This window comes from Triticum urartu, chromosome 2A (assembly GCF_056163025.1).
Source record: "Triticum urartu cultivar PI428250 chromosome 2A, HENAU_Tu73, whole genome shotgun sequence".
NCBI classification, from domain to species: domain Eukaryota; kingdom Viridiplantae; phylum Streptophyta; class Magnoliopsida; order Poales; family Poaceae; genus Triticum; species Triticum urartu.
Genome location: NC_141874.1, coordinates 720,534,881 through 720,606,969, shown reverse-complemented (window position 1 = coordinate 720,606,969; position 72,089 = coordinate 720,534,881). Strand labels below are relative to the sequence as shown.

General features: G+C 44.0%; 1 protein-coding gene across 2 annotated transcripts; it reads left to right on the top strand.

Annotated features, from left to right (window-relative positions):
* The first annotated feature begins 53,107 nt into the window (after positions 1-53,107).
* LOC125529459 (putative E3 ubiquitin-protein ligase HIP1) lies at positions 53,108-58,981 on the top strand. 2 transcript variants are annotated; one of them, XM_048693869.2, is made up of 7 exons: positions 53,108-53,472; positions 54,676-56,232; positions 56,325-56,468; positions 56,767-56,817; positions 57,438-57,515; positions 57,602-57,742; positions 58,527-58,981. In XM_048693869.2, exons 2-7 carry the CDS (start codon positions 54,772-54,774, stop codon positions 58,656-58,658), a joined length of 2,007 nt encoding a protein of 668 aa, XP_048549826.2. In that variant the 5' UTR covers positions 53,108-53,472; positions 54,676-54,771; the 3' UTR covers positions 58,659-58,981. The 2 variants fall into 2 exon arrangements, with proteins under 2 accessions (XP_048549826.2, XP_048549825.2); XM_048693868.2 differs by having other exon boundaries at positions 57,435-57,515.
* The last annotated feature ends 13,108 nt before the right edge of the window (positions 58,982-72,089 follow it).

The following is a 72,089-nucleotide window of genomic DNA, read 5'->3' as shown; positions in this document are numbered from 1 at the left end:
TTGCACCCAAAAAAATAATTTTCATTTTGAACAAAAGCGTGATAAATTACCGATTGTTTTTTCAAAAGATTAATACACAAATTTCTCATGTTGTCCTCATTTTTCAGAATTTTTGGAGTTACAGAAGTATTTGAAATCTCCATATTTCCACAGACTGTTCTGTTTTTGTCAGATTCTATTTTCTTTGCATTGTGTGCTTGTTTTGATGATTCTATGGTTTTATTTGAAGAGTTTTTGCCATAGAAAAGTTGGAATATAGTATACATAATGCGAAAATAAAATATGAATGATTTTGCAACAGTACTTATAGCAGTGATTTGCTTTCTTATACTAACGGATCTCACGAAGGTTTTGTTGAGTTTTGTGTGATTGAAGTTTTTAAGTTTTGGGTGACTTTACGATGGATGAAGGAATAAGAATTAGCAAAAGGCTAAGATTGGGGATGCCCATGGCACCCCAGATAATATTCAAGAAGTATCAAGCAACTAAGCTTGGGGATGCCCCCGAGTGGCATCCCCTCTTTCTTCTACCAACCATTGGTATTTTACTTGAAACTATATTTTTATTCGTCACATATTATGAGTTTTGCCTTGAGCGTCTTGTATGATATGAGTCTTTGCTTGTTTTGCTATGTGTTCTTAGTCATGAATCTTTGCTGGAGACACCTATTTGAGAGAGCCAAAATTATGGCATGACTTGTTAGAATTGCTCTCTATGCTTCACTTAAATCTTTTTTGAGCTATGGAATTGCTCTAGTGCTTCACTTATATCTTTTTGAGCACGGTGTGCTTTAGTATTTTTGGAGAAATTCTCTCTTGCTTCACTTAAATTATTTTGAGAGAAAAAAATTTATGCTCATGATCTTCACTTATATTTGTTTGAGCTTATCAAAAGCAACACATGAAACTAGTCGCAAAGTGATAGATATCCAAGGAGGATATAATAAAAACTTTCATGAAGATCATTGGACAAAATAAACTTGATTCCTTGTAATAGTTTTGAGATATGTTGATATAATATGTGAGTCATGTTGATGAGTAATTATGCTTTAGTAAGAATATTGGTGTTAATATTTTTGTTTCCCTATGCAAGCACGAAAGTCAATAATTATGCAATGAAATTACATCCTACTTGTGGTGCATTATTCGGTGTTAGTTATGCTCAATGCTCGCTTATGAGATTTTTCGTTTCTTGGTTGGTCGCTTCTAAATCTTTTGCTAACCTTCATTTTGCACTAAGTATGATCACTACTTGTGCATCCAAAATCCTTTAGACCAATTTTGCCATATGAGTTCACTATACCTACCTATATGCGGTATTCTCCGCTCTAAGCAAATTTGTGCCATCTCTAATTTCAAAATAAACTTCTCTTTTGTGTGCTCGTACCGCTCATGAAACGGTAGGGGTGGATGATATATTTCCATGCTAGATGTGTTATTCTCAATATGAGTGTCTATTCACTTGTCATTGCACGAGAGTACGACAAAGGTATTGGGGATGCCCAGTCCCGAAATTAAAAATGGATTTACTTTATGTTATCAAATAATAAATTCCTTAGAAAGTGTTGGTATGGAAGGCACCCATGGATACGGTTAGCCATGGAAAGTGAAAGTATGGTGGAAAAAGGAATAAACTTTATTTTCTGTTTGGGAACCGCCTATGATATATCTAGCAAGGAAAGTATTGGGAACTAATCGATCGTTTTCGTTGACAGGAAAAGCATGCCTCCCAAAATGTTTTTATCTCTTTCTTTTTCGCTTTGAGCTCTGTCACCTCTACAAATCCCTACTTCCCTCTACGAAGGGCCTTTCTATTTACTTTATGCAATTTTTATTTTTACTTGAGTCTTCATCTTCTCTTATAAAGCACCAACTAAGGGGCACTATGATCATACTTGAGCATTGGATGTAGCTAATATGCGAGTGTGTTTCATGAATGGATCAATGACTGAGCATAATGGGCTAGGGATAACTTGCTTTACCGTTGATATTTTGAAATACATGGTTGCTTGTTGATATGCTTGAGTATTAAAGTCCTCATGTCAAAACTAGACTATTGCTTTGAACCATATAAAAGACCAAATGTACATGCTATAAAAGAAAGAATATGTGATGAACATGTTAGGCAGCATTCCACATCAAAAATTATGTTTTTATCATTTACCTACTCGAGGACGAGCAGGAATTAAGCTTGGGGATGCTGATACGTCTCCAACGTATCTATAATTTTTGATTGTTCCATGATGTTATATTATCATTTTTGGATGTTCTACAATCATTTTATATCATTTTTGGTACTAACCTATTGACATAGTGCCAAGTGCCACTTGTTGTTTTTTGCTTGTTTTTTACATCGCAGAATATCAATACCAAACGGAGTCCAAATGCAACGAAATTTTTTGTGGAATTTTTGTGGACCAGAAGACATCCAATGACCGGAGAAGCACCTGGGGGTGCCCCGAGGGGGCCACAACCCACCGGGGCGCGCCTGGGCCCCTAGGCGCCCAGGTGAGTTGTGCTCACCTCGGTGGCCTCCCGCACCACCTCTTTGCTCTATAAATGCCCCAATATTCTAGAAACACTAGGGGAGTCGACAAAAATCAATTCCGGCCGCCGCAAGTTCCACAAACACCAGATCCAATCTAGATACCATCATGGAGGGGTTCATCATCCTCATTGGTGCCTCTCCGATGATGCGTGAGTAGTATTTTGTAGACCTTCGGGTCCGTAGTTAGTAGCTAGATGGCTTCCTCCCTCTCTCAATACAATGGTCTCCTGGAGATCCATATGATGTAACCCTTTTTTCGGTGTGTTTGTTGTGATCCGATGAACGTACGACGCCTCCGAGTTTAGCACACGTTCAGCTCGATGACGTCCCTCGAAATCTTGATCCAGTAGAGGGTCGAGGGAGAGTTTCGTCAGCACGACGGCGTGACGGCGTTGATGATGAAGTTACCGGTGCAAGGCTTCGCCTAAGCACTACGACGATATGACCGAGGTGTGTAACTGTGGAGGGGGGCACCGCACACGGCTAAGACAAATCTTGGAGTGCCTTTGGGGTGCCCCCTTCCCACGTATATAAAGGAGGGAGGGAGGGAGGCCGACCCTCCTAGGGGCGCGCCAAGTGTAGGGAGTTCTACTAGGACTCCCAAGTCCTAATAGGATTCCCTTTCCTTTTCGGAGTAGGAAAGAAGGAAAGGAGAGAGAGGGAGAAGGAAAGGGAGGGCCGCGCCCCCACTCCTTGTCCAATTCGGTTTGGGCAGGGGGGAGGTGAGTGCCACCTCGTGGACCTTCTTCCCTCTCTCCACTAAAGCCCAAGAAGGTCCATTAACTTCCCCCGCCGAATTGCCGTAACTCTTTGGTACTCCGAAAAATACTCGAATCACTCGGAACCATTCCGATGTCCGAATATAGCCTTCCAATATATCGATCTTTACCTTTCGACCATTTTGAGACTCCTCATCATGTATGTGATCTCATCTAGGACTCCGAACAAACTTCGGTCATCAAATCACATAACTCATAATATAAATGTCATCGAACGTTAAGCGTGCGAACCCTACGGGTTTGAGAACTATGTAGAGATGACCGAGACACATCTCTAGTCAATAACCAATAATGGAACCTGGATGCTCATATTGGCTCCTACATATTCTATGGAGAGCTTTATCGGTCAAACCGCATAACAACATACATTATTCCCTTTGTCATCGGTATGTTACTTGCCTGAGATTCGATCATCGGTATCCTCATGCCTAGTTCAATATCGTTACCGGCACGTCTCTTTACTCATTCTGTAATGCATCATCCCACAACTAAATCATTAGTCACATTGCTTGCAAGGCTTTATAGTGATGTGCATTACCAAGAGGGCCCAGAGATACCTCTTCCACAATCGGAGTGACATATCCAAATCTCTATCTATGCCAACTCAACAAACACCATCGGAGGCACCTGTAGAACATCTTTATAATCACCCAGTTACGTTCTGACGTTTGATAGAACACTAAGTGTTCCTCCGGTATTCGGGAGTTGCATAATCTCATAGTCACAGGCCGGCCTCATAGGGCGCGCCCCAAGGGGGGAATCCTACTCCTACTAGGAGTAGGTTCCCCCCTTTCCTAGTCCAACTAGGAGGGGGAGGAAAGGGAAGACAGGAAGAAGGAAAGGGGGGCGCCCCCCTCCTCTTGGCCGTCTCCTCTCTCTTCCACTAAAGCCCATGAAGGCCCATTAACCCCCCGGGGGGTTCCGATAACCCCCCCGGCACTCTGGAAAATGCCCGAATCTATCTGAAAACCTTTCCGGTGTCCAAACATAACCTTCCAATATATCAATCTTCATGTCTCGACCATTTCGAGACTCCTCGTCACGTCTGTGATCACATCCGGGACTCCGAACAACCTTAGGTACATCAAATCACATAACTCACAATTCATATCGTCATCGAATGTTAAGCGTGCGGATCCTACGGGTTTGAGAACTCTTTAGACATGTCCGAGACTCATCTCCGGTCAATAACCAATGGCGTAACAGGGATGCTCATATTGGTTCCTAAATATTCTACGAAGATCTTTATCGGTCAAACCGCATAACAAAATACATTGTTCCCTTTGTCATCGGTATGTTACTTGCCCAAGATTCGATCGTCGGTATCATCATACCTAGTTCAATATCGTTACCGGCAAGTCTCTTTACTCGTTCCGTAATGCAACATCCCACAACTAACTCTTTAGTCACATTGCTTGAAAGGCTTATAGTGATGTGCATTTTCGAGAGGGCCCAGAGATACCTCTTCCACAATCGGAGTGACATATCCAAATCTCGATCTATGCCAACTCAACAAACACCATCGGAGGCACCTGTAGAGCATCTCTATAATCACCCTGTTACGTTCTGACGTTTGATAGCACACAAAGTGTTCCTTCGACATTCGGGAGTTGCACGATCTCATATTCATAGGAACATGTATAAGTTATGGAGAAAGCAATGGCAACAAACTGAACGATCATCGTGCTAAGATAACGGATGAGTCAAGTCAATCACATCATTCTCTAATGATGTGATCCCGTTAATCAAATGAAAATTCATGTCTATGGTCAGGAAACATAACCATCATTGATTAACGGGCCAATCAAGTAGAGGCATACTAGTGACACTCTGTTTGTCTATGTATTCACACATGTACTAAGTTTCCGGTTAATACAATTCTAGCATGAATAATAAACATTTATCATGATATAAGGAAATAAAAATAACAACTTTATTATTGCCTCTAGGGCATATTTCCTTCAGTCTCCCACTTGCACTAGAGTCAATAATCTATATTACATTGTAATGATTCTAACACCCATGGAGTCTTGGTGCTCATCATGTTTTGCTCGTGAGAGAGGCTTAGTCAACGGGTCTGCAACATTCAGATCCGTATGTATCTTGAAATCTCTATGTCTCCCTCCTTGACTTGATCACGGATGGAATTGAAGCATCTCTTGATGTGCTTGGTTCTCTTGTGAATTCTGGATTCCTTTGCCAAGGCAATTGCACCAGTATTGTCACAAAAGAATATCATTGGACCCGATGCACTAGTATGACACCTATATCGGATATGAACTCCTTCATCCAGACTCCTTCATTTGCTGGTTCCGAAGCAGCTATGTATTCTGCTTCACACCTAGATCCCGCCACGGCGCTCTGCTTGGAACTATACCAACTGACAGCTCCACCATTTAATAAAAACACGTATCTCATTTGTGACTTAGGGTCATCCGGATCAGTGTCAAAGCTTGCATCGACGTAACCGTTTACGATGAGCTCTTTGTCATTGATACGTACATTTTGCATCATGCTTTTATATCGATATTTATTGCATTATGGGCTGTTATTACACCTTATGTCACAATACTTATGCCTATTCTCTCTTATTTTACAAGGTTTACATGAAGAGGGAGAATGCCGGCAGTTGGGATTCAGGGCTGAAAAAGGAGCAAATATTAGAGACCTATTCTGCACATCTCCAAAAGTCCTGAAACTTCACGGGAGCACGTTTCAGAATATATAAAAAATATTGAGCGCAAGAGGTACCAGAGGGGGGGCACTCACCATTCACGAGGGTGGGGGGCGCGCCCTACCCCCTTGGTGCTCCCCCTGCCTCATGGGCCCCCTGGTGGCCCTCCGATGCCCATCTTCCGCTATATGGAGTCTTTCGTTGAGGAAAAAAGGATAAGAAAGCTTTCGGGACGAGACTCCGCCGCCATGAGGCGGAACCTTGGCGGAACCAATCTAGGGCTCCGGCGGAGCTGTTCTGTCGGGGAAACTTCCCTCTGGGAGGGGGAAATCATTGCCATCGTCATCTCCAACAATCCTCTCATCGGGAGGGGGTCAATCTCCATCAACATCTTCACCAGCACCATCTCCTCTCAAACCCTAGTTCTTCTCTTGCATCCAATTCTTGTCTCTAAGTCTGGGATTGGTACCCGTGGGTTGCTAGTAGTGTTGATTACTCCATGTAGTTGATGCTAGTTGGTTTACTTGGTGGAAGATCATATGTTCAGATCCTATATGCACATTAATACCCCTCTGATTATGAACATGAATATGCTTTCTGAGTAGTTATGTTTGTTCATGAGGACATGGGAGAAGTCTTGCTATTTGTAGTCATGTGAATTTGATATTCATTCGATATTTTCATGAGATGTATGTTGTCTCTCCTCTAGTGGTGTTATGTGAACGTCGACTACACGAAACTTCACCATTATTTGGGCCTACAGGAAGGCATTGGGAAGTAATAAGTAGATGATGGGTTGCTAGAGTGACAGATGCTTACACCCTAGTTTACGCGTTGCTTCTTAAGGGGCTGATTTGGATCCATATGTTTCATGCTATGGTTAGGTTTACCTTAATACTTTTGTTGTAGTTGCGGATGCTTGCAATAGAGGTTAATCATAAGTGGGATGCTTTTCCAAGTAAGGACAGCACCCAATCACCAGTCCACCCACATATCAAATTATCAAAGTACCGAACGCGAATCATATGAACGTGATGAAAACTAGCTTGACGATAATTCCCATGTGTCCTCGGGACCGCTTTCTTCTATATAAGAGTTTGTCCAGGCTTGTCCTTTGCTACAAAAAGGATTGGGCCACCTTGCTGCACTTTATTTACTTTTTTTACTTGTTGCTCGTTACAAATTATCTTATCACAAAACTATGTATGACCTACAATTTCAGTGCTTGCACAGAATACCTTGCTGAAAACCGCTAATCACTTCCTTATGCTCCTCGTTGGGTTCGACATCTTACTTATCGAAAGGACTACGATAGATCCCCTATACTTGTGGGTCATCAAGACTCTTTTCTGGCACCATTGACGGGGAGTGAAGCGCCTTTGGTAGGTGGAATTTGGTAAGGAAAAATTTATATAGTGTGCTGAAATTTACTGTCACTTGTTACTATGGAAAGTAATCCTCTGAGGGGATTGTTCGGGGTATCTTCACCTCGACCAGTAGAGCAAAGAGTTGCTCCTCAACCTACTCAACCTACTGAACCTACTGAAAGTGAAAATGTCTACTTTGAAATTCCTTCGGGTATGATAGAAAAATTGTTAGTTAATCCTTTTTCAGGAGATGGAACATTACATCCTGATGAGCACCTAATATATGTGGATGAAGTTTGTGGATTCTTTAAGCTTGCAGGTATGCCCGATGATGTTATCAAGAAGAAGGTCTTCCCTTTATCTTTGGAGGGAGATGCATTGACATGGTATAGGCTATGTGATGATATGGGATCATGGAACTACAAACGATTGAAATTGGAATTTCATCAGAAGTTTTATCCTATGCATCTTGTTCATCATGATCGTAATTATATATATAATTTTTGGCCTCACAAAGGAGAAAGCATCGCTCAAGCTTGGGGGAGGCTTAAATCAATGTTATATTCATGCCCCAATCATGAGCTCTCAAGAGAAACGATTATCCAAAAAAATTATGCTCGGCTTTCTGATAACAATCGACCATGCTCGATACTTCTTGTGTTGGCTCTTTTATGGTGAAGACTATTGAATTCAAATGGGATTTATTGGAAAGAATTAAACGCAACTCTGAAGATTGGGATCTCGACGAAGGTAAGGAGTCAGGTATGACACCTAAGTTTGATTGTTTTAAAGCTTTTATGGATACCGATGTTTCCGTAAATTTAGCACTAAATATGGACTTGACTCTGAGATAGTAGCTTCTTTCTGTGAATCTTTTACTACTCATGTTGATCTCCCTAAGGAGAAGTGGTTTAAATATCATCCTCCCATAGAAGTTAAAGTAGATGCACCTATTAAAGTTGAAGAAAAGACTATCACTTATAATGATCCTATTGCTCCTACTGCTTATGCTGAGAAACCACCTTTTCCTGTTAGGATAAAGGATCGTGCTAAAGCTTCAACTGTGGTTCGTAAAAGCAATATTAGAACCTATACACCTCCTGAGCAAGTTAAAGTTGAACCTAATATTGCTATTGTTAAGGATCTCTTGGCTGATAATATTGATGGGCTTGTTATTTATTTCTGTGTTGAAACTGCTAGAATTTCTAAACCTTGTGCTAAAGATAAACATAGACCTGTGGTAGGTATGCCTGTTATTTCTGTTAAAATAGGAGATCATTGTTATCATGGCTTGTGTGATATGGGTGCTAGTGCTAGTGCAATACCCGTTGACTTATACAACGAAATTATGCATGATATTGCACGTGCTGAGTTAGAAGATATTGATGTCACAATTAAACTTGCCAATAGAGATACTATTTTACCAATTGGGATGTTGAAGTCTTGTGTGGGAAAACTAAATATCCTGCTCATTTTCTTGTTCTTGGTTCCCCACAACATAGCTTTTGTCCCATTATATTTGGTAGACCCTTCTTAAACACTGTTAATGCTAGGATAGACTGCAAAAAGGATGTTGTTACTATTGGTTTGGGTGATATGTCTCATGAGTTCAACTTTTCTAAATTTCGTAGATAACACCGTGAAGAGGAATTGCCTAGTAAAGATGAAATTATTGGTCTTGCTTCTATTGCGTACCTCCTAATGATCCTTTAGAACAATATTTGCTAGATCATGAAAATGATATGTTTATGAATGAAAGAAGGGAAATAGGTCAAGTGTTCTTTAAACAGGGACCTATTCTGAAACACAACTTGCATGTTGAAATCTTAGGGGATCCTCCTCCACCCAAGGATGATCCCGTGTTTGAGCTTAAACCATTGCCTGATACTCTTAAATATGCTTATCTTGATGAAAAGAAGATATTTCCTGTTATTAAATATCTTATGGGAAAGAAAGATGCTAAACCTAGACTTATTAGATGGGTTCTCTTGCTACAAGAATTTGATTTGCATATTATTGATAGAAAGGGAGCTGAGAACCCCGCTGCAGACAACTTGTCTAGGTTAGAGAATGTTCTTGATGACCCACTACCTATTGATGATAGCTTTCCTGATGAACAATTAAATGTCATAAATGCTTCTCACACTGCTCCATGGTATGCTGATTATGCTAATTACATTGTTGCTAAGTTTATGCCACCTAGTTTCACATACCAGCAAAAGAAAAAGTTTTTCTATGATTTACGACATTACTTTTGGGATGACCCACATCTTTATAAAGGAGTAGATGGTATCATTAGATGTTGTGTACCTGAGCGTGAACAGGAACAGATCCTACGCAAGTGTCACTCCGAAGCTTATGGAGGACACCACGCTAGAGATAGAACTGCACATAAGGTATTGCAATCCGGTTTTTATTGGCCTACTCCCTTCAAGGATGCCCGTAAGTTTGTCTTGTCTTGTGATGAATGTCAAAGAATTGGTAATATTAGTAGACGTCAACAAATGCCTTTGAATTATTCACTTGTTATTGAACCATTTGATTTTTGGGGCTTTGATTATATGGGACCTTTTCGTGCCTCTAATGGATATACACATATTTTAGTTGCTGTTGATTACGTTACTAAGTGGGTAGAAGCTATTACAACTAGTAGTGTTGATCATAACACCTCTATTAAGATGCTTAAAGAAGTCATTTTTTTTAGCTTTGGAGTCCCTAGATTTTAATGACTGATGGTGGTTCACATTTTATTCATGGTGCTTTCCGTAAAATGCTTGCTAAGTATGATGTTAATCATAGTTTTGCATCTCCTTATCACCCACAGTCTAGTGGTCAAGTAGAATTGAGTAATAGAGAACTCAAATTAATTTTGCAAAAGACTGTTAATAGATCTAGAAAGAAATGGTCCAAGAAACTTGATGATGCATTATGGGCCTATAGAACTGCATATAAAAATCCTATGGGTATGTCTCCGTATAAAATGGTTTATGGAAAAGCATGTCACTTACCTTTCGAACTAGAACATAAGGCTTATTGGGCTATTAAAGAGCTCAATTATGATTTCAAACTTGCCGGTGAGAAGAGGTTATTTGACATTAGCTCACTTGATGAATGGAGAACCCAAGCCTACGAGAATGCCAAATTGTTTAAAGAAAAAGTTAAAAGATGGCATGACAAAAGGATACAAAAGCGTGAGTTTAATGTAGGTGATTATGTATTGCTATACAACTCTCGTTTAAGGATTTTTGCAGGAAAACTTCTCTCTAAATGGGAAGGTCCTTACGTTATCGAGGAGGTCTATCGTTCCGGTGCCATAAAAATCAACAACTTCAAAGGCACAAATCCGAAGGTGGTGAACGGTCAAAGAATCAAACATTATATCTCAGGTAACCCTATAAATGTTGAAACCAATGTTATTGAACCGTAACCCCGGAGGAATACATAAGGGACACTTTCCGGAACGTTTCAGACTCCGAAAAGGTATAGGTACGTGGTACGGTAAGTAAACCAACTCCAAAACAGTTCTAATGGCAATTTTTCTCTGTTTTGGAATATGTAGAAAAATAGAAAAAAAGCAGTCCGGGAAGGACACGAGGGTGGAGGGCGCGCCCTACCCCCCTGGGCGCGCCCCCCTGCCTCGTGGGCACCTCGTGTGCTCTCCGGACTCCGTTTTCTTGCACGTTACGTATTTTGTTTGGTAAAAATTCATTATATAATATCCCAGAGGTTTTGGCTCCCGTATCACGCAATTATCCTCTGTTTGTGTTTCGAGCTGTTGCTGCTGCAGATTAGAGCAAGATGTCTTCCCAAGAGTCAGTCGGGGAGAGCCGGGTGTCTCATTCGGCATTGAGATCAATGACAAACAACAATGCTGACCACTTTGGGCCAGCAACGGAGGAAGAGATGGAGGCTGATTTGAAGAGGATAGATGCCATGGAGGAGGATCAAGAAGTCACTTATTGCTTTCGAGCTGGATTCACAATGGGGGAACTGCAGAGCTCGGCTATCCCAAACTCGGTTATCCCTTCCAATGTTAGATTTCTTTCTTATGAAAATATGAAAAAGAGTGTCACTTGTTCCCCCGTAGCTATGCAACACGCTTGGGTGAAAGGAGCTTTGGCTGTTACAGGAAAGCTTCGAAAGGAAATAATGGACTTCAAGCAGCAAGTCAATAAGCTCGAGGAGGAGAATCGTATCCTAAGGGGCATCATTGCCAAGAATATCACATCACCATCCCCGAAAAGGAGACATAATCATAAGGGTATGGGCACTCCCCTTGGCAACTGCCAAGCTTGGGGGAGGTGCCCTGGTATCGTATCACCATCACTTTTATCTTTACCGTCTTTCTTAGTTCGATCCTTTTAGTAATATCTTGATCTAGTAGAATAAAGTTTTTAGTATGATCTAGTTGTGAGTTTTGCTTTATGATCCTTCTATGTAATCGAGTCCGTGAGCTATATAATAAAGATTAGTGTTGAGTCAAGGGCTTGATTATTTTGCCATGATCTTGAGTGAATAAAAGAGAAGAGAAAAGAATAAAAAAAGAAACAAAGAGATCATATGGATCCTATGGAGGGTAATGAGCTCACATATAAAGAGTATGATGAATAAAAGTTGTTGAGAGTTGACAAACATAGTTTTGGTCATCGTTGCAATTAATAGGAGGTAACAAAGAAAGAGAGGTCTTCACATATAAATACACTATCTTGGACATCTTTTATGATTGTGAGCACTCATTAAATATGACATGCTAAAGAGTTGACGTTGGACAAGGAAGACAACATAATGGGTTATGTTTTCTTACATCTGAGATAAATTATATTGCCATGGATCATCCAACATGGTTGAGCTTGCCTTTCTCCTCATGCTAGCTAGATTCTTTGCACCAAGTAGAGATACTACTTGTGCTTCCAAATATCCCTAAACCCAGTTTTGCCATGAGAGTCCACCATATCTACCTATGGATTGAGTAAGATCCTTCAAGTAAGTTGTCATCGGTGCAAGCAATAAAAATTGCTCTCTAAATATGTATGACTTATTAGTGTGGGAGAAAATAAGCTTTATACGATCTTGTGATATGGAAGAAATAAAAGCAACGGACTGCATAATAAAGGTTCATATCACAAGTGGCAATATAAAGTGACATTCTTTCGCATTAAGATTTTGTGCATCCAACCATAAAAGCGCATGACAACCTCTGTTTCCCTATGCGAAGGGCCAATCTTTTACTTTTATCTCCTACCTTACATAAGAGTCATGGTGATCTCCACCTCCTTTTTTTACATTTTATCTTTTGGCAAGCACAATATTTGGAAAGATCCTGGTATATATGGCTAATTGGATGTGAGTTTTCATGAACTATTATTGTTGACATTACCCTTGAGGTAAAATGTTGGGAGGCAAAACTATAAGCCCCTATCTTTCTCTGTGTCCGATTAAGACTTCATACCCATAAATATTGCGTCACTGTTAGCGGTTGTGAAAGACTAAAAGATGGTTGAGTATGTGGACTTGCTGAAAAGTTCTTATATTGACTCTTTCTTATGTTATGATAAATTGCAATTGCTTCAATGACCGAGATTATAGTTTGTTACTTTTCAATGAAGTTTATGATTCATACTTGAAACTGTGATTGAATTATTACTCTAGCATAAGAGATCATATGACAATATATATATATATATATATTGCTGATCTAAGAATGATCATGATGCCCTCATGTCCGTATTTTATTTTATCAACACCTCTACCTCTAAACATGTGGACATATTTATCGTTATCGGCTTCCGCTTGAGGACAAGCGAGGTCTAAGCTTGGGGGAGTTGATACGTCCATTTTGCATCATGCTTTTATATCGATATTTATTGCATTATGGGATGTTATTACACATTATGTCACAATACTTATGCCTATTCTCTCTTATTTTACAAGGTTTACATGAAGAGGGAGAATGCCGGCAGCTGGGATTTAGGGCTGGAAAAGGAGCTAATATTAGAGACCTATTCTGCAAATCTAGAAAAGTCCTAAAACTTCACGGGAGCACGTTTCAGAATATATAAAAAATACTGAGCGCAAGAGGTACCAGAGGGGGGCCACTCACCAGCCACGAGGATGGGGGGCGCGCCCTACCCCCTAGGTGCGCCCCCATGCCTCGTGGGCCCCATGGTGGCCCTCCAATGCCCATATTGTGCTATATGGAGTCTTTCGTTGAGGAAAAAAGGATAACCAAGCTTTCGGGACGAGACTCCGCCGCCATGAGGCGGAACCTTGGCGGAACCAATCTAGGGCTCCGGCGGAGCTGTTCTGCCGGGGAAACTTCCCTCCGGAAGGGGGAAAACATCGCCATCGTCATCACCAATGATCCTCTCATCGGGAGGGGGCCAATCTCCATCAACATCTTCACCAGCACCATCTCCTCTCAAACCCTAGTTCATCTCTTGTATCCAATTCTTGTCTATAAGTCTGGGATTGGTACCTTTGGGTTGCTAGTTGATAGCCCACAAGTATAGGGGATCGCAACAGTTTTCGAGGGTAGAGTATTCATCCCAAATTTATTGATTCGACACAAGGGGGGCCAAAGAATATTCTCAAGTATTAGCAGCTGAGTTGTCAATTCAACCACACCTGGAAACTTAATATCTGCAGCAAAGTGTTTAGTAGCAAAGTAATATGATAGTAGTGGTAGCGGTAGCAAGAGGTAACGATAGCAAAAGTAATATTTTGGTATTTTGTAGTGATGATAGCAATAGGAACGGAAAAGTAAATAAGCGAAGAACAATATATGGAAAGCTCGTAGGCAATGGATCTGTGATGGAGAATTATGCCGGATGTGGTTCATCATGTAACAATCATAACATAGGGTGACACAGAACTAGCACCAATTCATCAATGTAATGTAGGAATGTATTCCGAATATAGTCATACATGCTTATGGAAAAGAACTTACATGACATCTTTTGTCCTACCCTCCCGTGGCAGCGGGGTCCTAATGGAAACTAAGGGATATTAAGGCCTCCTTTTAATAGAGTACGGGAACAAAGCATTAGCACATAGTGAATACATGAACTCCTCAAACTATGGTCATCACCGGTAAGTATCTCGATTATTGTCACTTCGGGGTTAACGGATCATAACACATAATAGGTGACTATAGACTTGCAAGATAGGATCAAGAACTCTCATATATTGATGAAAACATAATAGGTTCAGATTTGAAATCATGGCTCTCGGGCCCTAGTGACAAGCATTAAGCATAGCAAAGTCATAGCAACATCAATCTCAGAACATAGTGGATACTAGGGATCAAACCCTAACAAAACTAACTCGATTACATGATAAATCTCATCCAACCCATCACTGTCCAGCAAGCCTACGATGGAATTACTCACGCACGGCGGTGAGCATCATGAAATTGATGATGGAGGATGGTTGATGATGACGATGGCGACGGATTCCCCTCTCCGGAGCGCCGAACGGACTCCAGATCAGCCCTCCCGAGAGGTTTTAGGGCTTGGCGGTGGCTCCATATTATAAAACACGATGAATTCTTCTCCCTGATTTTTTCTCCCCGAAACCAAATATATAGAGTTGGAGTTGAGGTCGGAGGAGCTCCAGGGGGCCCACGAGGTAGGGGGCGCGCCCCCCACCCTCATGGATAGGTGGTGGCCCCCTGGTCTTCATCTTTTGCAAGGATTTTTTATTATTTCCGAAAAGATGTTCCGTGAAGTTTCAGGTCATTCCGAGAACTTTTGTTTCTGCACAAAAGTAACACCATGGTAATTCTGCTGAAAACAGCGTCAGTCCGGGTTAGTTCCATTCAAATCACGCAAGTTATAGTCCAAAACAAGGGCAAAAGTGTTTGGAAAAGTAGATACGACGGAGACGTATCAACTCCCCCAAGCTTAAACCTTTGCTTGTCCTCAAGCAATTCAGTTGACAAACTGAAAGTGATAAAGAAAAACTTTTACAAACTCTGTTTGCTCTTGTTGTTGTAAATATGTAAAGCCAGCATTCAAGTTTTCAACAAAGATTATGACTAACCACATTCACAATAACGCTTAGGTCTCAAGTTTACTCATATCAGTGGCATAATCAACTAGCGAGCATTAATAATAAATCTCGGATGACAAAACTTTCTCAAAACAAGATGGTATCTCGCTAGCCCTTTCTGAGGCCGCAAAACATAAATGCAGAGCACCTTTAAAGATCAAGGACTGACTAGGCATTGTAATTCATGGTAAAAGAGATCCAGTCAAGTCATACTCAATGTAAACTAACAGTAATGAATGCAAATGACAGTAGTGCTCTCCAATTGGTGTTTTTTAATAAGATGATGAATCAACATGAAAGTAAATAGATAGGCCCTTCGCAGAGGGAAGCAGGGATTTGTAGAGGTGCCAAAGCTCGGTTTTGAAATACAGATGAATAATATTTTGAGCGGTATACTTTCATTGTCAACATAACAACCAAGAGATGGCAATATCTTCCATGCTACACACATTATAGGTGGTTCCCAAACAGAATGGTAAAGTTTGTACTCCCCCTCCACCAACAAGCATCAATCCATGGCTTGCTCGAAACAACGAGTGCCTCCAACTAACAAGAGTCCCAGGGGAGTTTTGTTTGCAATTATTTTGATTTGATTTGCATAAAGCATGGGACTGGGCATCCCAGTGACCAGCCACTTTCTCATGAGTGAGGAGCGGTGTCCACTCCTCTTGAGAATAACCCGCCTAACATGGAAGATACGGACAAGCCTAGTTGATACATGAGCTATTTGAGCATACAAAACAGGATATTTATTTGAAGGTTTAGAGTTTGGCACAAACAAATTTACTTGGAACGGCAGGTAGATATCGTATATAGGTAGGTATGGTGGACTCATATGGAATAACTTTGGGGTTTATGGAGTTGGATGCACAAGCAGTATTCCTGCTTAGTACAGGTGAAGGCGAGCAAAAGACTGGGAATCGACCAGCTAGAGAGCGAAAACAGTCATGAACATGCATTAAAATTAATCAACACCGAATGCAAGCATGAGTAGGATATAATCCACCATGAACATAAATATTGTGAAGGCTATATTGATTTTGTTTCAACTACATGCGTGAACATGCGCCAAGTCAAGTCACTTAAATCATTCAGAGGAGGATACCACCCTATCATACCACATCACAACCATTTTAATAGCATGTTGGCACGCAAGGTAAACCATTATAAGCTCCTAGGTAATCAAGCATGGCACAAGAAACTATGATCTCTAGTTGTCATTGCAAACATGTTTATTCATAATAGGCTGAATCAGGAACGATGAACTAATCATATTTACAAAAACAAGAGAGGCCGAGTTCATAGCAGCTTTTCTCATCTCAGTCAGTCCATCATATATCGTCATAATTGCCTTTCACTTGCACGACCAAATGATGTGAATAATAATAATAATAGTGCACGTGCATTGGACTAAGATGGTATCTGCAAGCATTCAATAAACATGAGAAGACAAGGCAATATGGGCTCTTTTGTCAGAACAACAATAATGCATATAAGAGCTACTTCAACAGTTTAATTAAGGTCTTCTCCTATCGACCCCCAAAGAAAAGAAAAGAAATAAAACTATTTACACGGGAAAGCTCCTGTCGGTGTCAAAACCGGCGGATCTCAGGTAGGGGGTCCCGAACTGTGCGTCTAAGGCGGATGGTAACAGGAGGCAGGGGACACGATGTTTTACCCATGTTCGGGCCCTCTTGATGGAGGTAAAACTCTACGTCCTGCTTGATTTATTCTTGATAATATGGGTAGTACAAGAGTTGATCTACCACGAGATCGGAGAGGCTAAACCCTAGAAGCTAGCCTACGGTATGATTGTATGTTGTCCTACGGACTAAAACCCTCCGGTTTATATAGACACCGGAGGGGGCTAGGGTTACACAAGGTCGGTTACAAAGGAGGAGATATACATATCCGTATTGCCTAGCTTGCCTTCCACGCCAAGTAGAGTCCCATCCGGACACGGGACGAAGTCTTCAATCTTGTATCTTCATGGTCCAACAGTCCGGCCAAAGGATATAATCCGGATGTCCGGATACCCCCTAATCCAGGACTCCCTCAGTAGCCCCCGAACCAGGCTTCAATGACGATGAGTCCGGCGCGCAGTGTTGTCTTCGGCATTGCAAGGCGGGTTCTTCTCCAAATTTCGAACGTTTGTTAAGCAGTATCTGGTCCCATAAATGTTGAACCTCTTGGCTTCTGCGCCCAATAAGGGATATCTTCCATGCGTCGAATGAATGCGAGGAGCCAGGGCATTTTTACATTCGCCCCCCTATCCAGATAAATAAATTGTCTATTAAAGGGATGGGGATTCTTAGATCCAATCCATACCTTCCTCCCCCAGCGAGAATCCATCGGAGCGCACTTCGGAAAGATCCACTCCAGCATGGCCGACCTCCGCAGCTGCTCCTACCGCCCCCGTAGCCCTAAGCCCGATGATTGGGAGAGGTGTTCAGTCCCACACAGTCGATTAGTCGAACTACAGACTAAGGGATTTCTCCCTCCAGCGTATATGGTGCCCGTATGAGCCGGGCTCGCCACCTACAATGGCGGGGAGCAAGCGGAGAGCTTCCCCAGCCCCTCTACGGGGGAGTGGGTATGCCTTGTTCCTTATTTATTGAGGGGACTCGGATTTCCGATTCATCCATTCCTCCGCGGGCTCCTGGAGTTTTACGGCCTCCAACTGCATAATTTCACCCCTGCTTCCATTTTACACATCGCCGGCTATGTTGCCCTCTGCGAGTTATTCCTGGGCTACGAGGCTCATTTCGAGCTGTGGAAAAGGATATTTTGCCTCGTCCCTCGCACACAGAAGGGGCCACTTTATCAAGTGGGCGGAGCCGAAATATGGCGCATCGCCGAAACCGGATACCTGTCCGCTACTCCGAAGAAGACGTCCGAAGACTGGCCTTCGGAATGGTTTTATATGGAGGACGTCCCCCTTTCGGACCCTATTCGGCGGGGTCTTCCTGAGTTAAGCAATGCTCCTCTGAAATAACGCCGAAGTTGGCGCCCACGGAGCCCCCAGGAGGAAGACAACGGAGAAGTCCTTTACGTGATGAACCGGATTAAAGCGCTGGCTTAATCAGGATTGACAGTAATCGAGGTTATGTCAATATGCATAATGCGGGGAGTGCAACCACTTCAATATCGAGGGCACCCCTTGTGGTGTTTTAACGGGGAAGACGACGCCACCCGTTGCGGGCGTAAGGGTCCGGACAACGCTGCTGCTTTAGCAAAACTTCTGTCCGAATTGTTCAAGGGAGAGCAAGAGAAGTTCATCCGTATCAAGCCACGGGACGGATTCTCCATGTACAACCCTCCAAGCTGGGTGAGTTATATCTCCTTAGTCCCATTCTTCCCGCATTCTTTTACATGGGTACTCACCTTGCCATTTTGGGGCAGGAACTGCGAAAAGCCATAAGGGTCAGCAGCCCATCTCCACAACCAGAGGACCCTGACCGGGCCCTCGATCCCGGACTCGAAGAAGAGCCGGACATATTCATGGAGCTGATAGACCGGCAGTTCTATCAATTAAGCTGTGATGACGCCATGGTGGCCATTACGGCCGACTATCCCGGACTGCTTCCTATGTCGCACGTAAGAAAAAACAAAAATCCCAACTCCAGAAACTAGGATCCCCTTTTAGACACTTCACCTACCATATACATATGGTGTTTTACAGCGAAGGCATTCGGGACGCCATGCCGAACCCGCAGCAACTCGCCAACAGGAGGCACCGAGGCCGGGCAGGCCAAAACGGAAGGCGGTTAGGACGGAGACGCCGGCGCAGAGGTATGACAGAAAGCCCGCTCCGTGGTTGTCATCTTTCTTGAAATGTAATGACGTCCATGTTTCTTTAACAGAAAAAACGCTCGCCGGAATATGTCCGATGAGGCTGCCGATCACGCTTCCACCAGTCGGGCTCCAGGACGGGACATAGAGGCGGAAGCCGACATGGGGCGGACGCCGGATACTCCCCCTACGGAGGATGCGGATAGGATATCCGCTACGAATTCAGAAGTGGAGAGCACCATGAATCATAAGCGTCGTCGGGCCATACTCCGCGACGCTTGCTTCTCACCAGAGGCGTTTGATGCCTTCAATTCTGGAGAGGCGTACCTCCGTGCTGCTCAAAATGGTCTAGCCAGAGCCACGGACCAGTATGTAAAGGATGTACGGGTAAGCAAATCTGATGATTATATGTATCAGTAGCCTCTGAGACTTGAAGCAGTTAGCAGAACTGATTTAAGGATCATCTTATTGTGCAGGTTCTTACAGAGAAGAATACTCGACTGTCACAGGAGCTAGAGGAATGCAAGACCCAACTTCGCGCCGCTGTTACCGCATTGAAGGAACCTAAAAGTACCCAACTAGTAACATTTCTTTCAAAGAATGACAGGTACCATATAGCGTGCGGCGTGGCTGCAGATCTAACAATAGATATTGCAGATGAATCCGAAGAGAATCCGGAGGACCAGCATGCCGTACGACAACTAAAGGCTGGCGAACGCGTGCTGACTGAGGTCAGGCGGGAGAAAAACAATCTTCAATACGCCAATACCAAGCTGAGCGTGGAACTGAAAGATGTTCGAGCCCAGCTTGCGGACTCCGAGAAGGAGAATAAGCGGCTTCGACGCGGCATTTTCAGTAAGTGCTTGAATGAACCTTTAAAAAAAGGGTCGGCGGAGAAGCCGGCTAACAGAGTTATGTCTGCAGGTATGCTGACGGGTCGTCCCGCGGAGGAGATGCCCGGGTCTGCGAGTGATCTTCTATCCGAGCTCTCACAAATGCACGAACAAGTTCGGCAGGTGATGCAAGGTGTTGCCCAGGCCTTGTGGCCAGCCGTCTCCCTGCCAGAAGGCATTGGAGAGCTTGCGAAGATGCTCAAGGGAGCATGGCAGCACTTCCGATTATGGAAGATATCGATCTGTCGTAAAGGTGCCAGGGAAGCCTGGGCCATGGTGAAGACGCGATATACCAAGACTGACCCGAACCACATGGCGGAGGTCGGACCTGTGGGGCCCGATGGGAAAGAAATCCCCGTTAGCTTAGTGTATGGGCAAGTAGAATTAGCCGCAAACTATTCCCAATAGGATTGTAGGCTAGACCGCCTGTTGGATGGTATAGAAGAGGAATTTAGTCAGTCTACATGACTATGTAATTAAAGTGACATTTATAATGCCTTCTAGCCGGATTGTAGATCATTTGTCATGGCGGACCTTTTTGCTTCAACCTCGGGACCCGATAGTCCGGAGTGTGTCCGAATACCCGCCCAGTTATATAAGAACCGAGGTATGCATGGAAACCAGGCGTAGGGGTCATTAGTGCTTGAACAGACAAGTGCCCAACTAGTTATGTTATATTACATGGGTAGTAAGAAACATCTTCCAGGGAGAATAGTTCCGTTAAGGGTTCCTTTCCCTGGGTATGCATGCCCTAAAGTGCATGTCCGTACTGCGAGAGAAAACACAGGCAAAAACATCTGGGGGCACATATGGAAAATAAATAAATAAAAATCATCTTTTGTTCGCTGACCGAATATTCCCTTAAGAACGCTAGCTTTCCGCTTCACCCAGTCTGAGGTACACATCCGGCTAACCCGGCAGTAACAATCGGAGAGGTGCTCCCCTTATGCCCTAGCCGAATTAACAGGAACGTAGGGCATAAATACAAGAGCCAGGCAACCCATCTTGGCCAAAACTTAAGTCATATCGATGCATATAGTGGCGAAGAAAAGGTACATGCGGAAGAATAACACATGTGCGGGGCGTGAAGCCCAGATAGATAATTAAGCTTCTGTGTAAGAAGCCCCCAGGTATAATGAGCGCGGTTAGCGCATCTATAATGTGCAAGCGAGGCACAAGTTGGCCCTTGAAGGCCTAGAGAAAGAACAAAAGAAAGAAAGAGAAAAAAGACAGATAATGTATATGCAAAAAATGGACAGAGGAAGGAGACGAACATAGGGTCCGGCGCTAGGCGTAGAATCTTCGGAGCCTCGCTGTGTTCCATGGGTTCGGCTCAAGTCGATTATTCGATGCATCCCGCAGACGGTACGCACCACCGGTCAGAACTTGGTCAATAATGAAGGGACCTTCCCATTTGGGCTTGAGCTTGGACTTTTTCTTCTCCGGAAGGCGTAGAACTAACTCGCCAACATTATAAGTTTTGGCCCGTACTTCTCTGCTTTGGTATCTGCGAGCCTGTTGCTGGTAAAATGCGGAACGGGCTTTTGCCACGTCGCGCTCCTCCTCTAGAGTGTCCAAACTGTCCTGCTGATCGAGCTCGGCTTCTCTTTCTCCGTACATGCGCACTCGAGGTGAGTCATGAATTATGTCGCAGGGCAGAACTGTCTCTGCGCCGTACACCATAAAGAAGGGTGTATCTCCGGTAGTGCGATTCAGCGTGGTCCGCAGCCCCCAGAGTACAGAGTCGAGCTCCTCTACCCAGTGCGTCTTAGACTCCTTTAAGGACCGCACTAATCTGGGTTTAATGCCGCTCATGATAAGACTATTTGCTCGCTCAACTTGGCCGTTGGGTTTGTGGGTGATAGACGGAGGCATAATCGAGCTTGATGCCCATGTTGCTGCACCAGAGTTTTACCTCGCCGGTCGTGAAGTTCGTGTCGTTGTTAGTGATGATGCTGTGGGGGACGCCATAGGGTGTACCACCCCAGATATGAAGTCTATCACCGGTCCGGATTCAGCTGTTTTAATAGGTTTGGCTTCTATCCATTTGGTGAATTTATCCACCATGACTAGTAAGTATTTTTTCTTATGGGTTCCCCCTTTAAGGGGTCCAACCATGTCAAGCCCCCAGACCGCGAAAGGCCAGGTAATGGGGATTGTTTGGAGGGCGGTGGGTGGCATATGGCTTTGGTTTGCAAAAAGCTGGTAACCGGCGCAGCGTTGGACCAAGTCTTGTGCATCTGCCCGGGCCGTCGGCCAATGAAAACCTGTACGGAAGGCCTTGCTTACAAGGGCCCGGGCTGCGGCGTGGTGGCCGCCGAGTCCAGCGTGAATTTCTGCCAAAAGCTTCCGCCCTTCCTCTTCGGAGATGCACCTTTGAAGGACTCCGGTAGTGCTTTTCTTATACAGCTCTCCCTCGTGGCCCCTGTAGGCTTTAGATCGCCGCACTATGCAGCGTGCCTCATTTTGGTCCTCGGGAAGTTCCTTCCTAGTTAGGTAGGCCAGGAATGGTTCTGTCCACGGGGCGATGACGGCCATTATTACGTGGGTTGAAGGTGTTATGTCGGTGGCAGAGCCTCCGATTATGTCAGAGTGTTCGGTATCGGGATTTTTCGCTGGGTCCGGACTATTGTTACCGGTGTCCCCTTCCCATACCACCGATGGCTTAAACAACCTCTCCAAAAAGATGTTGGGGGGGACCACGTCGCGTTTTGCGCCGATGCGGGCGAGGATATCCGCTGCCTGATTGTTTTCCCGAGCCACATGGTGAAATTCGAGCCCCTCGGACCGAGTTGACATCTTTAGGACGGCGTTTTGATAGGCCGCCATCTTCAGATCCTTGGCATCGAAGTCTCCATTTATTTGGGATATTGTGAGGTTCAAATCCCCACGCACCTCCAGGCGTTGAATGCCCATGGAGACTGCCATCCGAAGACCATGCAACAGGGCTTCGTATTCGGCTGCGTTGTTGGAGTCTGTATACAGTATCTGTAGTACTACTGAACGGTATCTCCAGTTGGGGACGTCAGGACGACGCTAGCCCCCAGACCGGCTAGCATTTTGGAGCCGTCGAAGTGCATGATCCAATTGGAGTATGCGCCGTACTCTTTAGGCAGTTCGGCTTCCGTCCATTCGGCGACAAAGTCGGCCAATACTTGCGATTTAATGGCTCGCCGAGGTTTGTATGTTATGTCGAACAGGAGGAGCTCAATGGCCCATTTGGCAATCCGGCCCGTGGTGTCGCGGTTGTTTATAATATCATTAAGTGGCACTTCCGAGGCTACTGTAATTGAACACTCTTGAAAGTAGTGTCGCAGCTTCCGGGATGCCATGAATACCGCATAGGCTATCTTTTGATAATGTGGGTACCGTGATTTGCATGGAGTGAGGACAGTGGATACATAATATACCGGCTTTTGAAGAGGGAATTTATGTCCGTCCGCTTCTCGTTCGACGACGAGCACTGCGCTTACAACCTGATGAGTTGCCGCAATGTATAACAACATTGGTTCGCCAATGTTTGGCGCGACCAGGATTGGGTTGGTTGCCAGTATGGCTTTTATTTCTTCCAATCCGGCTGTAGCGGCGTACGTCCACTCGAAGTGTTAGGTGCGCCGAAGGAGGCGATAAAGGGGTACCTTTTCTCCTAAGCGGGAGATAAAGCGGCTTAGAGCCACCACACATCCAGTTAATTTCTGGATTTGTTTGAGATCTGTCGGGGTAGCCAACTGTGACAAAGCTTGAATTTTGGCCGGATTATCTTCAGTTCCTCTACTAGAGACAATGAAGCCGAGGAGCTTTCCGGACGGTACGCCGAAAGCGCATTTTTCCGGATTGAGCTTGATGTCGTATGTTCGGAGGTTGTCGAATGTGAGCCTCAAGTCGTCTATTAGAGAGTCGACGTGTTTGGTTTTGACGACCACGTCATCTACGTATGCCCCTACTGTTTTGCCGATCTGTTTCTCCATACATGTATGAATCATGTGCTGATACGTTGCACCGGCGTTTTTGAGCCCAAAAGGCATTGTGTTGAAATAGAATGGGCCGTATGGTGTGATAAATGTCGTTGCGGCTTGGTTGGACTCCGCCATCTTGATTTGGTGGTAGCCGGAGTATGCGTCGAGGAAACACAATGACTCGTGTCCTGCGGTAGCATCGATAATTTGATCAATGCGGGGGACGGGGAGGGGATCCTTTGGGCAAGCCTTTTTGAGGTCCTTGAAATCGACACATAGGCGCCAGGATTTGTCCTTCTTTGGTACCATCACCAGGTTTGCTAGCCAGTACGGGTGTTTTATTTCTCTAATGAATCCGGCCTCCAATAACTTGGCTAGTTCCTCTCCCATAGCATGTCTCTTAGGTTCAGAGAAACGCCGAAGAGCCTGCTTGACCGGCTTGAATCCCTTCAGGATATTGAGGCTGTGCTCGGCCAGCCTGCGTGGGATTCCTGGCATGTCTGAGGGGTGCCATGCGAATATATCCCAATTCTCGCACAGGAACTCTCGTAGTGCGGCGTCCACAGCGGGGTTTAACTGTGCCACGAAGGAGGCTGTTTTTGTAGGGTCCGTTGGGTGGACTTGGAATTTGACTATTCCATCCGTTGGTTTAAAAGAGGTGGACTTGGATCTCTTGTCAAGTATCACGTTGTCCCTGTCCACTGTGGAGCGTAGCGCAGTTAATTCCCCGGCCGAAAGGGCTTCGGATAATGCCTCGAGGGCCAATGCGGCTGTTTTGTTTTCGGCGTGGAGTGCTGTGTCCGGATCACTAACGAGAGTGATGATTCCGTTGGGCCCGGGCATTTTGAGCTTCATGTACCCATAATGGGGTATGGCTTGGAAGATCGTGAATGCCTCCCGTCCCAAAAGGGCGTGGTATCCGCTACTGAACGGGGCCACTTGGAATGTAATTTCTTCGGACCTATAGTTCTCCGGCGTGCAAATACCACATCTAGTGTGATTTTCCCAGCAAAGCGTGCTTCCCGACTGGGGATGATTCCTCTGAAGGTTGTGCTGCTTTGCTCAATGCGGTTCCAGTCTATTTCCATTTTTTGAAGAGTTTCTTTGTAGATATGGTTTAATCCACTGCGGCCGTCCATGAGTACTTTGTTGAGTCGAAAGCCGTCCACAATTGGACTGAGGACCAGTGCAGCTGGTGCTCGGGCTGTTCAGAATGTAGGTTCATCACTGGCATTGAAGGTAATAGTCGTGTTGCTCCATGGATTTATTGCTGCTACGTGGCAGATTTTGGCAATGTTGCGGAGTGTTCGCTTGCGCCTATTATTTGATGCGAAGGTCTCAAAGACTGTTAATACCGTATTGTTATCCCTGGGATGGTGCTCTATGGCATCTGGGATGAGAAGATCCTCGCTGCTTTTGGCCACCTGCCGGAGTATCCAACATGCTCTAAGGCTGTGTGTTGGTATGGTATCCGCTGTACTATGAATTTTGCAGGGTCTGTTGAGACATCCCTCCAATACGGTTCCACGGCCAGTAGAGGGTTTTTGCTTCTTTGTAATTAACTCGGGTGTCTTATGATAGTGCACCCTTTTACTTCGGACTGGGTGTATATTCGGAGCCGGATTATCCCAAAATTTCGTTTCGGTTTTCCAAGCACTTTCCATCGCACAGTACTTTCGTACTATGGACACCAAGTCGGCGAAGCGTGATATGTCACGGCGACTTATGGCGTTAAGGATTCCCTTGTCCATGCAGTTATTGCAGAAAAGTGAGACTGTGTCTTCCTCGCGGCAGTCCTTAACCTTGTTCATCACAAGGAGGAATCTGGCCCAATAATGATGTACTGTTTCATGGGGCTCTTGCCTGATGTGGGAAAGATCGTTTATGTCTAGGTGGGTGGGTTTGAGTCCGAACCCCTACCCGATCTGAGACCCAGGGGCCGAGGAGTTTCCGATCTTGGAAGTTCGGATTCCGGGATGTTGCCCGATGAGTCTGGCCCGCTGCCTGACTCTAGGTTTAGGGCTTGGGTGATGTCCTCCCGTAAACAGGTATCCGGCTCGGAGAGCTCAGGCATCCGGACATTGTTAGTCCTCAAGATAGAGGAAGAATCGCTGCATTGTTCCTCCACCACCGCAACATGATGGGTGACCGGTGGAGAGTTAATCTCCCTTTGATCGAGTTTAAGCCCAATCCGATCATACTCCGTAGAGACTCCCAAGGCGGCGATGCGATCCAAGAGCTCGTTTAGGGAAGAGAGCTCCATTGGATCCATCTTCTCGGCGAATTCCGAGCCGACGTGGAGGCTGTTTTCGATGACCCGAGAAGTCATCGTTGGTGCAGCAGCCGAACAGGCGGTCATGATGAAACTGCCTAGCCGGAGAGTTTGGCTGACAGTCAGGGCTCCCCAGTGGTATTGTTGTTTTTAACAACGAGATGAGGCATCCTTTCTTACGGCGACGGCACAGAGGAACTCTCAATGAAAGCACCAATGTCGGTGTCAAATCCGGCGAATCTCGGGTAGGGGGTCCCGAACTGTGCGTCTAAGGCGGATGGTAACAGGAGGCAGGGGACACGATGTTTTACCCAGGTTCGGGCCCTCTTGATGGAGGTAAAACCCTACGTCCTGCTTGATTTATTCTTGATAATATGGGTAGTACAAGAGTTGATCTACCACGAGATCGGAGAGGCTAAACCCTAGAAGCTAGCCTATGGTATGATTGTATGTTGTCCTACGGACTAAAACCCTCCGGTTTATATAGACACCGGAGGGGGCTAGGGTTACACAAGGTCGGTTACAAAGGAGGAGATATACATATCCGTATTGCCTAGCTTGCCTTCCACGCCAAGTAGAGTCCCATCCGGACACGGGACGAAGTCTTCAATCTTGTATCATCATGGTCCAATAGTCTGGCCAAAGGATATAATCCGGATGTCCGGATACCCCCTAATCCAGGACTCCCTCAGCTCCCAACAAGCAAAAGAAGAACATGAAATCTTTTTGGGTTTTCTTTTTAATTACTACTTCAAGCATGGAAAGTAAACTAATTAAAAGCTACAACTATTTTTTTGCTTTTCTTAAGGTTTATTAAACACACAAGAAGAAAGCATAAAAAGGAAATAAACTAGCATGGATGATACAATGAAAAAGTATGAGCACCGACATCTGGCAATGAGTGTGTGAACATGAATAAAATGTCGGTGAGAAATATGTACTCCCCCAAGCTTAGGCTTTTGGCCTAAGTTGGTCTATGGCCATGGCTAGCCTGGCGGATATCCATAATAATAGTTGGGGTCGTACTGAGATGAAGAAGACTCTGACTGCCACTGGTTGGCAATCATCTCCGGATCCCAATGGTAATTAGACTCTCGTGGAGGATCAACTTGTGGTTCCGACTCTAGCTCTGTGGCTGATGTAGGGTTCCGATAGGCGGGAATAGCCACTAACGAAACAAGGTACTGGCCTGAAGATAAATCAAACAAGGAAGGAGCAGGCAAGGTAATAGTCTCAGGATGATGTTTATGAAAGAACAATTTGTATTTAAGCTCCCCTTCCCTATTCTTAACAATAAAATCGTGTGCTACCATACTCTTATAATCTAAGTAAACACGAGGCAACAATTTTTCTTCCTTCTCATAATGCCTAATAGGTATGTTAAAATGTGCAGCTAGGCGTGAAGCATAGATGCCTCCAAAGATGGGGCCCTTTGTACGGTTCAAACTTAACCCTTTAGCAATAATACTGCCCATACTAACAGAGTTATCACTGAATAAACCGTGTAACAAAATAATAATATCAGGAACACTAAGGTTTCCACTGTTTCCACGACCAATTAAGCAACGACTAGCAAATATTGCAAAGTAGCGTAAAACAGGAAAATGTATGCTAGTGATCCGTGCATCGGAAACCTTCCTCGTTTCCCCTACAGTGATGGTATCAATAAACCCATCCACATCCTCGCGACATGGTTCCTCTGTCGTGCCCTCGAAAGGGACCAAATAAACCCGACAAAAATCATAAAGTGACATCTCATTATGCTCATTATATAAATAAAACTCCACCGTAGGTGGTGAGCTCCTAGAATGGAAATGAAAGTTTTGCACAAAGATATTTGTGAGTAAGAGATACTGTTCGCGTTTGTCATGAAGGAAGGCGGTGAGGCCTGCATTCTCAGCCAATTCATAAAAATCTTCATAAATCCCGGCTGCTCTCAAGAAATCATCGGAAGGCCATTCACTCGACCGAACCTCCGCGGTGCGAGGCAGATTATATTTGGGCTTCTGTGCCTTTTCCTTCGAGCTTCGGCTCGATGAGCCCCTCAAAAGTTTCTTCATTATTTTTTGAAAAATTCTGAAATTTTTAGTAACTTCAAAATAAAAGTAAACCAAACTCAACAAAATTGATAGCAACTGCTCCTACAAGTGCCTAGAGCATATATCATGCATCAAAACTACTTTTGACCATATAAATTTTACATGCAAGCTCAAGAATAGGGTCACCTAGGCAGCATGAATTTGCAATGAATAAAGCACTAGAACAAAAACTAATTGGACCAATGGAGGAGTCACATACCAAGGAACAATCTCCCCAAGCAGTTTTGTGAGAGGTGCTTTGAGCAAGGAGATTGAAAATGGCAGCAAAATGAGCTTGAACTCGTGCTTGAGCTAGATATTCGTGTTTGTGGGAGGAAGAAGGAGTGTGTGGGTGCAGGAATAAGTGGAGGAGGTCCACCGTGGGCCCACGAGGCAGGGGGCGCCCAGGGGGGTAGGGCGCGCCCCTGACCCTCGTGGCCAGGTGCCAGCTCCTGCTGTTGTGTTCTCAGTGCCAAATATTCTCAAATATTCCACAAAAAATCATATTTAAATTTCAGGGCATTTGGAGAACTTTTATTTTTGGGGTATTTTTATATTGCACGGATAATCAGATAACAGACAGAAAAATACTTATTTTTATTTTATTTAAAATAAATAACAGAAAGTAAAAGGAGGGTACAGAGAGTTGTGCCTTCTAGTTTCATCCATCTCATGCTCATCAAAAGGAATCCACTAACAAGGTTGATCAAGTCTTGTTAACGAACTCATTCCGAATAACAAGGAACCTGAGAAATTTTGAATAACACTATGTTACCTCAACGGGGATATGCACATCCCCAATAATAAGAATATCATATTTCTTCTTGACAGTAGGAAGAGGAAATTCAAAACCTCCAAATATAATCGATGGAATTTTTCCAATAGAGTTGATACTATGAACTTGAGGTTGTTTCCTCAGAAAGTGTACCGTATGCTCATTACCATTAACATGAAAAGTAACATTGCCTTTAGTGCAATCAATAACAGCCCCTGCAGTATTCAAAAAGGGTCTTCCAAGAATAATAGACATACTATCGTCCTCGGGAATATCAAGAATAACAAAGTCTGTTAAAATAGTAACGTTTGCAACTATAATAGGCACATCCTCACAAATACCGACAGGTATAGCAGTTTATTTATCAGCCATTTGCAAAGATATTTCAGTAGGTGTCAACCTTTTCAAATCAAGTCTACGATATAAAGAGAGAGGCATAACACTAACACCGGCTCCGAGATCACATAAAGCAGTTTTAACATAATTTCTTTTAATGCAGCATGGTATAGTGGGTACTCCTAGATCTCCAAGTTTCTTTGGTATTCCACCCTTAAAAGTATAATTAGCAAGCATGGTGGAAATTTCAGCTTCCACTATCTTCCTTTTATTAGTAACAATTTCTTTCATAAACTTAGCATAAGGATTCATTTTGAGCATATCAGTTAATCGCATACGCAAAAAGATAGGTCTAATCATTTCAGCAAAGCGCTCAAAATCCTCATCATCCTTTTCCTTGGATGGTTTGAGAGGAAAAGGCATGGGTTTCTGAACCCATGGCTCTCTTTCTTTACCATGTTTCCTAGAAACAAAGTCTTTATTATCATAACATTGATTCTTTGATTGTGGGTTATCAGGATCAACAGCAGGTTCAATTTCTATATCATTATCATTACTAGGTTGAGCATCATCATGAACATTATCATTAACATTATCACTAGTTTCAGGTTCATTACCAGATTGTGTTTCAGCATCAGAAAAAGATATATCATTTGGATTCTCAGGTGTTTCAACAATAGGTTCACTAGAAGCATGCAAAGTCCTATCATTTTTCTTTTTCTTCCTTTTAGAAGGACTAGGTGCATCTATATTATTTCTCTGAGAATCTTGCTCAATTCTCTTAGGGTGGCCTTCAGGATACAGAGGTTCCTGAGTCATTATACCAGTTCTAGTAGCCACTCTAACAGCATAATCATTATTCTTACTATTCAATTCATTGAGCAAATGATTTTGAGCTTTAAGTACTTGTTCTACTTGAGTGGTAACCATAGAAGCATGTTTACTGATAAGTTTAAGTTCACCTTTAACATTAGCCATATAATCACCCAAGTGATCAAGCATATTTGAATTGTATTTCAATTGTCTACCAAAATAAGCATTAAAATCTTCTTTCTTAGCCATAAATTTATCAAACTCATCTAAGCATGGGCTAGCAAACTTAGTAAATGGAATTTCAGCTTTATCATATCTATAGAGAGAATTTACCTTTCCTACCTATGTCGGGTTATCAAGACCATGAGTTTCTTCAATAGGTAATGGATTAAGGTCATATGTTTCTTCAACAGGCGGTAAATTAAGACCATGTATTTCTTCAATAGGAGGTAAATTCTTAACATCTTCAGCTTTAATACCTTTTTCTTTCATAGATTTCTTTGCCTCTTGCATATCTTCAGGACTGAGAAATAGAATACCCCTTTTCTTCGGAGTTGGTTTAGGAATAGGCTCAGGAGCTGGCTCAGGAAGTGTCCAATTATTTTCATTTGTAAACATATTATTCAATAGAATTTCAGCTTCATCCGGTGTTCTTTCCCTGAAAACAGAACCAGCACAACTATCCAGGTAATCTCCGGAAGCATCGGTTAGTCCATTATGAAAGATATCAAGTATTTCATTTTTCTTAAGAGGATGATCAGGCAAAGCATTAAGTAATTGGAGAAGCCTCCCCCAAGCTTGTGGGAGACTCTCTTCTTCAATTTGCACAAAATTATATATATCCCTTAAAGCAGCTTGTTTCTTATGAGCAGGGAAATATTTAGCAGAGAAGTAATAAATCATATCCTGGGGACTACGCACACAACCAGGATCAAGAGAATTAAACCATATCTTAGCATCGCCCTTTAATGAGAACGGAAATATTTTAAGGATATAAAAGTAACGAGTTCTCTCATCATTAGTGAACAGGGTGGCTATATCGTTTAATTTAGTAAGATGTGCCACAACAGTTTCAGATTCATAGCCATGAAAAGGATCAGATTCAACCAAAGTAATTATATCAGGATCAACAAGAATTCATAATCCTTATCAGTAACAAAGATAGGTGAAGTAGCAAATGCAGGGCCAGGTTTCATCCTAGCATTAAGAGATTGCTGCTTCCATTTAGCTAATAACCTCTTGAGTTCGAATCTATCTTTGCAAGCTAAAATAGCTAAAGCAACTTCTTTTTCAAAAACATAACCCTCAGGAATAACAGGTGAGTCTTCATCATCACTTTCATCAATATTATCAGATTCAATATTTTCATTCTCTCTAACCCTAGCAAGTTGTTCATCAAGAAATTCACCAAGTGGCACAGTAGTATCAAGCATAGAAGTAGTTTCATCATAAGTATCATGCATAGCAGAAGTGGCATCATCAATAACATGCGACATATCAGAACGAATTGCAGAAGCAGGTTTAGGTGTCGCGAGATTACGCAAAACAGAAGGTGAATCAAGTGCGGAGCTAGAAGGCAGTTCCTTACCTCCCCTCGTAGTTGAGGGATAAATCTTGGTTTTTGGATCTCTCAAGTTCTTCATAATGGTAAGCATATATAAATCCCAAGTGACTCAAAGAATAGAGCTATGCTCCCCGGCAACGGCGCTAGAAAATAGTCTTGATAACCCACAAGTATAGGGAATCGCAACAGTTTTCGAGGGTAGAGTATTCAACCCAAATTTATTGATTCGACACAAGGGGAGCCAAAGAATATTCTCAAGTATTAGCAGCTGAGTTGTCAATTAAACCACACCTGGAAACTTAATAGCTGCAGCAAAGTGTTTAGTAGTAAAGTAATATGATAGTAGTGTTAGCGGTAGCAATAGGTAACGGTAGCAAAAGTAATGTTTTTGGTATTTTGTAGTGATGATAGCAATAGCAACGGAAAAGTAAATAAGCGAAGAACAATATATGGAAAGCTCGTAGGCAATGGATCAGTGATGGAGAATTATGCCGGATGCGGTTCATCATGTAACAATCATAACATAGGGTGACACAAAACTAGCTCCAATTCATCAATGTAATGTAGGCATGTATTCCGAATATAGTCATACGTGCTTATGGAAAAGAACTTGCATGACATCTTTTGTCCTACCCTCCCGTGGCAGCGGGGTCCTAATGGAAACTAAGGGATATTAAGGCCTCCTTTTAATAGAGTATAGGAACAAAGCATTAGCACATAGTGAATACATGAACTCCTCAAACTATGGTCATCACCGGTAAATATCCCGATTATTGTCACTTCAGGGTTAACGGATCATAACACATAATAGGTGACTATAGACTTGCAGGATAGGATCAAGAACTCTCATATATTGATGAAAACATAATAGGTTCAGATTTGAAATCATGGCACTCGGGCCCTAGTGACAAGCATTAAGCATAGCAAAGTCATAGCAACATCAATCTCAGAACATAGTGGATACTAGGGATCAAACCCTAACAAAACTAACTCGATTACATGATAAATCTCATCCCACCCATCACCGTCCAGCAAGCCTACAATGGAATTACTCACGCACGGCGGTGAACATCATGAAATTGGTGATGGAGGATGGTTGATGATGATGATGGCGATGGATTCCCCTCTTCGGAGCCCCGAATGGACTCCAGATCAGCCCTCCCGAGAGGTTTTAGGGCTTGGCGGCGGATCCATATCATAAAACGCGATGAATTCTTCTCCCTATTTTTTTCTCCCTGAAACCAAATATATAGAGTTGGAGTTGAGGTCAGAGGAGCTCCAGGGGGCCCACGAGGTAGGGGGCGCGCCCCCACCCTCGTGGACAGGTGGTGGGCCCCTGGTCTTCATCTTTTGCAAGGATTTTTTTATTATTTCTGAGAAGATGTTCCGTGAAGTTTCAGGTCATTCCGAGAACTTTTGTTTCTGCACATAAATAACACCATCGTAATTCTGCTGAAAACAGCGTCAGTCCGGGTTAGTTCCATTCAAATCATGCAAGTTAGAGTCCAAAACAAGGGCAAAAGTGTTTGGAAAAGTAGATACGATGGAGACGTATCACTAGTAGTGTTGATTACTCCTTGTAGTTGATGCCAGTAGGTTTACTTGGTGGAAGATCATATGTTCAGATCCTATATGCACATTAATACCCCTCCGATTATGAACATGAATATGCTTTGTGAGTAGTTACGTTTGTTCCTGAGGACATGGGAGAAGTCTTTCTATTAGTAGTCATGTGAATTTGGTATTCGTTCGATATTTTGATGAGATGTATGTTATCTCTCCTCTAGTGGTGTTATGTGAACGTCGACTACATGACACTTCACCATTATTTGGGCCTAGAGGAAGGCATTGGGAAGCAATAAGTAGATGATGGATTGCTAGAGTGACAGAATCTTAAACCCTAGTTTATGCGTTGCTTCTTAAGGGGCTGATTTGGATCCATATGTTTCATGCTATGGTTAGGTTTACCTTAATACTTTTTTTGTAGTTGTGGATGCTTGCAATAGAGGTTAATCATAAGTGGGATGCTTGTCCAAGTAAGGACAACACCAAAGCACCGGTCCACCCACATATCAAATTATCAAAGTATTGAACGCGAATCATATGAATGTGATGAAAACTAGCTTGACGATAATTCCCATGTGTCGTCGGGAGCGCTTTCTTCTATATAAGAGTTTGTCCAGGCTTGTCCTTTGCTACAAAAAGGATTGGGCCACCTTTCTGCACTTTATTTACTTTTGTTACTTGTTGCTCGTTACGAATTATCTTATCACAAAACTATCTATTACCTACAATTTCAGTGCTTGCAGAGAATACCTTGCTGAAAACCGCTAATCATTTCCTTCTGCTCCTCGTTGGGTTCGACACTCTTACTTATCGAAAGGACTACGATAGATCCCCTATACTTGTGGGTCATCAGTCACCTCCATGTACGAGAAACATATCCTTAGTCCTCTTCAGGTATTTCAGGATGTTCTTGACCGCTGTCCAGTGATCCACTCCTGGATTACTTTGGTACCTCCCTGCTAAACTGATAGCAAGGCACACATCAGGTCTGGTACACAGCATTTCATACATGATAGAGCCTATGGCTGAAGTATAGGGAACACCTTTCATTTTCTCTCTATCTTCTGCAGTGGTCGGGCATTGAGTCTGACTCAACTTCACACCTTGTAATACAGGCAAGAACCCTTTCTTTGCTTGATCCATTTTGAACTTCTTCAAAACTTTATCAAGGCATGTGCTTTGTGAAAGTCCAATTAAGTGTCTTGATCTATCTCTATAGATCTTGATGCCTAATATATAAGAAGCTTCACCGAGGTCTTTCATTGAAAAATTCTTATTCAAGTATCCTTTTATGCTATTCAGAAATTCAGTATCATTTCCGATCAACAATATGTCATCTACATATAATATCAGAAATGCTACAGAGCTCCCACTCACTTTCTCGTAAATACGGGATTCTCCAAAAGTCTGTATAAAACCATACGCTTTGATCACACTATCAAAGCGCATATTCCAACTCCGAGAGGCTCACACCAGTCCATAAATGGATCGCTGGAGCTTGCACACTTTGTTAGCACCTTTTGGATCGATAGAACCTTCTAGTTGCATCATATACAACTCTTCTTTAAGATATCCATTAAGGAATGCAGTTTTGACATCCATTTGCCAAATTTCATAATTATAAAATGTGGCAATTGCTAACATGATTCGGACAGACTTAAGCATCGTTACGGGTGAGAAGGTCTCATCGTAGTCAACTCCTTGAACTTGTCGAAAACCTTTTGCAACAAGTCGAGCTTTGTAGACACTAACATTACTGTCAGCGTCAGTCTTCTTCTTGAAGATCCATTTATTCTCTATGGCTTGCCGATCATCGGGCAAGTCAACCAAAGTCCACACTTTGTTCTCATACATGGATCCCATCTCAGATTTCATGGCCTCAAGCCATTTTGCGGAATCTAGGCTCATCATCGTTTCCTCATAGTTCGTAGGTTCACCATGGTTAAGTAACATGACCTCCAGAACAGGATTACCATACCACTCTGGTGTGGATCTTACTCTGGTTGACCTACGAGGATCAGTAGTAACTTAATCAGAAGTTTCATAATCATCATCATTAGCTTCCTCACTTACTGGTGTAGGAATCACTGGAACTGATTCTAGTGATGAACTACTTTCCAATAAGGGAGGAGGTACAATTACCTCATCAAGTTCTACTTTCCTCCCACTCACTTCTTTCGAGAGAAACTCCTTCTCTAGAAAGGATCCATTCTAAGCAACGAATATCTTGCCTTTGGATCTGTGATAGAAGGTGTACCCAACAGTCTCCTTTTGGTATCCTCTAAAGACACATTTCTCCGATTTGGGTTTGTGCTTCGGGTTGAAGCTTCTTCACATAAGAATCGCAGCCCCAAACTTTAAGAAACGACAAATTGGGTTTCTTACCAAATCACAGTTCATAAGATGTCGTCTCAACGGATTTAGATGGTGCCCTATTTAACGTGAATGCAGTCATTTCTAAAGCATAACCCCAGAATGATAGCGGTAAATCAGTGAGAGACATCATAGATCGGACCATATCTAATAAAGTGTGGTTACGACGTTCGGACACACCATTACGTTGTGGTGTTCGAGGTGGCATGAGTTACGAAACTATTCCGCATTGTTTCAAATGAAGTCCAAACTCATAACTTAGATATTCACCTCCTCGATCAGATCGCAAAAACTTGATTTTCTTGTTACGATGATTTTCCACTTTACTCTGAAATTCTTTGAACTTTTCAAATGTTTTAGACTTATATTTCATTAAGTAGATATACCCACATCTACTCAAATCATCTGTGAAGGTGAGAAAATAACGATATTCGCCGCGAGCTTCAATGTTCATTGGACCACATATATCAGTGATGTCTACTACACAACCTTCTTCTTGTAGACGTTGTTGGGCCTCCAAGTGCAGAGGTTTGTAGGACAGTAGCAAATTTCCCTCATGTGGATGACCTAAGGTTTATCAATCCGTAGGAGGCGTGGGATGAAGATGGTCTCTCTCAAGCAACCCTACAACCAAATAACAAAGAGTCTCTTGTGTCCCCAACACACCCAATACAATGGCAAATTGTATAGGTGCACTAGTTCAGCGAAGAGATGGTGATACAAGTGGTATATGGATGGTAGATAAAGGTATTTGTAATCTGAAATTATAAAAACAGCAAGGTAACTAATGATAAAAGTGAGCGTAAACGGTATTGCAATGCGTTGAAACAAGGCCTAGGGTTCATACTTTCGCTAGTGTAAGTCCTCTCAACAATACTAACATAATTGGATCATAAAACTATCCCTCAACATGCAACAAAGAGTCACTCCAAAGTCACTAATAGCGGAGAACGAATGAAGAGATTATGGTAGGGTACGAAACCACCTCAAAGTTATTCTTTCCAATCAATCCGTTGGGCTATTCCTATAAGTGTCACAAATAGCCCTATAGTTCGTACTAGAATAACACCTTAAGATACAAATCAACCAAAACCCTAATGTCACCTAGATACTCCAATGTCACCTCAAGTATCCATGGGCATGATTATATGATATGCGTCACACAATCTCAGATTCATCTATTCAACCAACACAAAGGACCTCAAAGAGTGTCCCAAAGTTCTACCAGAGAATCACGATGAAAACGTGTGCGAACCCCTATGCATAGGTTCATGGGCGGAACCCGCAAGTTGGTCACCAAAACATACATCAAGTGAATCACGTGATATCCCATTGTCACCACAGATATCCACGGCAAGACAGACATCAAGTGTTCTAAAATCTTTAAAGACTCAATCCGATAAGATAACTTCAAAGGGGAAACTCAATTCATTACAAGAGAGTAGAGGGGGGAGAAAACATCATAGGATCCAACTATAATAGCAAAGCTCGCGATACATCAAGATCGTATCACCTCAAGAACACGAGAGAGAGAGAGAGATCAAACACATAGCTACTGGTACATACCCTCAGCCCCGAGGGAGAACTACTCCCTCCTCATCATGGAGAGCACCGGGATGATGAAGATGGCCACTGGAGAAGGATTCCCCCTCCGGCAGGGTGCCAGAATGGGTCTAGAATGGTTTTCGGTGGCTACGGAGGCTTCTGGCGGCGGAACTCCCGATCTATTGTGCTCCCTGATGTTTTTAGGGTATATGGAGATATATAGGCGGAAGAAGTACGTCAGGGGGGCCACGAGGGGCCCACAAGGGTGGAGGGCGCGCCCAAGGGGGTGGGCGCACCCCCCTGCCTCATGGCCTCCTCGTAGAGCCCTCGACGTGCACTCCAAGTCTTCTGGGCTTCTTTCCTTCCAAAAATGAGTTCCGTGAAGTTTCAGGTCAATTGGACTCCGTTTGATTTTCCTTTTCTTCGAAACCCTAAAATAGGGTAAAAACAGAAACTGGCACTGGGCTCTGGGTTATTAGGTTAGTCCCAAAAATGATATAAAAGTGTATAATAAAGCCCATAAACATTCAAAACAGTAGATAATATAGCATGGAGCAATAAAAAATTACAGATACCTTGGAGACGTATCAATCAGTATGTATGATTTCCAATAACTCTGTTGCTCGCTCCATTGTTCCGGAGAACGGAGTTTTAGTCATCTTGCCCATGAGGCATGGTTCGCAAGTACCAACTGATTCATAATCAAGTGATTCCAGATTCCATCAGAATGGAGTTTCTTCATGCGCTTTGCACCAATATGACCTAAACGGCAGTGCCACAAATAAGTTTCACTATCATTATTAAAATTATATCTTTTGGCTTCAATACTATGAACATGTGTATCACTAGTATCAAGATTTAGTAAAAATAGACCACTCATCAAGGGTGCATGAGCATAAAAGATATTACTCATATAAATAGAACAACCATTATTCTCTGATTTAAATGAATAACCATCTCGCATCAAACAAGATCCAGATACAATGTTCATGCTCAACGCTGGCACCAAATAACAATTATTTAGGTCTGAAACTAATCCCGAAGGTAGATGTAGAGGTAGCGTGCCGACGGCGACCACATAGACTTTGGAACCATTTCCCACGCACATCATCACCTCCTCCTTGGCTAATCTTCTCTTAATCCGTAGCCCTTGTTTCGAGTTGCAAATGTTAGCAACTGAACCAGTATCAAATACCCAGGCACTACTGCGAGCATTAGTAAGATACACGTCAATAACATGTATAACAAATATACCTTTCACTTTGCCATCCTTCTTCTCCGCCAAATACTTGGGGCAGTTCCGCTTCCAGTGACCAGTCCCTTTGCAGTAGAAGCACTCAGTCTCAGGCTTAGGTCTATACTTGGGTTTCTTCACTTGAGTAGCAACTGGCTTGTTGTTCTTCTTGAAGTTCCCCTTCTTCCCTTTATCCTTTTTCTTTAAACTGGTGGTCTTGTTGACCATCAACACTTGTTGCTCCTTCTTGATTTCTACCTCCGCAGCTTTTAGCATTGCGAAGAGCTCAGGAATCGTCTTATCCATCCCTTGCATATTATAGTTCATCATGAAGCTCTTGTATCTTGGTGGCAGTGATCGAAGAACTCTGTCAATGACACTATCATCAGGAAGATTAACTCCCGGTTGAGTCAAGTGGTTGTGGTACCCTGACATTCTGAGTATATGTTCACTGACAGAACTATTCTCCTCCATCTTGCAGCTGTAGAACTTATTGGAGACTTCATATCTCTCAATCTGGGCATTTGCTTGAAATATTAACTTCAACTCCTGAAACATCTCATATGCTCCATGGCGTTCAAAACGTCGTTGAAGTCCCAATTCTAAGCCGTAAAGCATGGCACACTGAACTATCGAGTAGTCATCAGCTTTGCTCTGACGGGTGTTCGCAACATCTGGCGTTGCTCTTGCAGAGGGTTTGTCACCTAGTGGTGCTTCCACGACGTAATTCTTCTGTGCAGCAATGAGGATAATCCTCAAGTTACGGACCCAGTCCGGGTATTTGCTACCATCACCTTTCAACTTAGCTTTCTCTAGGAATGCATTAAAATTCAATGGAACAACAACACGAGCCATCTATCTACAATAACATAGACATGCAAAATACTATCAGGTACTAAGTTCATGATAAATTAAAGTTTAATTAATCAAATTACTTAAGAACTCCCACTTAGATAGACATCTCTCTAATCATCTAAGTGATCACGTGATCCATATCAACTAAACCATGTCTGATCGTCACGTGACATGGAGTAGTTTTCAATGGTGAACATCACTATGTTGATCATATCTACTATATGATTCACGCTCGACCTTTCGGTCTCAGTGTTCCAAGGCCATATCTGCATATGCTAGGCTCGTCAAGTTTAACCCGAGCATTCTGCGTGTGCAAAACTTGCTTGCACCCATTGTATGTGAATTTATAGCTTATCACACCCGATCATCACGTGGTGTCTCGGCACGACGAACTGTAGCAACGATGCATACTCAGGGATAACACTTATACCTTGAAATTTAGTGAGAGATCATCTTATAATGCTACCACCGAACTAAGCAAAATAAGATGCATAAAGGTTAGACATCACATGCAATAATATAAGTGATATGATATGGCCATCATCAACTTGTGCCTTTGATCTTGATACGTCTCCAACGTATCTATAATTTTTTTATTGTTCCATGCTATATTATATCCTGTGTTGGACATTATTGGGCTTTATTATACACTTTTATATTATTTTTGGGACTAACCTATTAACCGGAGGCCCAGCCCAGAATTGCTATTTTTTGCCTATTTCAGAGTTTCCCAGAAAAAGAATATCAAATGGAGTCCAAACGAAATGAAACCTTCGGGGATGTGATTTTCGGAACGAACATGATCCAGAGGACTTGGACCCTACGTCAAGACATCAACCAGGAAGGCACGAGGTAGGGGGGCGCGCCTACCCCCCCCCCCCCAAGCACGCCCTCCACCCTCGTGGGGCCCACGTTGCTCCACTGACGTACTTCTTTTTCCTATATATACCTACGTACCCCCAAACTACCAGATACGAAGCCAAAACCCTAATTCCACCGCCATAACTTTCTGTATCCACGAGATCCCATCTTGGGGCCTTTTCCGGAGCTCCGCCGGAGGGGGCATCGATCACGGAGGGTTTCTACATCAACATCATAGTCTCTCCGATGAAGTGTGAGTAGTTTACTTCAGACCTTCGGGTCCATAGTTATTAGCTAGATGGCTTATTCTCTCCTTTTGGATCTCAATACAAAGTTCTCCCCCTCTCTTGTGGAGATCTATTTGATGTAATCTTCTTTTGCGGTGTGTTTTTTGAGACTGATGAATTGTGGGTTTATGATCAAGTTTTTCTATGAACAAGATTTGAATCTTCTCTGAATTCTTTTATGTATGATTGGTTATCTTTGCAAGTCTCTTCGAATTATCAGTTTGGTTTGGCCTACTAGATTGATCTTTCTTGCAATGGGAGAAGTGCTTAGCTTTGGGTTCAATCTTGTGGTGTCCTTTCCCAATTATAGTAGGGGCAGCAAGGCACGTATTGTATTGTTGCCATCGAGGATAACAAGATGGGGTTTATTTCATATTGCATGAGTTTATCCCTCTACATCATGTCATCTTGCTTAAAGTGTTACTTTGTTCTTTGAACTTAATACTCTAGATGCATGTTGGATAGCGGTCGATGTGTGGAGTTATAGTAGTAGATGCAGGCAGGAGTCGGTCTACTTGTCTCGGACGTGATGCCTATATACATGATCATACCTAGATATTCTCATAACTATGCTCAATTCTGTCAATTGCTCAACGGTAATTTGTTTACCCACCGTAATACTTATGCTCTCAAGAGAAGCCACTAGTGAAACCTATGGCCCCCTGGTCTATTTTCCATCATATTAATCCTCCATCAACAAGCTATTTCCTTTTCCGTTTATTTTGCTTTCTTTACTTTGCATCTTTATCATAAAAATACCAAAAATATTATCTTATCATATCTATTAGAACTCACTTTCGTAAGTGACCGTGAAGGGATTGACAACCCCTTTATTGTGTTGGTTGCGAGGATTTTATTTGTTTGTGTAGGTGCGAGGGACTCGTGCGTGGCCTCCTACTGGATTGATACCTTAGTTCTCAAAAACTGAGGGAAATAATTACGCTACTTTGTTGCATCACCCTTTCCTCTTCAAGGGAAAACCAACGCAGTGCTCAAGAGGTAGCAGATCTCCATCTCCAAGGCACCGTCATCATCACCATCATCATCGGCTTGACACCTTGATCTCCATCGAAGCATCGTTGTCATCTCGCCAACTATTGCTTCTACGGCTATCGCTACCGCTTAGTGATAAAGTAAAGCAATTACATGGCGATTGCATTTCATACAATAAAGCGACAACCATATGGCTCCTGCCAGTTGCCGATAACTATGTTACAAAACATGATCATGTCATAATAAAATTTAGCATCATGTCTTGACCAGATCACATCACAACATGCCCTGCAAAAACAAGTTAGACGACCTCTATTTTGTTGTTGCAAGTTTTACGTGGCTGCTACGGGCTTGAGCAAGAACCGTTCTTACCTACGCATCAAAAACCACAGCGCGGTATAGTGATTGCTTTTTGATTTTCAGAAAGAACCCTGTTCATTGAATCCGATTCAACTAAAGTTGGAGAAACTGACACCCACCAGCCACGTGTGTACGAAGCACGTCGGTAGAACCAGTCTCGCGTAAGCGTACGCGTAATGTCGGTCTGTGCCGCTTCATCCAACAATACCGCCGAATCAGAAAACAACTAGTGACGACAAGCAATATGTATATACCCACGCCCACAACTCCTTTGTGTTCTACTCGTCCATATAACATCTACGCATAAACCTGGCTTGGAAGCCACTGTTGGGGAACACAGTAATTTCAAAAAAAATCCTACGCACACGCAAGATCATGGTGATGTATAGCAACGAGAGGGGAGACTGTTGTCCACGTACCCTCATAGACAATAAGCGAAAGCGTTATGACAACGTGGTTGATGTAGTCGTACATCTTCACGATCGACCGATCTCAGTACCGAAAGTACGGCACCTTCGCGATCTGCACACGTTCGGCTCGAAGACGTCCCACGAACTCACGATCCAGCAGAGTGTCGAGGGAGAGCTTCGTCAGCACGACGGCATGATGACGGTGATGATGGTGCTACTGGAACAGGGCTTCTCCTAAGCACCGCTACGATATGACCGAGGTGGATTATGGTGGAGGGGGCACCACACATGGCTGGAAACAATCAACTTGTGTGTCCTAGGGTGCCCCCTGCCACCATATATAAAGGAGCAAGGGGGGAGGCCGACCGGCCCTAGTGGCACGCCAAGGGAGGAGGAATCCTCCTCCTAGTAGGAGTAGGATTCCTCCTTTCCTAGTCCTACTAGGAGGAGAAGGGGAAGGAAGGAAGGGAGAGGAAGAGAAGAAGGAAAGGGGGGCCCTCCCTAGTCCAATTCGGACTCCCTATAGGTAGGGGCGCAGCTGCCCCTTGTGGGCTGCCTCCCCACTTCCCTATGGCCCATGAAGGCCCAACTTTCCCCGGGGGGTTCCGGTAACCCTCCGGCACTCCGGTTTTCTCTGAAATCACCTGGAACACTTCCGGTGTCCGAATATAGCCGTCCAATATATCAATCTTTATGTCTCGACCATTTCGAGACTCCTTGTCATGTGCGTGATCATATCCAGGACTATGAACTACCTTTGGTACATCAATACACATAAACTCATAATACCAATCGTCACCGAAGTTAAGCGTGCGGACCCTGCGGGTTCGAGAACTAGACACGTCTCCGGTCAATAACCAATAGCGGAACCTGGATGTTCATATGGGCTCCCACATATTCTACGAAGATCTTTACCGGTCAAACCGCATAACGATATACGTTGTTCCCTTTGTCATCGGTATGTTACTTGCCCGAGATTCGATCGTCGGTATCCCAATACCTAGTTCAATCTCGTTACCGGCAAGTCTCTTTACTCGTTCCGTAATGCATCTTCCCGCAACTAACTCATTAGTCACATTGTTTGCAAGGCTTATAGTGATGTGCATTACCGAGAGGGCCCAGAGATACCTCTCCGATACTCGGAGTGACAAATCCTAATCTCGAGCTGTGCCAACTCAACAAACACCATCGGAGACACCTGTAGAGCATCTTTATAGTCACCTAGTTATGTTGTGACGTTTGATAGCACACAAAGTGTTCCTCCGGTATTCGGGAGTTGCACGATCTCATAGTCATAGGAACATATATAAGTTATGGAGAAAGCAACAGCAACAAATTAAACGATCATCGTGCTAAGCTAACGGATGGGTCAAGTCAATCACATCATTCTCTAATGATGTGATCATGTTAATCAAATGACAACTCATGTCTATGGTCAGGAAACATAACCATCATTGATTCAACGAGCTAGTCAAGTAGAGGCATACTAGTGACACTCTGTTTGTCTATGTATTCACACATGTACTAAGTTTTCGGTTAATACAATTCTAGCATGACTAATAAACATTTATCATGATATAAAGAAATATAAATAACAACTTTATTATTGCCTCTAGGGCATATTTCCTTCATGCGGTGCCCCCTCCACAGATTTCCACCTCGGTCATATTGTCGTAGTGCTTAGGCGAAGCCGTACATCGGTAACTTCATCATCACCGTCACCACGTCGTCGTGCTGACAAAACTCTCCCTCAGCCTCAGCTGGATCTAGAGTTCGAGGGACGTCACCGAGCTGAACGTGTGCAGATCGAGGAGGTGTTGTGCGTTCATTACTTGATCGGTTGGATCGCGAAGACGTTCGACTACATCAACCGCGTTACTTAACGCTTCCGCTTTCGGTCTATGTGGGTACGTGGAACACTCTCCCCGCTCGTTGCTATGCTTCTCCTAGATAGATCTTGCGTGATCGTAGGCAAATTTTTGAAATACTATGTTGCCAATAGCTTTTTCACATAAGCATCGCAACCTCAAACTTTAAGAAACGACAGCTTAGGTTTCTTGCCAAACCATAGTTCATATGGTGTCGTCTCAACGGATTTAGATGGTGCCCTATTTAACGTTAATGCAGCTGTCTCTAATGCATAACCCCAAAAAGACAATGGTAAATCGGTAAGAGACATCATAGATCGCACCATATCTAATAAAGTATGGTTACGACATTCGGACACAACATTACTCCGTGGTGTTCCAGGTGGCATGAGTTGCGAAACCATTCCACATTGTTTCAAATGAAGTACAAACTCATAACTCAAATATTCACCTTCACGATCAGATCGTAGAAACTTTATTTTCTTGTTACGATGATTTTCCACTTCACTCTAAATTCTTTGAACTTTTCAAATGTTTCAGACTTATGTTTCATCAAGTAGATATACCCATATCTGCTCAAATCATCTGTGAAGATCGGAAGATAACGATACCCGCCGTGAGCCTCAACACTCATCGGACCGCATACATCAGTATGTATTATTTCTAATAAGTCAGTGGCTCGCTCCATTGTTCCAGAGATCGGAGTCTCAGTCATCTTGCCCATGAGGCATGGTTCACAAGCATCAAATGATTCATAATCAAGTGATTCCAAAAGTCCATCCGCATGGAGTTTCTTCATGCGCTTTACACCAATATGACCTAAACGGCAGTGCCACTAGTATGTTGCACTATCATTATCAACTTTGTATCTTTTGGCATCAATATTATGAATATGTGTATCACCACGATCAAGATTCAATAAACCATTCACCTTGGGTGTATGACCATAGAAGATTTTATTCATGTAAACAGAATAACAATTATTCTTTGACTTAAATGAATAACCGTATTGCAATAAACATGACCCAATCATATTCATGCTCAACGCAAAACACCATATAACATTTATTTTTGGTTCCACACTAATCCCGAAGGTAAAGGGGGTGTGCGATGGTGATCTTATCAACCTTGGAATCACTTCCAACACACATCGTCTCTTCGCCCTCAACTAGTATATGTTCATTTTGCAACTCCTCTTTCGAGTTACAAATCTTTGCAACTGAACCGGTATCAAATACCCAGGGGCTACTATGAACACTAGTAAAGTACATATAAATAACATGTATATCAAAGATACTTTTGTTCACTTCGCCATCCTTCTTATTCGCCAAGTATTTGGGGTAGTTCCACTTTCAGTGACCATTTACTTTGTAGTAGAAGCACTCAGTTTCAGGCTTAGGTCTAGCTTTGGGCTTCTTCATGGGAGTGACAACTTCTTGTCATTCTTGAAGTTCCCTTTATTTCCCTTGCCATTTTTCTTGAAACTAGTGGTCTTGTTAACCGTCAACACTTGATGCTATTTCTTGATTTCTACCTTCACAGATTTCAGCATCACGAAGAGCTTGGGAATCGTTTTCATCATTCCTTGCATATTATAGTTCATCACGAAGTTCTAGTAACTTGGTGATAATGACAAGAGAATTATGTCAATCACTATCTTGTCTGAAAGATTAACTCCCACTTGATTCAAGCGATTGTAGTATCCAGACATTATGAGCACATGCTCACTAGTTGAGCTATTCTCCTCCATCTTGTAGGCAAAGTACTTGTCAGAGGTCTCATACCTCTCAACATGGGCATGAGTCTGAAATACTAATTTCAACTCTTGGAAAATCTCATATGCTCCATGGAGTTTAAAACGTTTTTGAAGTCCCGATTTTAAGCCATAAAGCATGGTGCACTAAACTATCAAGTAGTCATCATATCGAGATTGCCAAACGTTAATAACGTATGCATCTACTCCTGCAATAGGTCAGTCACCTAGCAGTGCATCAAGGACATAATTCTTCTGTGCAGCAATGAGGAGAATCCTTAGGTCACGGATCCAGTCCGCATCATTGCTACTATCATCTTTCAACTCATTTTTCTCTAGGAACATATCAAAAATAAACGGGGAGCTATAATGTGAGCTATTGATCTACAACATAATTTGCTAATATTACCAGGACTAAGTTCATGATAAATTAAAGTTCAATTAATCACATTACTTAAGAACTCCCACTTAGATAGACATCCCTCTAGTCATCTAAATGATCACGTGATCCATATCAACTAAACCATGTCTGATCATCACGTGAGATGGAGTAGTTTTCAAAGGTGAACATCACTATGTTGATCATGTCTACTATATGATTCACGTTCGACCTTTCGGTCTCAGTGTTCCGGGGCCATATCTGCATATGTTAGGCTCGTCAAGTTTAACCCGACGATTTCCGTGTGTGCAAAACTAGCTTGCACTCGTTATATGTGAACGTAGAGCTTATCACACTCGATCATCACGTGGTGTCTCGGCACGACGAACTGTAGCAATGGTGCATACTCAGGGAGAACACTTATACCTTGAAATTTAGTGAGGGATCATCTTATAATGCTACCGCCGTACTAGGCAAAATAAGATGCATAAAGGATAAACATCACATGCAATCAAAATAAGTGACATGATATGGCCATCATCATCTTGTGCCTTTGATCTCCATCTCCAAAGCACCGTCATGATTACCATCGTCACCGGCTTGACACCTTGATCTCCATCGTAGCATCATTGTCGTCTCGCCAACTGTTGCTTCTACGACTATCGATATCGCTTAGTGATAAATTAAAGCACTTACATGGCGATTGCATTTCATACAATAAAGCGACAATCATAAGGCTCCTGCCAGTTGCCGATAACTTTTACAAAACATGACCATCTCATACATCAATTTATATCTCATCACGTCTTGACCATATCAGATCACAACATAACCTGCAAAAATAAGTTAGGCGTCCTCTACTTTGTTGTTGCAAGTTTTACGTGGCTGCTACGGGCTTCTAGCAAGAATCGCTCTTACCTACGCATCAAAACCACAACGATTTTTCGTCATGTGTGCTGTTTTAACCTTCAACAAGGACCGACCATAGTGAAACTCGATTCAACAAAAGTTGGAGAAACAGACACCCACCAGCCACCTGTGTGCGAAGCACGTCCGTAGAACTAGTCTCATGAATGCAGTCATGTAATGTCGGTCCAGGCCACTTCATCCAACAATACCGCCGAATCAAAGTAAGACGTTGGTGGTAAGCAGTATGGCTATTATCGCCCACAACTCTTTGTGTTCTACTCGTGCATATAAATTCTACGCATAGACCTGGCTCGGATGCCACTGTTGGGGAACGTAGTAATTCAAAACAATTCCTACGATCATGCAAGATCTATCTAGGAGAAGCACAGAAACGAGACATGAGAGTGTGTCCATGTACCCTCGTAGACCGAAAGCGGAAGCGTTATGTAACACGGTTGATGTAGTCGAACGTCTTCGCAATCAAACTGATCCAAGTACCAAACGTACGACACCTCTGAGTTCAGCACACGTTCAGCTCGATGACGTCCCTCGAACTCTTGATCCAGCAGAGGGCCAAGGGAGAGTTTCGTCAGCACGACACCGTGACGACGGTGATGATGAAGTTACCGGTGCAGGGCTTCGCCTAAGCACTACGACGATATGACCGAGGTGTGTAACTGTGGAGGAGGGCACCGCACACGGCTAAGAAAAATCTTGGAGTGCCTTTGGGGTGCCCCTGCCCACGTATATAAAGGAGGGAGGGAGAGAGGCCGACCCTCCTAGGGGCGCGCCAAGTGTAGGGAGTTCTACTAGGACTCCCAAGTCCTAGTAGGATTCCCTTTCCTTTTCGAAGTAGGAAAGAAGGAAAGGAGGGAGAGGGAGAAGGAGAAGGAAAGGCAGGGCCGCGCCCCCACCCTTTGTCCAATTCGGTTTGGGCAGGGGGGTGAGAGCCACCTCGTGGCGCTTCTTCCCTATCTCCACAAAAGCCCAATAAGGCCCATTAACTTCCCCCGGCGAATTCCCGTAACTCTCCGGTACTCTGAAAAGTACCCGAATCACTCGAAACCATTCCGATGTCCGAATATAGCCTTCCAATATATCGATCTTTACCTCTCGGCCATTTCGAGACTCCTCGTCATGTCCGTGATCTCATCCGGGACTCCGAAAAAACTTCGGTCATCAAATCACATAACTCATAATATAAATCGTCATCGAACGTTAAGCGTGCGGATCCTACGGGTTCGAGAACTATGTAGACATGACCGAGACACATCTCCGGTCAATAACCAATAGCGGAACCTAGATGCTCATATTGACTCCTACATATTCTACGAAGGTCTTTATCGGTCAAACGGTATAACAACATACGTTATTCCCTTTGTCATCGGTATATTACTTGCCCGGGATTAGATCGTCGGTATCCTTATACCTAGTTCAATCTCGTTACCGGCAAGTCTCTTTACTCGTTCCGTAATGCATCATCCCGCAAGTAACTCATTTCTCACATTGCTTACAAGGCTTTATAGTGATGTACATTACCGAGAGGGCGCAAAGATACCTCTCTGATACACGGAGTGACAAATCCTAATCTCGATCTATGCCAACTCAACAAACACCTTCAGAGACACCTGTAGAGCATCTTTATAATCATCCAGTTACGTTGTGACGTTTGATAGCACACAAGGTGTTCCTCCGGTATTCGGGAGTTGCATAATCTCATAGTCAAAGGAATATGTATAAGTCATGAAGAAAGCAATAGCAATAAAACTGAACGATCAACATGCTAAGCTAATGGATGGGTCTTGTCCATCACATCATTCTCATAATGATGTGATCCCGTTCATCAAATGACAACACATGTCTATGGTCAGGAAACTTAATCATCTTTGATTAACGAGCTAGTCAAATAGAGGCATACTAGGTACATTATGTTTTGTCTATGTATTCACACATGTACTAAGTTTCCGGTTAATACAATTGTAGCATGAATAATAAACATTTATCATGATATAAGGAAACATAAATAACAACTTTATTATTGCCTCTAGGGCATATTTCCTTCAGGTTGGGCCTGCGATCTTCTTCACTAGGAACGTGCGCTGGCAGTAGGCCGGCGACGTGGACAAGTCACAAGGCAGGAGTTTGACCTGGTCCTCATGCCTGGTGTTTGTTGCTCCATGTGCAAGGTTGGATCGCCGCTGGCTAGGTAAAGGTGGGTGCTTGCGGTCCGGTTGGAGAGGCGTCCTCATGTTATAGCGTCGGTGGAGGTCTGTGGCAGTGGTGTTTGGGCCACCCGTGTGCCGGCGGTTGGATCGGTGCCTCAAGCTGCGGACTTGGCGTCATCTGAGCGGTGGCTGAACGATGGACATCGGCAGCCATGGATTCATGTCCTCCTGGTCAACTTGGATTGGTGGGATTGCAGGTGTGGGTGCCCTAATGATGGTGGCGCCGACCCAGGCTCGGTGGCTGATGTCGGGCTTCTCCTGTCGCAGTTTGTGCGTTGTGAAGCAGACGGTGGGCGATGTCGCGCGGCTTGGATGTCGGGGCAGCAGCCTTGGAAGGTGGTCTGCGTGGTTGGCTCTCCGGCGGGCGCCAAGGCGGCGGCGGTGGCTATGTATTTTGGTAGTGTGGGTGGCAAGAGGTGTAGCGGTGGGTGGCTAGGGTGAGCCATTTGTCTTTGGCGGTGGCGGTGCGCCCGATTTGGAGCTGGGGATTTGGATTCGCCACACGTCTCTTGAAGACCTCAGCTGGCATGAGGGAGCTGCCGAGTGAAAGCTCTGCGCTTTGTCGCCGTCGATGGCGACGCTCGTGGGCGTCGTTATCTTCTTGGAGACGTCGTCATGGTGGTCCTCTTCATGCGTGAGTTTCGGCCGAAAACCCTTGTCCGATGGACTCGACGGCGGTGACGCCTGGCGGCGTCGTGGAGCTTAGGTGTTCAAGGGTGTAGTGTAGCGATGTTCTCAGGTCTTCCGGTGTTATCTTCCGGTCTCATAGTCTCCAGCGGTCTGCGTTTCTGGTTATCATGGGATTGGCTTTGTAGGAGGGTTACCTCATCATTTTGTATCGTTCGGCCGTGTACTTTGTATGGTTATTGCTTTACTTATAAAGCGGGTGAAAGCCTATTTCGAGAGAACCTCCTGTCGGTGTTGGTGCTTTCAAATGCAACACCCCTCTCTACCGGCAGCTTATAGGCGCATATCCCAGCTCCAACAACACCGTCGCACCAACGTGAGTCCTCTATTGTTTGTCGGATCTATAATAACATGAACAAGTGAGAAAATTGGAATATTCCTATCAAATCCTAGCTTAAAATCAAAGAAACCCTATCCCTAGTTCATAGAGAGGAGGAGCTCACGTATGGTTCATAGCCTTAGTCGTTTTGAGAGCCAATCGTTGCTCGTTTCACCGTCGTTCTAGGACATGGCGGCTGCAACGGCTGGTGGAAGTAGAGAGGGCAAAAGGGGGTTAGTCGATTGGATTTGGCCTGATTAGGTCCATCAGCAGAGCATTCCAACGGTGTGTGACGAGCGCCATCTCCCCCCTCCCCCCCCCCCCCCTCCCGGCCACGTGACAGTGGGATCAACCGGTCAGGTTTCGCGTGAAACAGTTCTAATCGAGCATGCAATGTTTTGGCAAACTATTAGCAGGAAATGGGATATTTTTTGAACAAGAACGAGAACCGTTGATTTTTCTAGCGTTTGCTATTGTGTTTTTTTAATATACTCTATCCCTATATTATTTCTGTGTTTTTTTCCATTGATGCACTTTTAGAATTTCACAAACCAAAAGAGCCCTTACCGGCGAACATAGATCACCTCCCTGCGTGAAAGATGAAGGTCCTTTTTTATAAGCCGGCACAAATGGCAGCACTTGCAGCCGAGGAGAATAACCCACGCATATGCTGGCTGCCTTGTGAGCCACTCTTTTGTTTCCAACAAACTATTATTCTGATCCAGCCAGTCCTCTTCCATTGCGAGGAGATACTGATCCTCCTTGGCCTTCCTTTATTCCTCCATTTCACTCTCTTTTTTTTGCGGGTATTTCACTCTCATGGGGAGGACAAATTACCAGCACCACCAGCAGCAACAGCCGTAAAGAGACAAAGCAGGGATCTCCTCCGCGGCGGGCCCCACCGCGACAGTGGTTCGCTGCGTAATTTAGCCCAAAGCGGCGAGAGAGCAGAGGCGCCAAAGCGCAGGGAATCCGGCCCAAATGGAGAAACCGGACCAGGGGACGAAAGATATTATATAGGAAAAAGAAAAGAAAAGCGACGGCCGGACGGATGGATTCCCCGCCGTATATTCCCGGGGCACCGCTGCCGCCGCCACCACCACCAGTCCGGCCACATGGCGCCGAGCAGCGAGGCCCCGTCAGAGAAAGCACCAGGCACCGCCGTCGGCTTATCCTATCCCGACGACGAGCCGTTTGCTGATCCTGACGGAGCACCGTGATCTCCGGGCCGAGGTCGTCGCCGATGACGCGGTGGAGATGGACAGACGGACGCGAGCGCGCCGCTGATCCACGGCGCATGCCACGCACCGGCTTTTTTGACCTGGGCGGCGCTATCTCTATCTATCTCCAGCGCCGCTGAGGGTGGCGCATGCATGGGCCCCGGCGACGAGAGGATACTCCAGAATAATTACAACAGTACTGTTTTTCTTTGCTTTGCGACTTGTGCAAATCTTGTTTAGATAGATAGGAGTAGATGCTCCGGTGGCGTGGAGACCAGCGGAGGGCGAAACGTGGCGCGGCGGCATGGCGTTGGCTCGTCCATGGTGCATGCCAAGGACGTGGCCGCGCCATTTTCTATGCTGGCGCAGTAGTAGTGGCGTTGATGCGGTCAAATCTGGTTTTATGGACGCGCAGGACGGGGGCGGCCTTGAAAAACGGCATGATGTAATAATGGCATGGCAACCTGACCAGTGCGAAATTTACTCACTCAACCCCCTGTAATTTTAAATGATGTATGCACTGACAGGTGCTGCGTGGGGCCCCGCGGGATACAACTCAGCAGCATATCTAACATGTAATGACTAGTACTCCCTCCATTCCACAATATAGTGCTTCCTCTATCTCCGTGCTTCAACTTTGACCGTAAATTTAACTATTAAGACCGATTGCGGCGCGAGCAAAAATTATATCAGTGAATTCGTATTCCAAAAAAGTTTTTAATTATATATTTTTTTCTCCCGTCGCAGTTGGTCTCGTTGATTAAATTTATAATTAAAGTTGGACCTCGGGAAGCGCGGGCGCACTATATTTTGAAATGGAGGGAGTATTGGATTACAACCCAGAAGCATTAAATGCCCAAGATTTCTCATTTATGTAAGAAAATGTAGAAGTGGAGATATCTTTTGTTTTTGGGGGTAAAGCAGAGATATCCAAGGCAAAGAAAGGGTGGAAAGAGATGGAGGAGCATGCAAAGAAAGGGGGGGCTGCGCCTTCCAAAGGCCCAAAAGCGGCCGAAAATGCAAAGCGAGACAGCCACGCTAATCTTTGGCCGTTTTTGGAGGAGGCGTGCTTGCTCCGTCACAGTAACAACTACTGCTAATTCCAGGCATTTACTTGTTTATATCTAAAAAATAATTCCAGGCATTTACTTGTTTATTTCTAAAAAATAATTCCAGGCATTTATTTATTTATCTCTAAAAAACTAATTCCAGGCATTTATTTATTTATTTACATTTATAAAAAGAGGTTTTGGTGGGGGAGAATCGAGATACCCATCCTCCTCCCAAAGACCAAGAGAAAGAGAGAGTGTGCGGCGTGAGACAGAGAAATAAATAAATCGGAATTCGGCCAAACCTCTCTCTCTCTCTCTCTCTCTTGCCCCCATTACATTACAGACATCCATCCTCTCGTCTCATCACCACGCTCCAACCTCTCCCTCCTCCGCCCCCCGTCTTTCTCCCCTGGTCTTTGGCAGATTTTCCTCCACCCATTCCCTCCCTCCCTCCTCCTCTCCACCCGCATCGATCTCTCCGAATTCTGTCCCCCCACCTAGCTGCCATCTCTCCCCCTCCACCGATTGATTGGTTCTTCCTCCGTTTCTTGGGCTGATTCTCCCTCTCCATCTGTGTCTTGGCTGGAGAGGATCGGCAGGAGAAACAAGGTGGATGCGAACAAGTGCTTGGATTGTGGCTCCGGCGAGCTCTTGAATATCTCGGGACCGCTTCCTGCCACGGTTTGTTCCATCTCCTTCTCCATCTCCATCTCCATGTTTATTATTGGTATTCGTTTCTTGTTTTTTTTTAATCTGCTCGTTCATTCCGCTTCCGTTCAAGTTCTTGGTTCTTTCAAACCATCGTCTCTCTTTTCCTCCGTCGATTATGCCTTATGTTGCAGCAAAAAGCTCATGCTATTCTCTTTCCAGAACAGAACAGAGTTCTTCGGCCGTCAGATAGTACATCCTGATGATTTCCCCTTGTGTTTTTGGGATTTCTCCTCCTGTTTCTGGGTGCGTGCGACGGAGATGTCTTCGCCGTTCTCCGCCGGTCGTATCCCTTGCCCCGTTGCTCGCTCATCTCTCGATTCCACGACGAGAGAACCGATCTGTTCCTCGAATCCATGGACGGATAGCTACCTTTCCTTTACTTTTCGCTGGTTTTACCGCATCCTTTGGCAAAAACCGAAAGCGAAGGGAAATAAATGCGCGAGAAAAGAGGCCATTTTTTAAGCCTCGTTCACAGGCGCAACCCGTGGGCCCCATCCCGTCGTTTGCATGCAGCCCGTCCGTCCGTCCATCCGCATGCAAGCAATGTGGGGGAATCGCCGTGTTTTTCTCCCTTTATTTATATTTAATCATCATTATTAATTAGAAAGAAAATGCATGCATCACCACCTTTGCTTGCAGCCCGAAAATAATGCGGTGGCACCACCTTTGCTTTGCTTACAGCAGCAGAGCAGGGGCCAAACTTGCCATCAAGTTTGGTGTGTGTACTGTGTCCACGCACCACGCCACACCAAATGCGGCTCACGCCAAGATTGCTGAGGCGCAGAGTTAATGCCGTCACGGATCGATCGCTGGATATCTATCTCGTTCCGGAATGGCCGTATTTACTTCCAGATGTCAAAGGGGTCGCAAAAGGGTACACGAGAGACGGAAAAGGGACATCTTTTTTCTCAATGTGTGTAGATAGATAGCTATCTGTCATAGATTTGGCCCCAAAGAGGACTGGATTCGTGGTGTTTTGGGTAGAACAAAGTGAGATTAGTTCTCATCTCTTCTTGATGTTGTGGCAAACCTTAATGGAGTATTAGCATTCCGCATTCCACCATTTGAGTCTGCTACTTGCTCTTTTTTTCTTCATCTTGGATTGGAATGTTCAGATTTCAGAAGAATTTTCTGTTCCAAAGTTTCTAATCTGTTTTTAACATTTGTATGCAGAGTCTCACTTGAATCGCTGGGAAAGAGGCGAGCAGCATCTGACATGCTATTGCCGCAGAACAATCTGTAGAAGGACACCCCTTTACCCTTTCGATAATGCAAGGGCAGAGGAATTCCGTCGAACAGCTATCCGACGTCTTCGGGTTTGACCATGGGTCTGGTTCAGGCAACCCCGTCATGGACCAGCAGGCGTACTGGAACAGCATGCTTGGAGCGGCAGAGTCGCAGAACCTCCCAGGTTACGAGATGAACCGCGGTGACGGCGCCATTCCGTATGGAAGCGAGGCGCATCAGGATGGCCAGTTCTTAGGATTCTGGGGGTCCGGTGAAGCTAGCTCGAGTGGCAGTGCGCTGAACTATGGGAGCTCCAACGCGATCAAGGCTGAGCATCTGAACATTGGTGGTGGTTTGAGGATCGGTGAGAGGCGTCTGGGTGCTGAGCACAACCTTTCTTTGGATAATGTGGACATCAACCTTAACACCAGTGGCCATGATCTCTTCGGTCAGAGTTCCAATGCGAACAACGCCTCTCAAGCCTCACAGCAACATGCTGGGTGCTCCCGTACTGATGCCACCGCCCAGGCCACTGAGCTAAGATTGCATCCTTACCGAACTTTCGGTTTAGACGACGAGCAGCCAGAGCCGTTCCCTTCTTTGAATGCTTTCGAACATCCTTTGGGGAACTTTTCCCTGATGCCAGAGGACATTGATCAAAGACCAGGCAGTAGTTCCCTGGACGGCCGGCGTTTAGCGTGCAAGAGGAAAAACATTGAAGGAGTGCACGGGCAATTTTCAGCAGGTGCTAGCACAAGCTTTTCCCACAGAAATGATAATGCCTTCCATAGTGTTCCTTCTTCAAGTTTCAACCCAGCTCCTGGCCCAAATGTGTCCTCCCATAACTTCTTGTTAGCTCCAAGTTCCATTGAGGAACAACTTCCGAACTATGGAGCTACTACAATAATGTCATCTGTTAGCTACAATCATCCTAGCGGAGGCAATAACAGTTCAGGAAATTCACAGAGAAGTTTTCGGGCAAGGACTACCACCGCTCAGCAGGTTAGCCCCTATGGTGTATGGCCCCCTTCAGGTTCTATCAGGCATCCCGCTTCATATTATCACCAGCCGCCTGCCTTTCAGAGCGCATTTGATGAACTAGAGGCGGCTATGCCTGTGGTCAGTGGAATCAACTTGCAGTACCAGCATCCTGGAAACGTAGTCCCTGGTATTCCACAAACCGCACACCGTTTTGCTGGCCATGGAGCTTCATCGTCGAGAGCAGGCAGCTTGGACAACATAATTCTTGGTAGAGAGGAAGTTACTGGGAGGAATCTTGTAGCTCCCGGCTTCCCTAGTGCAGCCCCTCATGCTGCACTAGACATGAGACATTTGGTGCCAGAATTGTCTAATTGGAATTCTGACAATCCTGGTGCTACCATCCCTGGAAATGTGTCTTCTGTATCAAGAGCTAATGCCAGTTCAACGATTAGTCGACCAGCAGGCTCAACATCTCTCACTCATCAGAACCTACATCGACGGCATCCTAGAAATTTATCAGAGGTAACTTTCGTCTGTCATGTCTTCATATGTTTAGTTTTCCACCTTAATTCCTCTTTTCTGTTAGCTTGATGAAAATTTATTTTTCATAATAGGAAATAGGTCGTCTATCTGGAGCACTTCGTGGTCCGCAGCACCCGCGCTTAAGGTCAGGGTTTCTATTGGAACGTCAGGGTGATGGTGTTTGGGGTGTTCCATTACCAATGAGGAATACTAGGGAGGGAAGAAGATTAATGGAGGTGAGTTGATTGACTTTGCCTCTTATAAAAAAATCCTGATTTTTTTTCTTGTTTGATATACCGGTTCATCCTTTTTCTCCCCCTTTGATGTGCCTATATTATGATATACCACTGTATTACCATGAAAACTGATCGCTCTATCTGTCCAAACTCTCTGTATTCAGTGTCTAGTTACTAGTTATACTGGGGAAAACTAGTCAGCAGTTCCTGGATCATATTTAGTTGCTACAAAGCTTTACTTCTAAAATTATGAGCAATCTTATGACACTATGATGTTGACCTTTTTACTTATCACCAGATACGGAATGCACTAGAAATGATTCAGAGAGGGGAGAATGTCAGATTTGAGGTCAGTAATAGCATTTGTCGTGTGAGCTTCATGCAAATTTTGTATTGTTCTGTAAAGAAAACCAAGATGGCAAAATCTACTTAATAGTAGTAGATCGATATTTGAGTCTCATGTTTTTTGTCTGATTACTTACTGACTTTACTTGCATTGCCCGACCATGCCTAGTTAACTTGTAACGCACTAGTTGTTTGACAGAACATTTAGTATAGATGGTTTTTATGTTGCTATATTTTGGATGTAATTAGTAGTGCAAAACCATATGCATTGTGAATCTGTACTTAAGCAGGATAAAAGCAAACGGATGAACCTACCATCCTTAAAATGGGAGGCCAGTCAGCAGTCAGAACGTTCCTCTAGAACTACTATACATCAAGTAGCACTAGTCTAGTTCTGATGATTTTTAAATAGAGTCAGCACATCACATGCTAGAATAGGAGATCTTATCATAACATAATAAGTTTCCGAGTGTCTTTTGTTTCATATTACATGAATGTACAAGTTGCAGAGTGAACATTACTCGGATCATATAAAAGTCTAGTATTTGATGCCTTTTAGTGTTTATATTTGCTGATATTTGTGGGGATTTACTTTGTTTCCATTTCTATCTGTTCTTGAAGCAGTCTATTTTCTATGGTGGCGTCGAGATTCATGATAGACACAGGGATATGCGTCTTGACATAGACAATATGTCTTATGAGGTCAGTATTATTTGTAGAGGCATTACCTTTTATCTTCGTCCATGCTAAAATGTACTCAAGATATTTGTACTCTACTCATCTTTCAGGAACTATTAGCACTGGAGGAAAGAATAGGAAATGTTAACACTGGGCTCACCGAGAATGATGTGATGAAGCTCCTGAAGCAAAGGAAATTCTCGTCATGGAGATTATCATCTGTGGAATATGAGCCATGTTGTATTTGTCAGGTACCAGTATTCTGCACTCTTTATGTTTCAAAGCTTTTGTACTCTCTTTATGTTTGAACTTGGAAAACATCAAACTGCTTCAGTTCTTATATAAGTATGTACATTCAGTTTTGAATCCAAGTAGGTCACATATCATTAAACTGTCCTGGACTTAGTTTGATGCGTTGTCCTATACTTGTCCAGTTTTTTCATATCTGTCCTTTAAACATGAATTCTTTTTTGGTAAAATCCTTAGGGTTGATTGCTGCTTACATCCATCCATCAACTTAGTATCCAAACTAATATTCTGGAGTTATGGACACAATATACTCAATGTGAAGTGTACCACAAACTTTTGCCTGATTTTCAGAACTGTGAGACATTTTTTGCCAATTATGCTCATGAGTTTACATGGTGGTTATGAATTTTGGTTTTTGCCTAATCATGGATACGAATCATACTTCCAAGATTTGGAAGTATGGATTTTGGTTTTGCATAATCATTGGTTTGGAAGTACTACCTCTGTTTGTTTTTATAAGACGTTTTAGACTTTCAGACACTGTTCAAAAACAGCACAAAGCAAGTTGTCTGAACGTCTTATAAAAACAAACGGAGGGAGTACTATTTTATATTGCAAAAGGCATGCCATGTCAGACTAGCTAAGAATCCCTTTTCATTCAGCATCATGCCATGTTTGTCTTCACTCTTGAAATGATAGACAAAAAGACTACTGAGGTTACTTACCTTCCAATCTAAATTATGACAAGAAGTTCCTTACCTTCTTTTCCCCTGTTCATTTATTCAGGAAGAGTATGTGGACGGTGACGATCTCGGGACGCTTCACTGCGGGCATGACTTCCATGCCAGCTGCATCAGGCAATGGCTAGTGGTGAAGAACCTGTGTCCGATCTGCAAAAGCACCGCCCTGAAGACCTAAGACAGCAGCAAGGCTCGTCGGATGTCCGTTCAATCGACCGCAAGATCATTTTATTGATTCATAATACCGCAACTTTTTGGCCAAAGGGTTTTGCATTCACCTAAAGCTTGATAAAAAAATTCCAAAATTCCTTGAAAAAAAGTTCCAGAAAACTGGTCATGGTTTGAAAACAAAAGAATGGTTCGAAACTGGTATTACCTGTAAGCCGCTGTCGTGTCGCGGCAAATAATCCTGGGATCTGTGTCTAGTACTCATTTGACTAAATATTCATCATGGATGCATGGCATAATGGATGCTAGTTTAAAGATGACATGTTGGTATCACATTGTCGATCTACTGTTTTGTTAAGTTGTGCTGGTAGTATGGTTTTTTGCTGAATTTCCCCTGCTGTGGATCTGGGAACGTCATGGTCATGGACCATGGCGTTGCTGACGAGATGTAGTTGAGTGATCTGATCATGGCGAGCCTTGGGTCTGGATCGCATGCCGGGGAGGCTGCACCTGTACCTGTATGTGTCACCTGTCGGCCACGGACGGACGGCGGTGCGGCGAGGAGCCGGCCCGTAATTGTCGACCTCGTCGCTGTTCGGCAATGGTGGCTGAACTTTGGGGCTGCCTTTCTTGGCCACACAAGCCGACATCCTCGCCGCGGCAAGGCGTCGGCGTCCCGGAGCACGACGGCATCGGCTACAGGTATCCCCATCCCGGCGCGTACACGTCTAGCTCGCGCGCTGGCCGGTCGCTGTATTCTCGGCGGCACGGTACCGTGACAGTCTCAGGTTCCTCCCGTTATGCAATCGAGGGGTTCGTGTCAGGCCTGTTATCTGAAGATATTTGACAGAAGGTTCAGTTCTTCAGTTATCAGACGGCTGTGCCCACCGGGCGCGTGGCCGTCCGAAAATGCTTCAAATCGTCCGACCGATTTGTCACTGCGTCCACCGGGTGCGTGGCCGTCGGATGCGATTGATCGTGCACGTCCTTCACTCTCTTTCTCTCCCCCGACTCCCACCACTCAGCCTCACGGGGGAGACGCGTATGCACCTCGTCGCGCACGGCTTCCACTTCGCCAGCGGTCGCCGGAGGACACTGCCGCCAGCCCCTTTCTCTTCCCCCCTCCTCACGCGAGCTCCCAGCTAAGCTCCATGGCTCTCTCTCCTTGGCGCTCTCTACTTTGACTATCTCTCAATTAGGATTTGGTGGATTGCAACGTTTTCCTTTCCTCCTCTCTCTGTCCACACACGAGCTCCGGGTTGAGCTCCCATGGCGCTCTCTCCTCTGACTCTCTCAATTAGGATTTGATAGATTGCAACATAGATGATGTTTATGAAACATAAGCAATGTTTCAATGCATGTGGCGAGGGGGTTTTCTGCAACATGAACTTTGTTGCCAAAAAAACTGCAACATCACCTGAGGTGCAATGGTGCAGGACGGCGCTCGATGGCGCTGATCTGACGGCTCACGATCCGACCGGTCTTTTAAAAAGTTCAGCCGACCAGCGCGTTGCGAAGCATTCCTTTTTTGGATGATGCATTTTTTTTCAGGCGGCGAAAAAGGCGATCTAGGGCGTCTCCAACGGCAGTGCAACACGGCGCGATTGTTGAGCAGGCATGGGTATAGGAGGCATCCATGATTTCTCTTCCTATTGGTCATGTTGCTCTTTAAGAAATCACGTGCAATTTTTAGGGCATCCTTGCTTGCTAGCTTCAGGAAAATGAAGGGAGATCAGTGATAAGAAAAGGCAATTTGGGTTGTTGGGTTGTAGCCATTCGCCTCACCGGCGGTGCGCTGGTGCTTGCGGTTCTGTTGGATGAGGGCCACACGATGTGCAGTTTCATTCTTGACTATAATTTTGTCTCTGCTACGTGAAGCTTCCTCCTCTCGACTAGGTTAGGGTTCATCAGAAGCAGATATTCATTCCTGTCCTCGGCAAAGCCTGAGTATTGTGTTGGACCACGAGTAAAAATGAAGCTCATTAGTTAGAACTGTTGGGATATCCTCGGGGCCACGACAGTTTGTTCGCTTGTAGACATCCAGAGGCAACATAATCTCGACGCGTTTTTTTGTATTTGAAACACATCTACATATGGATGACACCAAGGCACAACAATTTATGGCAAAGTTATGTATGGATCGGATGATCGTTGCTGCAAGCTTAGATGGAAGAAAGGGTGGATTGTTGCTTGTGCGGAAGGAGGTGGGGATCTACTCCCGGACTAGCAACCTGGATTTCATTGGTATTCCGGTTGAGGGTCCTGAAGGGGATAGGTGGAGGTTGACTGGAAAGTATGGGGAACCAACCTATAGGATAATAAAGACCGCACATACCATATTCTACGTGATCTCCATGCTCAGTCCAGTTTGTCATGGCTAGTCATTGGGGGCTTTAACAAGTCTTGTTGTCGTCGGAGAAGGAAGGACGACCTCCTCACTATCACTCACGTCTTCAAGCATTTCAGGACACTCCATCTGATTGCCTGCTTGAGGATATTGGATATGAAGGGGACACGTTTACTTTGTTTTGAGGACACAATGAGAGATTGTACCAAACTGTTTCAAACGTACGATGGGTACCAATGCATCTGTTGGTTGGGCTATGTAAAAGGAAGATGGGAAAGTCAGACCACCAAATGATTTGCATGGATACTGATCATCTAGTAGGTGTTGCTGATAGCAGCCCTATTTACAATATAAAATTGGAGGGCAGGTGGCTACCTAAAGAAACAGTGGAAGGCATAGTCAAGGCGCGTGGCAAAAGGTTGCAGCGTGGCCTCTTTCCCGGCGGCGAAGGATAAGTTAGACCCAGTTCATAAGTACCTCCATGCATAGGATAAAAGAGTGCTACAGGGCCCTTGTACTTATCCAAGAAAGGCATAAAAGGACCTCGAGGCTTTGATGAGAATGTCGTTTTCAACTGATGCCTATGAAACAAAAGGAGTAGACGATTTATATAGAGAACCTCCTTGAGTAGGATGAAATTTAGTGGGCACAAGGAGGTAGGTTGACTTGCCTACGATATGGTGACCGCAACACTTCATACTTCCAACACTTTGCTACTGAGCGGAGGAGAAGGAACTTGGTCAAAAGACTGAAAAATCAAAGTAATGGGTGGGTGGTGGGAAATTAAAATCTTAAACCCTTGATTGGTGATTACTTTCAAAATTTGTTCAAATTTGATGGAGGTCATATAGACTAGAACCTTCTGGCTTTTGTTAAGCCACTAATCACGAGTCCTATGAATGATGTGCTAACAACCCCATATACAAGAGATGTGGTCCGAAAGGCCTTGTTTCAAATAGGAGACATGGGGGCCCTTGGTCCTGATGGTTTCCATGCAGTTTTCTTTAAGATATTTTGGTATATTCTTGGTCACAAGTTGACTAACGAGGTTCTTGGTGAAATAAACAGTAAGAAGATACTATGGGTTGGAACTCAAAAATATAGTGGTTGTTCATAAAGTTGAGAGTCCCGAGTTAATTATGCAACACATGCTTAAATTTTGCAATGTAGTTTATACAATTATCTAAAAAATCTTGCTATTGGACTTAAGAAAATCTTTCCTGAAATTATATCCCCAACGCAAAGAGCCTTTGTTCTGGGTAGGTTTATCACAGAAAATGTGTTGGTGGCATATTAGTGCTTTCATGCAATAAAAAGAAGACCCATGGGTCTAGTGGCTATTGTGTAGTCCAATTGGATATGAACACACTGCTTATGATCGTGGCGAATGGGGAAATATATATGATGTTGAAGATGGGATCCAGATGCAATGGATGAATTTAATCATGGAGTGTATATCATTTTCAGTTAGAGAGTTTAATTTAATGATACTGAAACCGTAAAATTCACACGCACCATGGGTCTTAGACGGGGTGATTAGCTATCCCCATGTCTTTTTCTGTTAGGTTCTGAGGGTCTTTCTAGTACTTTGTCTCACAAAGAGGAGGTGGGGGGGGGGGGCTAGAAGGCATCCGGGTATGCATGAATGCACCATCTATATCTCATCTTTTAATTGCAGATAATTCTTTGATCCCGATGAAGACAAATACACATAATGTGAGCACTCTAAAAAGGGTGACGGACACATATTGTAGTACCTAGAAGCAGATTGTGAGTAGTGCTACATCTAGTATTTTTTTCCCATCCATACTACTAATGTTAGTGTAAGAGAAAAATGTGTGCAGAGAATTAAACATTGTGATAGAAGCTCTCTCCAACACATATTCGGGATTCCCTACCATGGTAGGGGTCAACGGAAGTGCTTGTTTACAACATCTTCCTGGTAGAGTATGCCAAAGGTTGATGGGGTGGAAAGAAAAAACCCTCTCTATGCCAGGTAAGGAGATTTTGTGTAGCGACCCGACCCGAAAATGGCCAAGTATCTGTGTATATGTACCATCCCAAGATCATGCTGGTAGACACAGTATATTGATGAAAATATCAAAGTTCAATCACACCTGATTTATTACATGAATCTCATATAGAGTCTTTATTACATCAGAATAAATTCGGCCGAAGATTAACTCATGATAAAAACTGCTGCAAAAGCGTAGACGAAAAGAGAGTTCATCCGACTCCAAAGGGCAATCACCGAGCGTGGATCGTAGCCTCACTCCTGGTCGGAATAATCCTCTGCAACATGAGACGTTGCATCCGTATAGGTCAGCATTTTGAATATGCCGGCAAGTCATAGAGAGAGAGAAATGATATCACTATATGCAATTTTGGTTGTGGGGCTCTAAGTTTAAGTTTTCGCGAAAAGAAAATTTTTCCCTACAACAAAACGACTTGCTTGCAATTACTACAAAATATTTGTTGTTATTGAGATGGTTCCGCCAACTAGTGTCTCATACCAGAAATCATTAATAACCCAAAAAATAATTAATTATGATTGGTGTTGAGAGTTCTGAATAAATCCGATCCCGGAGGCTCAGTTGTCTGTAAGCGGGGACACGGCTAATTGATTAGATTTCCACTCTACAGAATCTTGTGCACTTTACCCGCAAAAATCGTTCCCTCCTTTATGTCCTCGCACTGTATGATGTTTGAAGACGGGACGAATGAAACAAGGTATTCCGTAGAGTTCCTCTAGGCCACTGCCGGTGCCCATCCATTTCCTACTGTTCTCCTACATTTGCTAGCACCGTCCGTCCAGAGTCACGCCTAGGGTCGACGAAGCCAGAGCCCATTGTGACTTGCGGCTGCAGAGATAAGCTTCCGGTCAATATATATCCATCCGTCTCTTCGTGGCTGGGTGAAGCTTTCCGCAAGATGTCATGGCGCTTACAACTCCCATGTAATTCACTCAACCAACCCCGTCTACAACTACAACATTTCCCGGGTCTTGATAACATGGGGATTTGGGTTCAACCTACCACATGATACTACTCAATAACATAACTTAAATTCACCTACTTGCATGCATGGTGGGGAGGATATCAACTAATGCAATAAAACATAGGTAATAAAATTCATGATTAAATGACTTGCCTTGGTGACGATCTTTGAACTCTAAAGACTCGTAGTAACAAGCCTCGCACTCCGGATACTCAATCGAAACAAACAAGACAATAATAAGCATACCATCACATAATTTAGCATTACAACAACGAGTAAAACAAGTAAATACACAATCAATATAACACACAATGAAAACCAAAAACAAACCCAAAGAATTCACCAAAACTCTAAGCAATGTCCTCCTACTAGTAAAACAAGCTACAGATAAGTTTTAGACCACCGACAAGTTTTTAACAGAACAAAAAATAAAGTTTTTAATAAATAATAGAAAAAACACATAGAAAATTTTATGCAAAAAGAATCGCATTTAGACCATTTATAAAATTAATATTATGCTCAAAACAAGTTTTCCATTGATATCAAAGAAATAAAATACTAATATACATTTTAAAACAAATAAAATTGCTACTACTAAGTTAACATAAACTAAGTAGAAGTTGTCAAGAAAAACAAAAGAAAACAAATTATAATTAAAAGAAATATCACAAAACATATAAAACACTAAATGTTGGGGAAGGCAGTATTTCAAAAAAATTCCTACGATCACCCAAGATCTATCTAGGGATGCATAGAAACGAGAGGGGAGAGTGTGTCTACGTACCCTTGTAGACCGAAAGCGGAAGCGTTAAGTAATGCGGTTGATGTAGTCGAACGTCTTTGCGATCCAACCGATCAAGTACCGAACGCACGGCACCTCCGCGATCTGCACACGTTCAGCTCGGTGATGTCCATCGAACTCTAGATCCAGCTGAGGCCGAGGGAGAGTTCCGTCAGCACGACGGTGTGTTGATGGTGATGATGAAGTTACCAATGCAGGGCTTTGGCTAAGCACTACGACAATATGACCGAGGTGGAAATCTGTGGAGGGGGCACCGCACACGGCTAAGAGATCAACTTGTGTGTCTATGGGGTGCCCCCTCCCCCGTATATAGAGGAGTGGAGGAGGGAAGGGCCGGCCTCCTATGGCGCACCCCAAGGGGGGATTCCTACTCCTAGTAGGAGTAGGTTTAGGAGTAGGTTTCCTCCCTTCCCTAGTTGGAGTAGGAGAAGAAGGAAGAGGGAGAGGGAAAGAAGGAAAGGGGGCCCGCCCCCCTCCCAATTCAGATTGGGATTGGGGAGGCGCACGCCTCCCACTTGGCCGCCTCCTCCTCTCTCACATCATGGCCCGTTAAGGCCCATTAACTCCCCGGGGGGTTCCGGTAACCCCCGGTACTCCGGAAAATGCCCGAACCTATCCGAAACCTCTCCGGTGTCCAAACATAGCCTTCCAATATATCAATCTTTATGTCTCGGCCATTTCGAGACTCCTCGTCATGTACGTGATCACATCCAGGACTCCTAACTATCTTCGGTACATCAAATCACATAACTCATAATACTTATCATCATCGAACTTTAAGCGTGCGGATCCTATGGGTTCGAGAACTATGTAGACATGACCGAGACTCATTTCCGGTCAATAACCAATAGCGGAACCTAGATGCTCATATTGGTTCCTACATATTCTACGAATATCTTTATCGGTCAAACCGCATAACAACATACGTTTGTTCCCTTTGTCATCGGTATGTTACTTGCCCGAGATTTGATCGTCGATATCATCATACCTAGTTCAATCGTGTTACCGGCAAGTATCTTTACTCGTTCTGTAATGCAACATCTCACAACTAACTCATTAGTCACAATGCTTGCAAGGCTTATAGTGATGTGCATTACCGAGAGGGCCCAGAGATACCTCTCCGACAATCGAAGTGACAAATCCTAATCTTGGTCTATGCCAACTCAACAAACACCATCGGAGACACCTGTAGAGCATCTTTATAATCACTCAGTTACATTGTGATGTTTTATAGCACATTAAGTGTTCCTCCGGTATTCGGGAGTTGCATAATCTCATAGTCAAAGGAACATGTATAAGTTATGGAGAAAGCAATAGCAATAAACTAAACGATCATAGTGCTAAGCTAACGGACGGGTCAAGTCAATCACATCATTCTCTAATGATGTGATCCCGTTCATCAAATGACAATTCATGTCTATGGCTAGGAAATTTAACCATCTTTGATTAACGAGCTAGTCAAGTAGAGGCATACTAGTGACACTCTGTTTGTCTATGTATCCAGACATGTACTAAGTTTCCGGTTAATACAATTCTATCATGAATTTTATCATGATATAAGGAATTATAAATAATAACTTTATTATTGCCTCTAGGGCATATTTCCTTCACTAAAAGACTACTGTTTTCCTGAAAACCTAATTTTAAATAATCCTAAGAGCTACAAAATCATTCCTACTGATAAACGAAGTCACAAGTGACCAGTAGCAACAAGAATCACTCAAAAATATTGCTCCTAGCTCAGATTATAGCCAAACTAGTGATTTGAACAACTTTCATGCAAATTCAAATTCAAATTTTCAAATCTAGTCAAACTTGATATCTACAGAAAGTTCATAAAATTAATGACATAATGCAAAAAGAATCACCTAAAATAATAATTATCCCAGGAGATATGATTTTTCTAAAACTGGAACTACTCTGTTTTTAAAAACAGAAACTAAAATAAATAAATAAACTACAGAACGGCATTGTGCTACGTGGCAGAGCCCTATTGGCTGTGTGGGAGGGTGCGCTAGAGCCAGTCGGGCGGTCGACCGATCTGTAGGTGAAAAGTATTCGCGAAAAATAAAATAAGAAGCCTAATCTAGTGCGTTGGATCTAGATCCTACGACAGTGGAGAGGTCCGGGGCTCATAGCGGCGCTGGTCAACGACGAGAGGGCTCCGGTGGTCTTTGGGCTCGGTGAAGCTGCTCCGGCGATGAAGACGACGATGGCGAGGCGAATGGTAGTGGTGGGAGGGGCTCGGGGTGGCGGAGGCGAGCGGTGCGGGCGACGATAGAGGCGGAACAACGACGAGCGATTGCACCAAGGTGGCGCGTGGAGAAATGGGGCTTAGGGGGGATCGGGTGCGGAGCGCCTGCTCTTTATAAGGGAGGTCTCGGGTGATCTCGAGCGGCAGTGGACCGCAAAGGGATCTGGATCGGAGGCGATGTCCGGCGAGGGAACTAAGCACGACAGATATGGAAAGCGACCGCACTAAGAAGGAAATCGGGCGGTGGGGCCCTTGGTCAGTGGGAGAGGTGAGGGGGACCGATCCGGATTGGATTAGGTCCGGTAAATCGGTCTGAGCCGAATCGGTCGAGGTGGGCTGGGCGATAGCATTCCGTTTAAAAAAACCTTTCCTTTTTAATTTTCTGACAGAAAAGGAAAAAGAAAATAGAGAAAAAAAATAAAAATACCGGAAAAATAAATCCTAAATGAAGAACTATTTTTAGAGGCAAAATAAGAACTATATAAAAATCATTTTTTTTGAAAATTCCAAATAAATTCAAATACTTTTGGCATTATATTCTTTTGACTTTTGCGGTGTCATGTTATGTCCTCTCATACTTTTTGATCAAAGTATTTGTAAAGAATTTTTGAAATGAAATTCATATGCCATTTTGAACTCAAGTCAAATTCAAATTCAAACAGAACTCAAATGCCTCTGAAATTTTCAAATGCCACCACAATTCAAAAAATGCTATAGATGCTTAGCTATAATCGTAAAGCATTCCAAATTGAAAATTTAGGATGTTACATTTTGATTAAATTAGTTGCTCAAGAAGTTCCGTCTTATGCCATGTCAATGTTAAAAGGACCATAGGGAATTTGCAAGTCTGTTACTGATGAAAATGCTAGATTTCGTTGGGTAGATAATGGGAAAAAAAATCAGAGGATGCATTGGTGTTCTTGATGGAATTTCTGTATTCGGAAAATAAAGAGGAACTGGGATATAGGTGCATTCACTGTTTCAATCTTGTTATGTTAACAAAGAAGTGTTAGCGACTAATCTAGAACTTAGATTCTTTGTGCACACGTGTGTTGAGCGCAAAATATTATCTAGATGGCAATATATTAAAATCTAGTCCGAAGGATAGATCTTCATACACTAGGTAAAGCATAGTAGTAGGGATTCAAACTTTTCAGAGGGGATGCATTTGGCGAGTTGGGACCGGGGCACAAACTAATATCTGGCAAGACCCTTGTATTATAACCATTGTATCATAGAAAGTCATTACATCAAAAGGTGCGATTTTGTTTATAACGGTAGAAGATTTGATAGACACACACATGACAGTGGCGTGAGGTTCTAATGCAGGAAATTTTTCTCTAGTTGATGTTCAAAGGATCTTACGAGTACCACTTAATGTCCATGGCATTGAGGAATTTGTTGCTTGGAACTATAACTGGCGAGGAACCTTTTCTGCTTGTTCATCGTATCATCAAGGGTTTGAGCATATGTACGGCCTTAGACTTGTGAGCTGATGGAGGGTAATGCACATGTAAACCCGATATGGAAGAACAGTTGGAACCTAAGGATACCAGGAAAAATTAAGCAGTTCTTTTGAAAAGTTTTGCATGGTTCTCCCTTGTTATGGAATTCTGGCAGGCCGACATATCCCATGCACACCCCCATGTCATGTTCGTTCGATTGGGGTGGACACAGCGGTGGAGCTTCAAAGGAAAACATGGGCGGGCCAGTCCAAAGGAGAGAACTCTAGGTGATGGGCTGGGCTAGGCTCCAAAGCATAGGTAATGGAAGAAGTGCAAAAAAACATGGGCGGGCCATGGTCCAGCTCGGCCCTAACAAACCTCCGTCCTCTGAGAAGGTATTACATGATTTTTTTTGTTTTTCTTTAATTTTTGGGTTTTCAACTTTAAAAGTATTTTTGTTTTTTCTGTTATTTTCCAGATTGTATTTTCCCTGTTTTCCTCATTTTATTTTTTAATTTTGTTATTCACATGATAATCCATGAATATTTGTTAAAAGATATGAACATTTGAAAAGATTATGACCATTTTTTTAGAATTCCTGAACAATTTTTTTTCAAATTTATGAATATTTTAAAACTTCACAAACATTTTTAGAGCATGTGAACATTTTAAATTTATGAAACTTTTCACAATTGTGAACATTGATTGAAATCAATGAGTATTTTTCAAATTTATGAATATTTAAAAACTTCACAAACGTTTTTACAGCATGTGAACATTTTAAATTTATGAAAGTTTTCACAATTGTGCACATTGATTGAAATCCAAGAATATTTTTTTCAAATCTATGGATATTTTTAAACTTCACAAACATTTTTACAGCATTTGAACATAATAAATTTATGAAAATTTTCACAATTGTGAACATTGGTCGAAATCCATGAATATTTTTTCAAATTCACAAACATTTGATGTTTTTTTCTAATTCGCAACTGTCTAGAATCCAAGATATTTTTTAAACATGAACTTCTGATGATTTAGTGAAACTTCTCCAAAAAAAAATGATAGCTGACTTTTTCCGAGTTAGCGGCGAAGCAAGCAGGAAAAAGGTAAGCAAGCAGACGGATAAGGGAGCTGAGCTGAGCGAGCGAGATCTTCATGGGCTGGCTTATGTGAGCGTTATAACAGCAATCACATGGTTTCAACGTGAAATTAGAGCTCCCGAGGGGCTCACATAATCACATGTTGACACCAAGGCCAAAACGTGTAAGAACTCCACAACCGTACACCTAGCAACACACTCTCACCTTAGAACAAACAATCCCTGGGATCTGTCTGTCTCTCCTCATTTGACCTAATATTCATGCATATGGCATAATGGATGCTAGTTTAAAGATGAGATGTTGCCATCACACTGCCGATCTACTTACTGTTTTCGTCAAGTACTGTCAGTCTGTTAGTATGGTTTTTTGCTGAATTTCCCCTGTTGTGTCTCCGGAGACGTCATGGTCATGGACCATGGCTGCTATCCTGACGAGGTGTAGTTGAGTGATCTGATCATGGCGTGCCCGGAGGCTTTTCCAATGGATCCCGGCCCATGCCGAGTTGGTTGCACCTGTACCTGTATCTGTATGTGTCACTTCACTTGTCGGCCATTGACAGACGGCGGGTGCCGCTACGGGCCGGCATGCAACAGTCGCTGTCCCAGCCGGGCCGCCGCTGTTGGCTAGTGGTGGCCGAACGAACTTCGGGGCTGCCTTTCTTCTTGGCCACACACGCCGACATCCCCGCCGCGGCAAGGCATCGGCGTCAGGGAGCACGACGGCATCGGCTGCGGGTTCGCCCGGCATCCCCATCCCGGAGCGTACACTTGCAGCTCGCGCGCCGGCCGGTCACTGTATTCTCAGCTGCAGGGTACCGTGACGGCCTCGTGCCCTCATGTAAAATCACGTCCCTCCCTTTATGCTATGGACGGCTTCGCCGGCGCCGCATCAGTTCAGGCTGTCCCAGGTACTCAGATAGTCATAGCAGCACAACGCCGTGCGGCTAATCCTATCAGCGTCAGGGCAGTACCGGATACGGCCATTGATCGATACGTGCGCGGCGGCGGTGCAACACAGCAGCCCTCGCAGGCAGACTGCAGCGATGATGATGATGATGAGAGATGGTTTTTACTGGGCCTTGGAGACGTGGAGGCGGGCCCATATTACAGACGCTGGGTGGGCTGTCGCCGCGACGAAAACTGCAAATGGGACGGAGAGGCAGAATCGCTCTCTCGCCGGAAGGAAGAAGACGACGAACTGGCTGGGGTGCGGTTCTGAAAAAAAAAATGGGGTGCTGCATTCTTCTTTGCTTTGAGAACATTTCATGGGGTGCAGCTGGCTTGGCTTGCTTCCGTAAACAAAACGTGGCGCGGCCGGCGTGCAGCAGGTGTGGCGCCCGAAGCTTGACCCTTTCAGTAATGGCCTCCGCGTTTCCTGGACGGCTTGCTTTTGTTTGTGCAAAGCCGTGAGCATGGCCTCTTCCAGCAGGGCAGCGCGATCCAAAAGCCACACGACACACATTCGAACACATGTGAAATGGCCCATGATTATTTACGCGGTGCTCTACACAACGTCCATCCAAGATGAGAAGCGCAAGAGAGAAGCAAGCAGAGACCGAAACACCCAGCACCAGCAGGCTGCAGGCATAGCCTGAGAATTGAGATCCCTCGAAACAAAAGACTAGTCCTCCATCCAGGCAAACAGATAGGACCGTGGGGCACACAGCGTACTGAAATCGCACTGCTGTCCACTGTCGTCTACGTACTACTCACTCCGTCCGTATCTGCATTAGTAGCTGCACGTGCTGACACCTGCAGCGTCGTTACCCTACCCCCTGTCCACCAAGGTCCGGTTCCCAGAGATAGATCGATACTGTATTTGCACCGCCACCATGCATGCCGATCGACCACCGTCGTCCGACACGTCCCAGATGACCAGTCCATCCACGCTGAACTCTCCGTAGGAGCGTGCAGGGAGATCGACGGACGGTCGTCGGTTGCCACGCGGTCCAATCCGGTTTTGATTCCCCCGCACTCGCATGCCTGCTGCGCGCGTAGTGCGACGGCTGATTAGTTGCTTCAGGTGCGCGAAGTTGTGGACAGGAGTACCTGGCGCATGCACAAGGCGATAGTCCGTCCACAATGCAATCAATCATCACGCTAATACTCCTGCTACCCTTCAGCTGGCTTTGCATTCTGGTAATGTGGTGGCCTAACACTAACACGCACCCACCCAAAGACCACCCGCAAAAAAAAATAAAAAAAAGATCACCCAAAGATACATAAGCACTGGTGACATACTAGAGCATGGATTAGTATTCTACCAGTGCCTACAGTACTGCCTACGATTGCTCTGCCTAACTGCATCTGCATGCAGCCTCGTGATGATATATCGCTCGTACCTAGGGATTAGAACAGCGGCAAAGCTTAGGGCAACTCCATCACCAAATGGACGGCATTCAAGAGCATCTTCAGGCACGCCCCAACAGCCCTCCTAAGACCATTTTTAGCGTCGATGCTAAAAAACCGATTCAGTCGTGCCCTTAGAAGCTCA

Bases quoted from the DNA above. Each gene is read 5' to 3' on its own strand.
- LOC125529459 (XM_048693868.2), top strand. From the start codon at position 54,772: ATGCAAGGGCAGAGGAATTCCGTCGAACAGCTATCCGACGTCTTCGGG. The intron at 56,469-56,766 runs GTGAGTTGATTG...ACTTATCACCAG, and splicing joins AGGGAAGAAGATTAATGGAG to ATACGGAATGCACTAGAAAT. The intron at 57,743-58,526 runs GTACCAGTATTC...TCATTTATTCAG, and splicing joins AGCCATGTTGTATTTGTCAG to GAAGAGTATGTGGACGGTGA.